The sequence below is a fragment of the Garra rufa genome, chromosome 13 (assembly GCF_049309525.1).
Source record: "Garra rufa chromosome 13, GarRuf1.0, whole genome shotgun sequence".
Taxonomy (NCBI): domain Eukaryota; kingdom Metazoa; phylum Chordata; class Actinopteri; order Cypriniformes; family Cyprinidae; genus Garra; species Garra rufa.
Genome location: NC_133373.1, coordinates 27,983,860 through 28,045,180, shown reverse-complemented (window position 1 = coordinate 28,045,180; position 61,321 = coordinate 27,983,860). Strand labels below are relative to the sequence as shown.

At 36.1% G+C, this 61,321-nt stretch overlaps 4 protein-coding genes across 4 annotated transcripts in view; 1 reads left to right on the top strand and 3 right to left on the bottom strand.

Moving 5' to 3' along the window:
* Positions 1–723: 723 nt before the first annotated feature.
* On the bottom strand, positions 724–16,383 carry slc22a16 (solute carrier family 22 member 16). The gene is made up of 9 exons (XM_073816713.1): positions 16,067–16,383; positions 15,013–15,486; positions 14,019–14,136; positions 11,643–11,957; positions 11,076–11,316; positions 10,466–10,593; positions 3,183–3,292; positions 2,590–2,689; positions 724–2,466 (listed from the first exon to the last, which is right to left on the bottom strand). The coding sequence occupies exons 1-9, from the start codon at positions 16,114–16,116 to the stop codon at positions 2,293–2,295; spliced, it is 1,710 nt and encodes a 569-aa protein (XP_073672814.1). The 5' UTR covers positions 16,117–16,383; the 3' UTR covers positions 724–2,292.
* Positions 16,384–19,054: 2,671 nt separating this feature from the next.
* On the bottom strand, positions 19,055–34,350 carry apobb.1 (apolipoprotein Bb, tandem duplicate 1). Its single transcript, XM_073852917.1, has 29 exons — positions 34,296–34,350; positions 34,047–34,076; positions 33,665–33,768; positions 33,439–33,584; positions 32,939–33,086; positions 32,696–32,848; positions 32,487–32,611; positions 32,320–32,405; positions 31,791–32,244; positions 31,597–31,711; positions 31,358–31,504; positions 31,058–31,269; positions 30,783–30,978; positions 30,515–30,691; positions 30,225–30,432; positions 29,639–29,643; positions 29,302–29,469; positions 29,000–29,205; positions 28,729–28,908; positions 28,537–28,646; positions 28,234–28,441; positions 27,947–28,122; positions 27,589–27,749; positions 27,379–27,467; positions 26,889–27,262; positions 20,798–26,797; positions 20,608–20,713; positions 20,334–20,520; positions 19,055–20,258 (listed from the first exon to the last, which is right to left on the bottom strand). The coding sequence occupies exons 1-29, from the start codon at positions 34,348–34,350 to the stop codon at positions 19,350–19,352; spliced, it is 11,235 nt and encodes a 3,744-aa protein (XP_073709018.1). The 3' UTR covers positions 19,055–19,349.
* A 10,261-nt stretch (positions 34,351–44,611) lies between these two features.
* hpcal1 (hippocalcin-like 1) lies at positions 44,612–57,568 on the top strand. Its single transcript, XM_073852889.1, has 4 exons — positions 44,612–44,931; positions 52,106–52,525; positions 53,076–53,181; positions 54,828–57,568. The coding sequence occupies exons 2-4, from the start codon at positions 52,148–52,150 to the stop codon at positions 54,923–54,925; spliced, it is 582 nt and encodes a 193-aa protein (XP_073708990.1). The 5' UTR covers positions 44,612–44,931; positions 52,106–52,147; the 3' UTR covers positions 54,926–57,568.
* A 111-nt stretch (positions 57,569–57,679) lies between these two features.
* The window catches only part of pdia6 (protein disulfide isomerase family A, member 6), a 6,918-nt gene continuing 3,276 nt past the window's right edge, over positions 57,680–61,321 (bottom strand). Inside the window, exons 7-13 of the mRNA XM_073852888.1 lie at positions 61,118–61,232; positions 60,881–61,021; positions 60,659–60,743; positions 59,034–59,106; positions 58,711–58,869; positions 58,463–58,559; positions 57,680–58,384 (exon numbers count right to left, since the gene is read on the bottom strand). Of these exons, the coding sequence (XP_073708989.1) occupies positions 58,316–58,384; positions 58,463–58,559; positions 58,711–58,869; positions 59,034–59,106; positions 60,659–60,743; positions 60,881–61,021; positions 61,118–61,232 (739 nt within the window). The 3' untranslated portion in view covers positions 57,680–58,315. The remainder of the gene's footprint in view (positions 58,385–58,462; positions 58,560–58,710; positions 58,870–59,033; positions 59,107–60,658; positions 60,744–60,880; positions 61,022–61,117; positions 61,233–61,321) is intronic.

Sequence of the window (61,321 nt, the reverse complement as noted above, 5' to 3'; positions counted from 1 at the left end):
GGGCTTTGCTGCAAGCACTTACATTATAAATGTTAACAATAGTAATATTTTAGCTGCATGATAATTTCCATGGCATTTTTGTCAGACAGGTATTCCAAATTATGCTTGATTTTGAACAGAATGGTTTTGCTGCAAAGTTTCAGCTGTTGCATTTACTCTTACATTTAATATTTCATTCAATAATTTGATCTCTGTCCTCTAAGTTTGTTTTGAAATAGGCGTCTGAGTTTGCATCAGTGTAGGGACGTGTATTTGTACTTAGCTGGGTATCAGAGCAGGGTCAAAGTGCAGCGTCCAGCTGGCCCTGTCCACAAGGGATAATTTCTATTTGTGTTCTATTTGTGCCAGCACTGATAACCCAAACCTCACATGCACAAGTAGGGTAGTTGGCAATTTTTAAAACAGTTTCTCAGTAGCTTTCGAATAAGTATTTGTGTTAAAAATCACTGTTCGGTACATTGGGCAGAAAAGTAAAATGCAAAATGCCTGTATCATAATAAATGAGTGGGTGAATTTGTTGTGTAGGATGTGTGAAGTAGGCCTGCTTGGACTGTTCTAATCACAATGGAGATTAATTTGTGAAATATGCTTGTGTTGACAATAGTACTCCAATATACACAAAAAACAAAAAGGTGTTAATGGGAACATGTCCAGTAGGGGCCATAAGTGAATGCACAAAACTGCCTTTTTTGTACAATGAGAACTTCAGACTGCAACAATAGAGTGGTTTATTTTTTTATTTTTTTTTTGTGTGGGTCAGGGCTGGCAGTGCACAGCTTGTCCTGGGCCTCCTCCCCTCTGTCACAGCGAATGAGAGACGCCTGCCTTACACCCACTAACCTGGAAAATATTTCCCACCTTTTCCATGAGTAGATTCTTTTCATTAGAGAATGAGAGGTGAACAGCACACAACATGTAGTATCTACTTAAATCACCAATATTTATAGCCACTGTATTTATTTTAATAAAACAGGTCTAATTTAGACATGATGTCATATTTATTAATATATGACATTATTTAGACAAACATGTTACTAAGACGACCACACATGAATGTAGCACAAACATAGCTACTATCACTGCTTCTTTGGTCCCAAAACACACAAATTCAAAAAGATTATAAAATCTATGAAGTATCTGCTGAGAAAAAAAAATCTGCAAGTGTTCTTAGCAGATAATACTATTTTGAACTCTTCTACAGTACATTCCGCATGTCATGCAAAGCAAAAGAGAACATAAGACCGTTAAATAAAAAAAAGAAAATATTAAATAACAAATCAAATACAGAAGCACCCAGAATAAACAAGTTCTGAAGTATTATAAAGTACAGTCCCAGTTTGCTATGAACAATACTGATAAATTTGGAACTAAACCCTGAGATGCAGTTGTATAAAAATAGCTTCTGCAAACAAATTCTGTTTTTCAATGAATCATGCATAGAAACATGATAGAAGGCAATGCTTTTGCATTCAGTGAAAGTAGGTAAATGGTGTTTAAGGTCCATAACACATTAGTGCATCAGAATGTTAATATATCATAATAAAATCTAAAATTTGTCAATTGTAAAATCAAATCCTATTTAAGAAACACGTTGATTTGTTTGATTTTTCCTACTAGGGATTAATTCACTTCCAGAATAAAAATGTTCAGATAATTTACTCACCCCAATGTCATCCAATGTCTTTCTTAAATTGAAAAGAAATTAAGGTTTTTGAGGCCCCTTATTCCTCGGCTAAGATCGTGTAGAGCCCTTTGAAGCTGCACTGAAACTGCAATTTGGACCTTCAACCTGTTGGCTCCCATTGATGTCTACTATATGGAGAAAAATCTGGAATCTTTTCCTACAAAACCTTAATTTCTTTTCCACTGAAGAAGAAAGACATGAACATCTTGACAATAGACAATGGGACTTTTGCCCCCAAAATTTTGCTTAAATTTCACTAGTGTGACTGAACCTTAAGAATCTGTACATAAGTGATTTTGGCTGAAATGTAAAATTGTAACAGCTTTGTTAAAATTAAGATTTTTAGAACAATTACAATATATCAAAGCACAATAATAATCAAAACATAATTAAATACACCAATAGTTTTTAGTAATTATCCAAACTTCAAACACAAACTTGCTCACACAAAACAGCCTCAGCTACTCACAGATGCCTACAAAATAAATAAAAAATAGTATCACACTTGTCAAAAACACCAGATGTCTCATTCAGGCTTGTATATTGGAGTATGTATTGTTCTTCTTAGTCAGTAGAGGCACTTTCAGGAATATTTAGTTTTAATGGTTTTAGGCTTTGACGGTTTGGTTCATCTCTAGCACATCCACTGCAGTGTTCTTTGTGTTGGGCTTGGATCCCAGAGCTTCAGCTTCTTCCAAAGTTGAGGTGAGGGGCTGTCCCAGAGTCTCCGGAAGAAACATGGTCAGGATCCCAATGATGAAGGCCAGAATTCCTACAATTAGCTACAGAGTAATAGAGAGCGTAAGCTACTGTAGCACTGTTCAGTCCAGCAAATCTATATCATGTTGTATCATGCTTCAGTTGTACACCACACAGTACTAGATTGATTGAGTGCTGTTACATACCTGAGGCAGATAGATCCAGATGTCCGCAAGGTAAACACAGAAGGGAGCCACCACACTTCCCACCCGACACATCATACTACCACTGCCTACAGCCAGAGACCTGTTAAATGCAGCTTGTATTTAATGATTATCCAATCAACTTTGGATGTGCCCAAGAAAATCAGTTGTTTCTAGGACTATATGTATTGGGACATTATAAATATTGTCGGAGAAAATTAACGGTACAGAATAAAAGTATAGTAGACCACAGCAGGGAGACTGAAAATAAGTAACTTACGTTGGTGCAGTTTAATCAAGTCGATGTTGTGTTGCATCGCACAGTTTCATACTATAGTACTACATCTATTGCAGTGTGCATCATGAGGTAATTTGAGATAAGCAGCCTGAAAGCTGGAATTCTCTGCATGATGTTTGCAGTCTGGAAGTCAATGTTAGCCAGTCTGTAGACTTTAGTCAGTCATGTGTATAATGGGCACAGACTCTGATTTTTTTTAGCTTCAAACTATAAATGTATCTAATTGGAGGATAAAATCTGTCCAGATTTTAAAAAATAGTGTAGTGTATTCCAGTTTTTAGTGTGGAATAAGACATACCTGATGATTGTGGGGTAAAGCTCACAGGTGTACAAGTAGATCAGCCCAAACGCAATGGCGATAGCGAATTTCCCTGTCATACTTAGGACTATAGCCAATATCTCAATATCCTAAAACAAAGAGAGAAAAACACAGAGTGAAACTATATTTATCAGCAACAATGATTCAATCATCAGCTGTTTGGAGAGGTTGCCAGTAGCAGGCCATAGTAGGGCTTCATTAAATTCAGGATCAGACACAAATCAAAACGTCCCCAAGACGTGTCCCCTTTGACCTCCCCTCAGAAGCAGCCAGCTGCCATATGTATAAACAGCCGCTTAGATGACAGGTCTATTTATAGATTTTGGGAGCAACGATGGCTGTACTCACGCTACACTCGGCCATTTCAGTGTGTCAGCAGTGTAGCTATTAGTTATGAGGGGTGATGTGATCCTGATGGAATATCAACCCACTAACACATTCTTCTTAGCCTGTGCTTTTAGTGACCTGCCTGTGACCAAGGCTGGTTGGAGACAGAAATTTACCCTATTTATTTAATAAATGGCATCCATTTGATGACCTGTATTTTAAATCAATATATAGAGTGCTGTTGCTCCTGATACAGTATGTTGATATTCAGACTAAGAGCACAATTTAATTTTTTTTAGACAATTCAGTGAACAATAGGGTAATACTAAGTAACTTCAAGTCATATTAGAATTAACATTTGCACAACAGTAGTGGCATTTTGTATTTAGTAGAGCCACTATGATTTCCACGTTGCAGAAAATGTGGAAGGAATCGTAGAATGCAGTCATAAAACTGAAATTTACGGTATAACTTGAATAAATCAAAGGGAGGTCAGTACACTTCAGTCAAAGCGTGATATGGACTAGTGTTGTGAATATTAAGCCGAAAACATAACATTTAAATATGAATTCTGTATGTTCTGCGTGTTTGAATGAATGGTGCAGATGCAAGGTTTTGTTTACTATGCACATACTCAAGCGCGTGTGACGCTCACAATGTTTTCAACCTCTGCCGCCTAAATATATGAGTACATGAACATAAATCTCTAGAACTGCTCATCATGAGCATTTTACAGTTTATTTTGAGAAAAACTATCGGCATATCAAACACAGACAGAAACTTAAAGGACTTCACAGCAACCTGTCAAACTAAAAGTTTGGTTTAACTTTAAGAAACGGTAACAAAAATATATTAATTAATGTAACAGTAGTACAACTAATAATAATAAAATTACTAAAACATTATTCTTTAAGTAATAACCAGAAACATTATTTACAAGAAAAACATAGATTTCTGAAAAAAATAAAAATAAATAAATAATAATAATAAAATTAATTATTTAAAGATGCTTTTGAATATTAAAATATTAAAAAGCTAAATTTGGTCAAAAATAAAACTGAATGCATTTCATAGGGCCTTAAAAATGTAATTTTTGATACACTTTTATTAATTTGCTGTTAAAATGTGTAAAAGTTTCATGATTTAAATTAATTAGACATGCTTTTAATTAATATTTGTTACCACAAAACCAGTCATAAGAATACATTTTTTGAAATTGAGATTTATATGATCTGAAAGCTAAATAGATAAGCTTTCAATTGATGTATGGCTTGTTAGGATATATTAGGACAATATTTGGCCGAGATACAACTCTTTAAAAATCTGAGGGTGCAAAAAAATCTAAATATTGATAAAAATAGCTTTTAACGTTGTCCAAATGAAGTTCATAGCAATGCATATTACTAATCAAAAATTAAGTTTCGATATATTTACGGTAGTAAATTTACAAAATATCTTCATGGAACATGATCTTTACTTAATATCCTAATGATTTTTGGCATAAAAGAAAAATCGATAATTTTGACACATACAGTGTACTGTTGGCTATTGCTACAAATATACCCGTGTGACTTATGACTGTTTTCTCCAAATTTTTCAATTTAACCATTACAACAGAGTCAAAATGTGAAAAAACAAAAACAAAAAACTGAATTTAGGAGAAAATAAAACAGATTTCATAAGACCCTACTGAGCTTTTTGCCTCTTACCCCGATTTCGCACAGCATGTAAATGCAATAACCTGCTTTCTGTCGGCTTATTGAAGTGCGCATGTGTGATACAGGAACGCATTGTTAGTGCAGATATAAGCGCATCTAGACAGAGCCAACACTTTGCAGTAAAGAAAGAAGGAAATATATCACAAAAGCAGACTCTTTCATGACTCAGAAAATGATAAGTGTTCTCATCTCGTGCAGCAAAAGTAGAAGTGGTTCAGTCAAAACACTGCATTTATAACTGCATGAGAGATAATATGAGCTGTAAGTTTCGTGCTGACATGTTGCAAGCTTTATTTGAATGAATGAATCAGTGGCTGTATCTGAATATGCATACTTCCCTACTATATAGTAGGCGATAAACAGTGTGTGAAAATAGTATTTCCAAATTCACAATATTTAATAAACAGTAGGTGAAAATTACCCAATTACCTACTTCTTTTAATGTACACTTTTCCATAAGGCCATATGAGAGAGTTATATCAATAACGCATCTGACATTCGGATTACATTCATACTTACTTTTAGTAAAATATATAGAATACTTTTTTTTTCATGGTTACAAGCCAGTGTTTGGGACAAAATGGTTGAGGGATTCATTGACTCACTCACAAAGATAGTCAATCTTTTCAGACATAATTATTGCAAATTATTGCAATGAAATGGGTTAAAAGCAGTTAAATGTACTGATTCTGATTCCATTATGTCTAAGCATAGCATTTACTGAAGTAGCATCTGAAACATTTTCACCTTTTTAACCTTCCATACGGCTGGGCGATTCTTTCGATTTTTTCGATTAATTCGAATTTACGTTTTAAGACGATTTATTTTTTAATTAAATCGAGGTATCGCGATTTTTTAATAAAATATTAGATACATTGTAATTGCACCAATGGCAGAATAATTAAGAGGCAATATTGTCCGACCACATGATGGCACGCCTAATAAACCGCTGTATTCAGAACGGAAAACAAATAACACGTTCTGGTAAAATAACGCGAGTCACTAAGGGGACATGATTAGCTGATTGCTAGCAAGTTAGCCTGTTACATTACAGTACATACAATTCCACTTACCACATAAACAGAGTAGAGAGATGATTGAAGACAATGGCGAATTATTTGCATATCAGGGCTCTAGAGTGCGAACTAATTTCTCAATGGTGCGACTAAAAAGAATCTTAGGTCGCACCGGTGCGACCAGCCGTTCAAGGGCAAAAAAAACCTACTGCGACTGACCCGACCAGCATATTTGTATTTGCGCTGAGTGGAGCTTCAAAGGTTTCTATGTGTTTTGCACGTTGACTAATGAATCTCAAGTGTAGAGAGTGTAAATAAGAGACTGAATGGGCAGTAGCTTTGTTTATTATAATAGAGCTTTGTGAGATTGCAAACTAAGATGAGTGACAGCTTTTAGTCATTTTTAAGGGAGTTTGTAAACGAAATATTGATTTATTATAACAGTTAAATAAACAAGAAGTTATTATTAAGTGACTTACATTGTCTGACTGTAACACTATTGCCTGATTTTGCTCTATTTCGTCGTCAAAAGTGGTCTGAAACAAGTCACAACTGAGCCGCTGCGCATCTCCACTCAAACACAGCGGTGTTTCGTTTATGAATGAACGTGCGTTTTTAAACGAATCTAGTGAAATGATTCAATTTCCCATTCATAAAGAGTCACTTGCTTTATTCCTGAATTAACCATCCGTTCGAACGAATCAAATGAATGACATGATTCAGTAATTAAATCAGTGTCTTACCACCACCTGCTGGCAGATCATTTCAGTTATTTAAATCATTTAATATTTCTGTGTTCAAAATTGTATATTTTTGTATACGATATAAGTGCAAGAGAAAATCATGGAAATATATATTTTCCTCCCATCTCATATTTATTTGTCTTACAAACATTTACTGTGTCTGGTATGATAAGAATGGGGACTGGTGGAAAGCGATGACTGATGCAGTTGCAATGTATATTGCAAAATATATGGTGCCCATATATATTGTGGAAAAGCTGGGGTTTCTTTACATGCTAAAAGTTGTAGGGGGGAAAAATCGATTTAAATCGTAAATCGGATTTTTTGTGAAAAAATCAGAGATTTTATTTTTAGGCCATATCGCCCAGCCCTACTTCCATCCAAAAAAAAAAAAAGCCAAGGAGACTATCTTACACCTGCAGATCTATAATTCAAGAGGCTGCCATGACACCGAGGAAACTGTCATTTAATTTACGTTAAACTGAAATTTGGCACTGACCATGAGGGAAAGTGGTCTAGTTGACACTTACCACCAACTACAGCACAGCGAGAGAAAAACATACTGACATGACTACCGTGCCTCACATATTCAAAAGATTTTTGCATGTAAAAATAATTCACATTCCCAGATGGTTGAACATGGGTCTAGTGACACCAGCAATAACACCATATGGATATTTGCATTGAAGCAATCTGTAATATACAGCTTGTTATTAATTATTAAACTCAAGCAAGACAAGTTGGACAGCCAGTTTGACACACAGTTAAGGGTTTGGGCTTCTTGAGACCTGCACCACTGTGAAATCTCTGGCCAATCACAAGAAAAGGAAAAACAACATTGTTTTTGGCAGAACTGTATGTCCTAAGTAGCTTGAGTTCTTAAAAATATTGCAATGCTACAGATCCTATTAGGAGGTTGCATGAGGTTCAACTCTATCATGTCACATGTGAGTGTGCCTATGTACCAGACAGCACGAATTAAAATAAGGAATATCTTGCACAGGGTTATCATCTACACAAGCCTTTTCACTGCATTCTCATTCTCTAAATAGAAGAGATGGTGCTTTTAAAACCTTGTTGCTATACCAACACAGCTGCCAGTAATTTGTTGCAATAATTACATGGGCACTTTCTTTGCTATATGCGGTGGGATGTGCTTCAAAACTTTATCCAGAAGATGAAAATGGATTGCATAACATTTAGTAAATGTATTACTGCTGTTTAAAGCACTACAGAAAATGAGTAAAAGAACTTGAGAAAGTGTGTACAAAAAGGTTTATCAAAAACAGAGCAAGAGGGTCAGATACAAACATCTGCCCGTGTTACCATGTTAAAAGCAAACATGTACACAAACACATGTCCACTCTTGCCAAGGTAAATCATTCATTTTAATAATCACTTACTTCCTCCCAGAGGTAGAGATAATGAAGCTTTCTGCTTATTGTTTTTAGACCTGTCAAACCACCTTAAATTTTTCCCAGTTTTCCCAGATTAATATTTTCCATAATTTGCTACTTAGGCTCATTAGAAATACATGTATGCAAAACTGCAAAACATACCTATATGTATGAATGACTGCAGTTTCCAGTTGAAATGAACACTAGAGGCAGTAAAAGTCTAACAACTGACAGCTTGTATTCCTCTTCACACAAACTTTTTTTTATGACAGGTAGAGAGTTCTGATTAAAAAGCCAAATTTTAACACAATTACTTGCAGAATTTTATGTTATGACATCTTGAGAGACTTGAAAACTGATACTTTTTAATGTTGTCGTCACGTGTATAGCTTCATATGTATGAGTTTTCTAATTCAGTAGGTTTGCTCAGTAGCTCTCGCAATATAGCTTGTACTTTGAGAGGTGAAGAACCCCGGTATGAACCCCGTAAAACGGTGATTCGACAAAACAGCTCAATGTTAAAAAAAAGCATGACAGCATCAGCAAATGCATTTTTATATCACTTTTGCATTTGTTAAAACTATTGGGTTTGGTGTAGGGGATATTTCCAACACAAATGAGCATTTACCTTTAGCGACACTTCCTGGATATTTGAATTCTGAACAGCCACAAAATGTACCTCAAGTGTAAGAAAAACGCAGCAATACATGCCTGTACCAATATAATTAAAATGTGCCACGGTCACGTATTGTAAGTGTGTTTTAGCACCACTCTCTGGACATTTTCACTTTGAAACTGCCGCAAAACATGCAGTAAACATTCCATGGAAACTAAATACAATGGCCATTTTTCGCTTCCTTCCATTTGTATAACAGGCTGAGAATTAGGTTTATCTTTAAAGTTGGCATGAAATCAAAATTCACCCTATCTGTTTTATACATACATGTTATAAGTCTTATTTTGAAAAAATAAAAATAAAAAATACATTAAAGAATTAGTTCACTTTCAGAATGAAAATTTCTTGATAATTTACTCAGGCCCATGTCATCCAAGATGTTTGTGTCTTTATTTTTTCAGTCGAAAAGAAATGAAGGTATTTGAGGAAAACATTCCAGGATTTTGCTCTATATAGTCAGCTTCAATGGGAATCAAGGGTCAAGGGAATGGGTTGAAGGTCCAAATAGCAGTTTCAGTGCAGCTTCAAAGTGCTCTATATGATCCCAACCGAGGAATAAGGGTCTTATCTAGTAAAACAATCAGTCATTTTCTATTAAAAAAAAATCATGCATTACGTAATCTTGTTGGAAAGGCCACGTGTGGTTAGTTCTTCGTCTGTGTACTCCAGTTTACAAAGGTACGGGCAAAAACTTTTCTTTGCACGTTAGTTTTGTAAACACTGGGTCGGTACTTCCCACCTACGTCACACATGACCTTTACAATGTAACCACATAATGCATGTGGTTAAAAAGTAGATACATTTTTATTTTATTTTAGAAAATGACCAATTGTTTCGCAAGACAAGGCATTTATTTCTCGGCTGGGATCGTGTGAAGCCCTTTCAAGCTGCACTGAAACTGCAATTTGAACCTTTAACCCATTGAAGTCAACTATATGGAGAAAAATCCTGGAAGGTTTTCCTCAAAAACCATAATTTCTTTTCGACTGAAGAAAGAAAGACATGAACAGCTTGAATGACATGGAAGTGAGTAAATTATCAGAAAATTTTTATTCTGGAAGTGAACTAATCCTTTACAATTTATTTAAATGTTATAACTGGACCTTTAGACTTCTTTCTGGTGATATTTGCAGGACTTCTCTAATCATTTAGTCCACCTAAACTTTATCCTGCAAGCTCACGTTCACCTGCTTTCAATGTTGAGTGCAACACCCACATCTGAAAATCCATTCAACAACCAATGGATAGAACCAATTCTTCAGTAATCCATTGAACTCAGATTTACGTCATAATATGGAAGAAAAGATCGAACACTACTTCTGTTTCATTGCTATATCACATTGTGTATATATGTCAGATGCATTCAGACAGTCATGATCTCATACCTGGGGCACCACAATAATGAGCATGCAGGCTACTCCACCAAGCAGCAGAGCCGGGGCACATGTCTTCTTCCTGCCGACCCGATCCATTGCAAAGCAGCCAATCAAGTAAGACGGAATCTCAACAGCACCTAACAACAGTCAAATAAAGAATAGTTAGCTTAAGCGTGGTTAACACATATACTACTTAAAATGAACTGCATATAGCTCAGCATAAATGCTCAAATTCCAGCAATGCAATACATAAGGCATCATACTAGGTGTGTTTGCATGTTTTTGTATTTCTTACACTATTTTCAACTTATTTTTGCTTTAAAGGAATAGTTCACCCCAGTTTTTTAAAGACAAGATACTTTTATGAGCTGTTTCCATCATGCTTAAAAGTTACTTTCTCCATTCACTGTAAATGCACGGAAAGAACAAACAGTTTATTATTCAGAATTTGTCATCTTTTACCTAATGGAAAAAAGTTATTCCGTTTTGCATGAATGAACAATGATAGTTTTTTGGGGGGGAGAGGAGGTGACCTGTCCCATTTAAAGCATCAAAGACTTCTTGAGAATGAATGCTACAGTAGCACATACAAACATACACACATATATTAGTCCATTACCAGCCAGGAAGAGATTGATATACTGGTTTCCTCCAAGGCTGACAGACCCTAGGCTGAAGACATAGTATCCCAAGCTTCCGATGAACCAGATAGCCCAGCAGGTGGCGCTGCGGCCGGCCATTTTCAAGCTTCCAAACATGTCCAGGATGCTTAGTCTCTTCTCGACTTCCATTGCTCTTCCATCTTCCTGCTTACTGTCATTTAACAGTGGTCCATTACGATCATCCTCTAGCTCTGACACCTAAGGTCAGTGATACATTTAAAGAACACAGAAACTGTTAATAATACCACTTTCCACAACTGTTATCTGACCTCTTATCTTTCAAGAAAGCTGCTTTTAAAAATTGCATTTTAATTTACAATACCTCTATATATTTTGCATGTCACTTTTCTTTACATTACCTTATTTTAACATAAGGTGTAGCGAGATTGTGTTGTCCTGTTTAACATCAATCCAAGTATGGTACTAGTGTCTCATAATCTAAGGTCATGGTAGGAAAGCATATTCTGAAAAGGGTATAATTTATAGCAGGAGCACAGTTCCATGTGTTGTAAATGTGAGTCTACCTTAAGGGTGGGTGGCAGGCCATTGAAGTAGGCCATAGTGTCCAGCAGCTCCTGGGCCTCCTTGTACTTGCCTTTAGCCATTAGGTAGAAGGGTGTTTCTGGAAACTTCCAGCAGTAGAGCAAGAACGGAGAGGTACTGAGGGTGAGGATGATCTGGTAGATCCACCAGACGCGAACAAGATACCCCACTAGAGCCACTACCATGATGCCTACAGCAAAGGCTGCGTGCACATGCATAGAGGTCCATGTGCGCACCTTAATTCCTGTAAACTCTGTCACATAAACAAAGACTACGACCAGATACCCACTCGACACCTGCCAACACACACACACACAAAGAAACGGGTTAGTAGAAATAAACATTGATTACGATGAATGAGCAGACAGAGTAAAATGGAAGCAGTGAGGATGGAATGAATGATTTGGGATGACTTTCCGGACAATTTCTTCTCTTTCCTTTTACTTTCCCCCGTAATGTTCTTTATACATTTGTGGAAAAGTGCTTTAGCATTCAACCCCCTTTTGGTAATCGTAATCAGGCACAGCTAATCAGTAGTTATGAAGTAATCAGTAATTATGATTACATAATACCTCTTGTATTATGTAATCATGATTACTGATTACTTCATAACTACCGATTGATGGATGCTTTAAAGTTGTTGTTTTCTGATGTTTAACTACAATTTCCAATTACAATGGGAATTATTTTTTAAGAGTTAAATTGCTTTGTCGTATTTAAATTCATTTTTAAGTTTTAGCCAGTTTTCACCATATTTCTTCAACTGTAGCTTCTCAGATGTGATTAGAAGCTTTGATTTTAAACAAAAATTGCAGCTAAAGAAGTAAGTATGTGGGTTGAGTAAAATAAAGGAGAACGACAGGGATGTTTAATTAAATAGCTTTAAATAGCTATATAACCAGCCCTCAGACTGTGACTTACTGCAAAGTATTCACTTGAGACACATACAGCCTAATTATGTATGTGCATGTATGAATATAAATATTCTAGAACTGTCAAATCGATTAATTGAATCTAAAATAAAAGCTTGTGTTTACATAATATATGTGTGCACTGTGTATATATGTATATATAAATACACTCACATATGTATATATTTAAGAAATATATGTAGTTTATATTTAAACATAATATAAATCATATGTAAATATGAATATATATATATATATATATATATGAAAATATTTGACAGCTTTAGAATATTCTGAATATGGACCAATCCACTTTGTGATTAATCTCGATTAATCGCTTTGACAGCTCTAGAATATTCCGAATATGGACCAATCCACTTTGTGAGTAATCGCGGTTAATCAACTTGACAGCTCTAGAATATTCAGAATATGGACCAATCAATTTTTTGTGATTAATTGATTTGACAGCTCTAGGATATTCAAAATATGGACCAATCCACTTTGTGAGTAATCGTGGTTAATCAATTTGACAGCTCTAGAATATTCAGAATATGGACCAATCAATTTTTTGTGATTAATTGATTTGACAGCTCTAGGATATTCAGAATATGGACCAATCCACTTTGTGATTAATCTCGATTAATCGCTTTGAAAACTCTAGAATATTCATAATATAGACCAATCCACTTTGTGAGTAATCACGGTTAATCAATTTGACAGCTCTAGAATATTCAGAATATGGACCAATCAATTTTTTGTGATTAATCAATTTGACAGCTTCAGAACATTCTGAATATGGACCAATCCACTTTGTGATTAATCATGATGAATCTATTTGACAACTCTAGAATATTCAGAATATGGACCAATCCACTTTGTGATTATTTGTCATTAATCGATTTGAGAGCTCTAGAATATTCAGAATATGGACCAATCCACTTTGTGAGTAATCACGGTTAATCAATTTGACAGCTCTAGAATATTCAGAATATGGACCAATCCACTTTGTGAGTAATCACGGTTAATCAATTTGACAGCTTTAGAATATTCAGAATATGGACCAATCAATTTTTTGTGATTAATTGATTTGACAGCTCTAGGATATTCAGAATATGGACCAATCCACTTTGTGATTAATCTCGATTAATCGCTTTGAAAACTCTAGTATATTCAGAATATAGACCAATCCACTTTGTGAGTAATCGCGGTTAATCAATTTGACAGCTCTAGAATATTCAGAATATGGACCAATCAATTTTTGTGATTAATCAATTTGACAGCTTCAGAACATTCTGAATATGGACCAATCCACTTTGTGATTAATCATGATTAATCTATTTGACAACTCTAGAATATTCAGAATATGGACCAATCCACTTTGTGATTATTTGTCATTAATCGATTTGAGAGCTCTAGAATATTCAGAATATGGACCAATCCACTTACCATCGCAAGAAGGAAACGCATCAACACAAAGAGGTAGTAGTTCCATGTGAATGCAACAGTAACACCAAAAATAAACTGGCACAAGCTGGTAGCCATTAAAATGGGGCGCCTGCCAATTCTGGAAAAAGGAAAGCAAAACTGTACATATTTTATATGTTTTCAGTTACCTACAGAAAAATGTATGTAGTTATAGATAAATGCCTTTATATAAATGTATATTAATTTCAACTAATGCATGAAAAGAGACTAGTTGTACCATTCAGTCAATTGATTCACTATTTACAATTTGATATTTATGTGTGAACAGCTGTTTAAAGACAAACAGGCCAACTGTATAATCAAAGTAAACCAATGGGTTGTTTTTGCATGCAAATGCCTCACTTATGCACACCAGCATGACTTCACCTTTGACCATTCCAAATTGATTCAGTTTCTGTGCATTAATTTAATTGTTGAATAAGTTATATGGATACACATTCGCAGAACAAAATAATTCTTTTTCTGTACAACCATGGCCAATCTGATGATAAACATGTACAAATACACAGCAGTAGCTGTAGTTCTCTGCTGTCTAGAATGGAAATGGACAGTGATTCTGTCTTCATGGAATGTGAACCTGTGATATCCTGTTTATGTACAGCCATGCAGTGTCTGCATTTCTCACATCCTGTACAGTTCTCTCAGTGTTCTTAGTTATCTTACTGCAGAATTAAACATTTGACAATTATAAGCTATCTTGTCATATCAAATGTTCAAGTATACTGCACACCTGTGGTACTACAGCATTGGGTTCACTTGACTTGTCACACTCTTTAATCATGATTTATGTGCACTGCTCTGTCAGCAACTACTGTGTCTGTAATAATACCTTGACTCCGTTTCTGAAATTAACAACTGGATAATCCTCTTAATTAGTTGCCTGTGTTGTTGTATAACAAATAGAATTTTTAGACCTAAATAATCCTGTTTGTGCTAACCATCCCATATTCCTTACCTGTCTGCAACATCCCCAAACACCAATGCTCCAATCAAAACTCCCAGCATAAAAGTTGGCTGTGTAAGTTTGGCCAGCCATTCCTTCTCACACACCAGGTCCCAGTCTGTTACGATGCTCTGCTCAATCTCGCTGTGATCATAGACAAAGCCACCACACGACTCCACAGTCTTGTTCCCAAAAAACTCATACTGAAAATTGATAGCATCAAGCCGCAGTGCTTTTAAACAAGGACTAAGTTCCCACTGGTCTCCTCCAGCTGTCTGTACAACCACTGGTCCATCACCTGGCTTGTAGTGAGTCCATATATCTGCCAACGACGTTGATGAGTGATTTTTATATAGAACGTCTGTAATATTTGAAGGAGCGTCACAAAGAAATTTAGGTGTTTCAACTAAGAAAACTGAGGCCAGGTAATGTATTCCACAGGAGATGGCCTGGAAAATAGCAGCAAAGTAAACACATGCCTGAAACCTGAAGGGAAAGAAGGACCAAATGGAAGTTATTGACAGGAAAGCACTGACTATCATTGAATATCAATTTTTAAATAAACTATCCAATTCTCTTTATAAAGCAGGACAACCAATAGGCCTAATTGTAAGAAAAAAATACAACAATGCCAGCTTCTGCAAATATCTGTTTAGATATCATTTTTACATTGTAGTGAATTTTATAGTGAATTTTATAGTGAAAATGCAGCTGTGGTTTCCAGAGTATTTACATGTGATATCCTGTTTAACATACAGTATCTTTTCATAAAAACGTGTCCACATTAACGTCTTAAGTAAAAGTAAAATCAGTGCATACTTTTTACTTCTAAAACATTTTATAGTATTTTAAAACTCAAGTAGTGTCTTTTAAAATATAATAGTAAGGTAATCTACAGTTTTTTGTTAACTTAAAATTACACATTTCTACATTTGATTTTTTGTTAACCAAGACCAAGGTTTTATAAATGATAATCTGCATCATTCATGCGATACAACGATGAAATGAAGTACCAGTAAGATGTGATTTGCATAAAACACTTCTCAGGAATAAATGGGTAGCCTACCTTTTAAAGTGTCCAAGTTCGTCGAATAGTCGCTCGACGCCGGTGGTCATTTTCAGCTTGTGCAGGATCCTCCAAGAGTGTGAGGGGCTCTTAGTTGACTCTTGTCAATTTGTACATGTTTGCTATCATAGATCTTAGTAGTAGGAGGGGCGGTTTCGGTTGGGAACTTTCCACTCCAAGGCAAGCAACGATTTAAACCAAAAAGTTCGGGTAACGTTTGGTTATGCGACACCCTGAAGAGTCAAGAGCCATCAGTGCCCTGAACAGCTGAAATTAGATCATATTGCTTCATCTTCGTATGCTTCAAAGTGTGTTGGGTTTTGCTCCCATCGTACGTAAGTCTGGTCAGGTTATCCAGAGTTTAAATAGTCGTGGAGCCCCCTGGAAATATCCTTGTGACGTGAGATGGGTATTAATAAATCATATAGGCTTAGTAGCGAAAATTTGTTAGCGAATGCTGTTGTCAGGTTTTGTGTGACATGGTATGTGGCATAAATACAGCCTATTAACTTTTGTGGCTTTTTAAAAGCTATTCTTTTTATCATACTGCATACGTTGACTTCAAAGACAAACATTACGTTAATCAAATTGACCATTACTTTAGCTAATATATTAATTTAATCAGTGAGTACCTCTGTAAATCAATCAATCAGTGCATCCTCTGTTAATCTATCTCAGTAAATATGGTTCTGAGTATAATAACACAAATGCGTTTTCTCTAGCAGTAGTTTTGAGCTGTATGTCGGTTTCAAACTGTTCAAAATCATTTTAGATTGTCCTTGAACCTAAACCATCTGACCATACATTTGTAATAGCTGTTAGGTAAATGATGAACATAAAATAACATGACAGTAGAGATGTTTAATAGCTTTTTGTAGCCTACACTTTAAGGTACGTCTTTAGATAAATTAATTTTCAAAAAATATATACCAACCCTAAGAAATATTAACTGGAGTGTGAAGTGTTAAAACTAGCCATGGCCTCCTCAGCTTCAGTTTTATCCAGTTCTTGATGGAGAAATGACAGAAACTAGCAGATTTGAATATAAACATTTTAGATCTACTCTAAGTGACTCATATTCAGTATCATTTACAGGCAAGTCATTGTTATTGTTACAGTCACAATGTTTGATTTATCATGACCCTAGTTCTTCCTTCTGTCAGTCACTGAATGTGAAGACTTGGACCCTCTTCTCACTTCTAATTTTAACCCTTTAAACACATGGTCACAGCAGGGTGTACATACAGTATAACGCTTAATGCTCTATGTAAATCATATACAGAGAAGTCCTCACTAAAATAGCTAGCTTACTGAAATAGGAAATTCATTCATGTGCATCAAATACATTATACCTTTTCTCAAGGCATAAGGAATACATCAGCATTATAAACACTTTATTTTATTACTGTTTTACAATAGAGTTTGTCAGATTTATCCCACTTCTGGGTACAAATTTGTTCCAAAAATGTGGTTAGGTAGTTACTCACAATATAGTGGATGCATACATCAGAGTAACCTTCACTCTAGTGTTCAACAGCTGGTGTGTTCACACTTCAGAGCATTGGTTACAAAATGTGTTAGGAAAATGTGTGTGTAAGATAAAGCCACGTAGTATTTAATTGGTTTATAAAATTATTTGGGATCAGTAAGATTTTTTTGTTTTTCTAAATAAGTCTCTTATGCTCATCAAGGCTGCATTTATTTGACAAAAAATCTGAAAAAAAAAAAAACAGTAATATTGTGAAATATTATTGCTATTTAAAATACTGATTTTCTATTTTAATGTACTTTCAAATATAATTTATTCCTGTAATGCAAAGCTAAATTTTTAGCATCATTACTCCAGTCTTCAGTGTCACAAGATCTTTCAGGAATCATTCTAATATGCTGATTTATTATGAGTGAGGATGTGTTAAATTAATAAAAAGTAATAGTAAATACTTGGTTTGAATAAATGCTGTTCTTTTTAACTTTTTAATCATCAATAAAAATCAGTATCAGAGGTTCCAAAAAAACAAATATTAAGCAGCAAAATTGTTTCCAACATTGATAATAAAAGTAATAAATCAGTATATTAGCATGATTCCCGAACGATCATGTGACACTGAAGACTGGAGTAATGGCTGATGAAAATGTAGCTTTGCATCACAGAAATAAATTATATTTTAAAGTAAAAAAAAGGTTATTTTGAATTGCAATAATATTTTATAATATTTAAATTTTTTCTGTATTTTTAATAAAATAAATGGAACTTTAATGAGCATAAGAGACTTTAAAAAAAATCTTCCTATCCTAAACGTTTGAGCGGCAGTGTATATATTATTATTATTATTATTATTATTATTATTACACAAAAAATATATATTTTATAAATTCTAACTGGCTCACAGAAGTGCTTTACACTGTTATTAAACTGATTTCTTTTTATCGTTTTTATCTTTAACAGTTTGTCTGTTATAAATCAGCAAAAAGTAGGAGAATTTATTTATTATTTATTTAGGTTATTTTTTCATATGATTTATTGGAAATTTACAAAGAATGTTTAAAGTGTGATTTGGTAGGTCTATACAGTCAGTATTATAATTGCATAACTTCTTTAATCTCCACTGTATTTGTATTTGGGTATTTCATATATGTTCACTGTGTAAACAATTCAGTGTCTTCACCACAAGGGAGCAGAGTAAAGCTACTGTAAACTGGAGATGGGTCATTTGTATAAATAAACAAGAAATTCCAAATCTCAAATTGCAGGCCGTAGACAAAAATGTACAGTAAAAATGCTTTAGTCATTAACACACATGTAGGCACTTAATGTAAATCAGTATTCTGGAATATTTAAGTGACTTCATGCTCATGTACTGAGGTAGTATTTTAAAATGCAGGTTTAGCTGTGTTATCACAGCCACCGTTTATATACACTATATTATAACTGCTTTATGCTTAGTAGTATTAGTAGGAACAAAACAAACAAACAAAAAAAGCATAATATTGCGTAATAAAAATTCTTTATTTAGTTTTCATCATGCCATTAATGTCAGATACAGAACAAGGATGAAACTAAATGTTGTACCTACAGCAGGTTAAAAATTTGAATAATCATTCACACAAACAGAATAATACAACAGCATAATAATGAGATATGTACGGCATCAGTGATTGCTTTATATACATATTGGGATTACACTTCAGTTAAGTGTCCATTGGCTTGAATGTCCATTTAAGAATGCTCTTTCCAAAAGATGGTAGTGTTTATTTCATTCACTGTTTGTTCAGAATGACCAATTTACTGGAAAAAAGGCAAAGGAAGCTCAATTTGCTGTATTCCATTATTTGCATTAATAAATTCCTCCCAATGGGAATATAATACACTTAAAGGAAGCAAAACTAAGTAGACAAACATCGTGCCCAAATCATTTACGGTCTGTAGCAGCTTTTTGTAGACAATGTTAAGAGAAGCAGCAACACCTTCTAAGATGTCAGATTTAATGCTGTCTACAAATTCTTGCGCTTTATCAACCACCTCTTGTAGGGTCTGTTTTAGTTTCCTAAGATACACATCAAGGCCTTTTGTTTGCTTCATCACATCTACTACCATAGCTAGGTAACTTCCCAGGGTACTTCTCACATTTTCTTTCAGCTCGGCTACTGTCATGACCTTTCCAGAGGGAAGCTTCATTTCAACTGTTTTGATGTTCTCCATGATGGGAGAGAAATATATCTCCAGATTGTTAGCGAGTTTCTCCAGCATTTCCGCAATAATAAATTGGATCTTCTTGCAGATTTGAGGCAGTGTAGCTTCATCCATTCCAGGCAGTTTGTATTTGGTCTCTCTTAGGAAGCTGATGGCAGCATCAATCAGGACCTGGATGGTCTTTTGGTATGTAACAACTACATTTCTGAAAAGTTTAGACAGCTCACTAAGGTCTTGGCTAGGCCAGGAAGCAGAGGAGTAGGCATCTCTGAAAACTCTTTCAATTTTATTAAGAACGATGAACAGTCTGTCTCGGGCATCAGTGATGCCATATTTTTTAGCAAATCCTTCAACACGGGAAACCATAGGTTGTAGCCTCTCCATAAAGCCTCCGGCCATATCTAGTGTAGCCAGTATATTGTAGCTGACCAGCAGTACTTTTTCATCTCCCTTTGGTACAGCACGGATGTTCAGAATTTCAACATCATCTCCTGGTGCAGACTGCAAAAAATGCCATCATTAGAATATTGAAACAAAAGTTGTTAGCATGAGTTAATAGTAAGAGATGCCACTTACAGCATAACGGCTGTAGATCCTTGCAGTCATATCGGATGGGGTCTTTCCTTGAAGCTGGAAGCCAAGGTGGCCAGTTGTTGGTGTGGAAACAGAGGCACTCAGTCCATCTCTTTGAGCAGCGTAGCGAACGTTCACATCGGTGAATGTTGGGCTGGTGATGTCCACGTTCACTGTATGGCTAGGGTCACTAAACAAAATTTCATAAACAAGCTTAATAATTACAATTTACACACTGAATTGGATACAAACTAAATACAATGCTTTTTTTCTTTACCCCATACGAAGAACATTGCTGATGTCCATAGTAAAGTCAGCATGTGTAAGTACAGCATTTGCTCCTACAACAAGGGCACCATTCTCCATTGTAGTACTCATGGAGCCTGTTTTGTGTGAAAGCACAAATCAGTTAAGCACATTTAGAACAATATATTACAACTTTTATTTTTGTTTTTGCAGATACTTACTGTCAAGATTGTACTCCAGGAGCACAGCTGGTGAAGTGGCTGTAGCCTTGAGAACAGTTTTGTAGACTGGGGCACTACCATCTAGTTTAGCAACAACATCTGTGGTGTACACTGGAGAGATGATCTTTGAGGTGTAGTCAATTTTCTGCTTGGGTAAACTAAGCTCCACCAATGCCATCTCTGAGATCTTAAGGTCACCAAAGGTGCTTGGCTGAGACAAGTCCAATTTCATATCAGCCACCAGTGACTTTAGAAGCTCCATATCAACTGTAGCCTGGCCAGTGTGATCTCCCTTTGTGTTAAAACCTCCAATATTTGCTTCATTCTTGGAAGAAAACTTCAGCATAGCATAAACATGTTCCATAGCTGTTTCCACAGACAGGTTTTCATCCACATCAAATGCTAGCTTGAGGTCTCCATAATTCAGGTTGCCATCGGCAAGTGTCTTAAGAGCATATCGCAAACTGTTTCCATTCAGATAGAAAGATTCGTCATAATTCAGAGCTCCCTTTACAATGCCACTATCTAGGAAAGTTCCATCAATGCTACTCTTTATGAGAGTCTCCGCAGAGACGAACGTAGGTGTTGCTTCACCTTTTAGGATGTTCTCAGCACTTCCCTTACCAGCAAGCTTAATAATGGGAACGTCAAATGTGTACTCTGTCTTTAAAGTTGAATCCGCTTTTGGATGGGCCTTGTTGTCAGCAGTAAGTTGGTGGTTGGCTTTAGCTCTAAAGATTGGTAGGTTGATGTTTCCAGTTGTGATCCCAGACAGTACAACTTCAAAGTTATCTGGGTTTATAGTTGCAGTGCTTTCATGGGTTCCTTCAATGTGGCGATTTTCCAGGACCACAGAGTTGGCTAATTTTAATCCACTTTTGGTGCTCAGACTGCTGGTTCCTTCAAGCTTGGCCTTGAGTCCTTCAAACTCAGAGGCAGTAATTGCTCCAAATCGAATTACTGGGTTATCTTTCCCATACATACCAGCATTAGCATTAAGGTTGAATATAGAGGACTTGAATGACAACTCAGAGATTAAATCACCCAGAGGATAGACATTAATGAGACCAAGATCAATAATGGGTGCAGCTTTGCTCTTCTGGTAGACAATCTTTGCATTTACATCAATAGCCTGGTCAAAGTTGGTCAACAAATGCTTAAGGCCAGTTTGCTCATATAGGTTAATGTTGCTGATTTCTGGAGTGTTAACAAATACAAAAACTGTTTCTAACTGGATAGGTGGGATACTGAATGGGGCATTCAGGAATTCCAAATTGGCCTCTCCATCGACTGCACCATAAATGCCAGCCTCATCTTCGTTGTTGGCAACTGTAAAGTTGTGACTGTATTTGTACTGGTTGAAACGAGCAAGTGCCACAGTGCTCAACTGCTGCATGTTGGTATTTAGGATAACAGCATAATCATTCTGGAGATCAATCTTGGCAGTCAGAGGGTCTTTAAAGCTGAGTTTAGTATTAGCCTTGTTTTGGAAATCAAGGACCAGCTCACAGGGATGCACTAAGAAGTTGAAAGAACTGGAAATCGTACCACTAAGCAATCCAATGAGCTTTGTGTCATAGGCTGCCTTCATCTCTACCTTCATTTTTCTGAGGTTAACATTTCCAGAAGCATCCAGCAAGTAAGTCTCCCCAGTATCATCATTTCCTTCAAAATGGGCATTAAAGTCAATGTGGCTCAGGACAACACTTTCAGCATTTATTGTCTGTTTAAACTTTATGTAGTCACCATCACCATCTGTAGAAATGGTTAGCTTGGCTGTTGTTGGAGTAATAACTATAGTTGAAATACTCTTCATGGTGATAGAATCAGACTCATCTTCCACAGATATTTGGCCCTTGCCGTCTTCTGTCATGGTCAGATGGATTGATAAACCATCCTGCCTAAGAGTGATCTCATTAGTGTAAGAATGGTCACTGTTCAATGAGAGCCAAGACATTCTTATCTTGTCGGTATATTGTGTTTTAATATTTGCCGACATTCCATCCTCCAGTGCAAAGAAGGCCATGTTATCAATGTTAGCACTATAGGCAGCGACAGTTATCTTCAACTTGCTCTTAGACACAGCCTGAGCTGAGAAGCCGTAGAGTGACACTGAGGATTGATGGTCAACACGCACAGCACTGTGAGTGATCTTCAGGGTTTCAGAAAAAATCACACGACTCATCTTGGGGATGGCAACCCGAGCTGTGGAAACCAAGCTGTAATTAAGAATGTCATATTCAGATGTTCCATGTGAGGTGAAGGCCCCTGTGAATTGAGGACTTTCTGCACTTTCAGTAGAGTTTACGAATTCCATGGTAGTTCTCATGTTGAAAATTGGAATGTTGACCCTAACCTCACCGTACAAATTTCCAAAGCATGGTATCATGATCTCACTAGGGATTGCAGGGAGAGTGAATTCTGGGATCTGCAGGTCTGAGAATGTGTGGTCCGGAAAGAATTTAGGAATTTCGGGGAAGGAAATCTCTGGGAAACTTATCTCTGGCAGTGTAATGGCAGAGATCTCAGGCAGGTAGATAATTCTTAGGTCGCCAAAGATGGCGTCAAGAGATGGCATTTCATAATTGGCAATGAAGTTTAATAGGTCTAATAGTCCCTGCCTGATATCATCATACTCTATTTTGATCGGTGGCACTGTGAAATATTGCAGAACAGTGAACTCTGGGAGGTCAACCAGTATAGGAGGGAGGTTGATTTCTTGAAACTTCTCTAAACTTATTTTTATGGAGGGTACAACAAGGTCAGTGAGTGGGAAAGTGAAAGATGGGATCTCAAATTCAGCTGTTTTCAGTGCTGTCTTGACTCTCTCACAGATTTGCTTCATCTCATTGACAATTGTTTGATCTTCAAGGATGGTTTGGATTATTTCCATTACTGCACTGCATGCATCTGTTGCAATGGCCACTACTTTAGTGTAAATACCACTCACTTGCTGCGTGATTTCTTTTCTGATATCCATGTCTGTAATTCTCTTCCTGAGGATCTCTATGAGTGCTTCAGTATCAATGAGGACTGCACTATCAAAAATGTCCTTGAGTTTTCTGACCACATCTGCAACTTTGATCGTTCTCAGCTCCTCAAGGCAAGAAGTAAGAGATGACAGAGCATAACTGACAAATTCTCTGATTGCATCGAGCTTTTGCCGGATCTCAAGTGACAAACTCATGGAGTAAAGATCATTGATTAACTCCTTGATTTTCTGGTTGGCTTCATCCACAAATGCATTGTAGTCAAATGTAATATACCTGACACAATGGTTTAGGCAGTTGTTTAAATCTTCAATGATTTGCTTTACCTCTGTTGTTTTCAAGTAGGTCATAGCCTTATCCAGACACTCTGTGATGGGGGTCAGCATAGATTTCAAAGTGCTAGCAAGAGTCTTAACAGTTTCTTCAATATTGAACTTCTTTATGAGCTCAACAGCCTTTTTTAGAATTGTTTCAATCTTCTTGTCAACCCCAGATTTCTCCAGGATTTCTCTCACATTGTTGTAGATGGCATTCAGCTTCCCTCCCAGTACAGTAAGCAGTAGCTTTGCGTTTTCAGCAGTCTTGCGGATTTCCTCTGTGGGGATTCGAGCCACCAAATCATTTGCATAGTCTCTGAAGTTGGCAGAGGTAACAAAGTTCTTCACATCCTCAGTGAACTTTCCTTGGTCAAAGTTTGCAACAAATTGCTTCAGTTTACTCAAAATCTCCTCCAGTGTGGATTTAATAGCATACTGTTCCTCAATATCTTGCAAGCTGCCCTTTAGTTTAGTTACATCAATCTGCTCAACTAAATTTTCAATAGCCTCAATGACAGCAAGAACTATGGCTTTAATGTCATATTTCTCATTGAATGCATTCAGTTCTTCTGTTAGTCTCTGTATTGCAGTGTCGGACAGTGTGCCACTTGCAATAATTTCTTTCACAATTCTTTCAATCTCTTCTACACGGGTGTCCAGTTCAGTGACTAGCTTCAACAAAACAGGCTTTAGATTTATCAAAGCAGCCTCCATGTCATCCAGAGTAAATCCATACTTCTCATAAAGAGCAATCAGGTCCTCGCTCATCTTGCCAATTTTCTTTTCCAGATTTAGCTCATTCACATAATCACTAATGTACTTAGCCAGGTTCTGAATCTCAGCAATAATGTCTTCTCTGTTGATATAATACTGCATGGCCTCAACAATCCTTAAAACTGTAAGTTTGATGTGTTGCAGGTCCACAGGAAAATTCTGAAGTAATGGCAGGCTGAAGACACGGCTGTTAGTGTTTTTATCATATTTTAGGAAGGCTGAGAATAAGTGCTCTTGGTTGTCAGCGTCAACTCTGTTGAAGAGGTTTGTGGTCATGGATCCAGACACTTCTACTCCAAGTCTTTCGGGGTTGTTGTAAGCACTCACATCTTTGCTGAACAAATGGTTGTTGACCTTAGACTTAACTCTCACTGTGGCCTTCTGCTCAGATGGTGTCAGCAAAGTATCAATCTTATTATCAAGGTTGGTTTCAATTGACAGGCCACTGTCCAAATTGTGAGCTGTTGAGACCCTGCATTCGTGTGAGTGTGCAAGAGCAAGTGGTTCTGCCTTCATAAGAAATTTAGTGTAAACTTGTGCGGTTTGTTTTCCATACATATACAAATCACCATCTGTATTGGCCATGGCGTCAATGTTAACTTTGAAGGGAACAGCAGCGGCATGGAAGTTACCATCGAAACGTAGGTACTGTGAGTTTAAACGTGCATCACTGCCAAATGTGACTGAAAGTCCAGCAACCTCGATTTCTGTGTTGTGGCTCATGTGAGATCCCATGAGTTTTCCACTAGTACCACACTTGGCGGTGACAGTCAGATCTTCATATTTGATTTCGTATGTGTGCTTCAGCTCATCTTCACCAGAGGAAAGCTTCCAACTGCCACTCAGGTCAGCTTTGGATGGAAGTGCCTTAAACTGGGCCTCATTAAATAGAATGATGTCCAAAACATCCAGATTATTATTGATTGTCACTAAAGAACTATATGGTTCAATTTGAACAGAGATGTCATGCTTATAAGTTACAACATCACCATCAAGATCCGTTAAGGAGCTGAAAGCTACGGAGGACAGGGATGCAGACAGCGAATTTGTATTTTTAATTAGCATTTCAATAAATTTACCCTTCGTCTCAGCTGACAGGGAAAGCTTTGAAGTGTCAAGGGCTCCGTTGAATTTGTTCTGAAGTGTCAAAGGGATGAGAGAGCTTTCCAGTGAGGTTGTGCCACTCGTGGCTAGGCCATCCTTGGTCAGGGATAGGCTACACTTGTGGGAAGCTGTGTGTTCAATCATATTGGCGGAGGCATCACTTTTTATATCCAGCCCATTGACATCCAGTTTTGCTATAAGCTGGGAAGCAAAAGCGTCAGCATTAGTGTCAATCTTAATGTTGACCAAATCAGGACTAGCACTAGCCTCAGCTACATTTCGGATGTTCAGACTGAGAACCTTTGCCCTTGTATCTGACTTCAGAGCAAGCTGAGATGCTTTATATGTAACTTCAGCATCATGTATCAGGGTGTTCTCAAATGCAGTTGTTTTTGACATAACAGAGAGCTCTCCATTGGCAAACCCTGCTTCAATTGTGTTCTCTGCTTGGAAATGGTCTGAGTCGACTTTCAGAGAGGAATCAATTTTTGCTTCTGGCTTAAATGGGAGTAGGATAAGTGACTGCTTGAGAGCAACATCACCATTCAGAGGACCAGCCTTGATGGAGCCCATCAGATTTCCATCTCCGGAGATCTCATCCTCATTGACACCAACCTGGCCTGTGTGTTCAAGTGAAATCTTCAGACCTAAGGGGCTGTTTGCCTCAATCTTACTGCTTGACTTCAATTTGAATTTTTCAGCAGTTGTCAGTTCCTCAGCATAATTAAAACTGGCTTCAATTAGCTTGTGATCAAAAGAGGATTTCATCTCAGCCCTCAAAGATTCCCCAGGTGTGTCTTCCACTAAAGCAGACCCTAAACATAAGCATAAAACAAGTATTTCATTACAGATCATTACAAAAAAAGTGGTAAGAAAAAATATAGCTGCAAACAAACATGCAAATACCTTCCACTTTGAAGGAGAGGAGATCCACTGGGCTGGTTCCAGTGACTTGAATCTTAGCAGAATAGCTTGGCTTCTCATCAAGTTCCCTTCCAGCAGAAGCTGTTGCTTCCATGTTGTAGAAGTTGCTGCTCAGCTTGCTGGACACCTCTGCCCTTGCCTCGTAAGGCAGTGACACAGACAGACTCTCAGGAACAAAGACTTCTGGGAGAAGAATGCTAATGGAAGCAACTTCCAGGCCAAGCAGAGGTACTGCCAGGTATGGTGTGGTCAGGGCAGCAGGGATGTTGAAATCTCCAGAAGATTTCCCACCAAGAGGAATGGGAATGGAGATGGAATAATAATTCTGACCAAACTTGTATTTAGCTGAACCCTCACTGTTAAAAACAATGTAACATTTTGTATTAATGTTTTTAACATTATGTGTAACATTGTAGAAATAAGACATGTTTCTGCATTTTAAAATGTATTGTTAACTTTTTAATTCACTCACGCATTCAGGAAGAGCTTCTTAGGGACTGTGAATTCTGGGAGGGCAGGAATCCTAAAGTCGGCAAATCGTTCCAGGTAGGCATTTGAAGCCTAGATGATTATTGATAAAGTGTTATAGTCTAAATCACAATATCTGTATTTTTATGTTTTGCTTTTCCTTACTTGTATGACTTTATGGGTTTGGGGAACTAGCAATTTATATTAAATTTACCTCAACTGGCTGAATCAAGATATCACGGATCTTCATATCAGACGTGCCAGTCTGCTGGTCAAGCAGGTCATTGACTCTGGCTTTGATGGCATCGATAGGAATAATGTTGTGAATCTCAGTGCTGACATCAGAAGTGACCTCAGCCTCAATCATTTCCGCATCTAAAAGGAACATGAAAATTAGTTTTTTTTTTACTTCATACAGTTACTTCAAATTACTTCAGAAATGCTTCAAATGATCTAAACTCAAGAAAGAGAATCAGTTCTTGAATTTTAAATTTGCTCGTATCTAAAATTATAGTGTATCTAGGGATTCGTTCATACGTTTAGTTCTAGAAAAAAAAAACTTTAAAATATACCATATTTCAGAATGATTTTCTGAAGAGAGGAAGTTGTCTTGGGAAGCCTAAGGTCACTCTCAAGCTCTAGTGTGCAACCCTCAGCATGTTTCATGTTTGCAGTTACTTTAGCATCAGTCTCAAAACGAGGAATGAGCAGCTGAACCTGCAGCATTGCATCCTTCATTGACTCTGTCCTAAAGAAGCAAGAGAATGTAAAACCAAGAGTTTATTTGTGCATTGTGTAATTATTAAAAATATATATTATTATTATTGTTAGAACACATTTAGTATAGATATGTGCATACTTAGCAAGAGCAACAAGTGATGCCTCAGGTATATTCTTGTTGATGAAGTCAATTTGAACAGAATGTGTGGCCTTGCTCTCAGTGCTGCGGTCAACAGAATGAACCCGAATTCCAGCTTCAAGGTCATAATCAGGAATTTGGAAATCAGCTGAGACACTGTATTTCTGTCTGTTGAACATCAGTTTTGCTGTGCCCTCAAACGATGTTCCTTTTATATAGAAAAAGAGGAACATTTTACTTGCTGGATAGATGATGAAAATGTCTAGAGGTCATAAGGGATTCCTTTGTGAAGCATTGCATTACCTTCTGCCTTCAGACCAAAAGTCAACTCATCAACTTTGTCTTCATACACATAGTCGACAGTAGCTGTGTATGCAGAAACCTCACCGGTGGGATGGATCTCAATGGCAAATCTAAAGACACAGGTATGTGTTCAAATTTTGGGATTCAAATAAAAAAAGAAGGAAAAAATAAATAAACCAGGATTTCCCTTACTTGCTGTCACCGGTCAAGGGGAAATAGGGAGAGGCATCATTGGAAAAGGCATTTGAGTATTGCATGGCACTGCAATACTTAAAACCAGGGAAGAAAGGAGTGCACTTCTGTGCTTTCACATGTTCAATCATCGGAGGAATAGTCTTAGTTTCAGTACCAGTCACTGAGAACAAAGAGTTGCTGTGCAAAGATAATAAAATGCAGATTTAGATCAATATTATATTTTTTGTTTATCATAATTAAATTTTCCGTGTTAACAGTAGCAGCTTACGTCACACTGATGAGTTTTGTTGGAGTTTGGGGTGTGGGAAACGTCAGCTTTAGCTGCTTTTTGCTTACAGCAACCTTTACTTTCAAACCACTCTCATGGTAGATGTTAGTATGCATCTCCAGACCAGACTCAACAAAGTCTGGTAAAAGAGCTCCAACTGCAGTCACAAACTCCACTCCAACAGATGGCATGAAAGCCATCTCACTCTGTGTGAAAAGACAAAGAAATAGGTTAAGTAATCTACTATAGCTTGATAAAATCTTGAAAAATTATCACAAACGAGAAAAGGGCTGGAGCCATACCATATCAGGTGCAATTTTCAGTCCTCCTTTCACTCCTGGAGCAAAAGTACCAGACAGGGCAACTCTTAAAGGAAGTCCAGTACCAGTGGGTAGATAGAACTCATTGTCCATGAAGACGTAGTGAAGGAAAAGGTTGTTGTTGACACTCGAGTAAAGGTTCCTTAGGAACTGTAAAACAAATCATTCATTTGTTCAAATCATTCAATAATACTTAAACGATTAGTACACTTCCAGAATAAAAATTTCCTGATAATTCACTCCCATGTCTTCCAAGATGTTCATGTCTTTCTTTCTTCAGTCACAAAGAAATTAAGTTTAAGGGAAAACATCCCAGGACTTTTTCTCCATAAAGTGGACTTCTATGCAACTGAAGTTTCAATGCAAGTTTCAAATGGCCTTTACAAAAAAAGGTGAAAGAACGATGACAGTTGATTTGGAAGTTGGGGAAGAAATTGAGAGTCATTCGTCCTACCTTACTTTTTTGAACGGAAGTACACAGACAAAGAGCTAACCACAGAGCTAGTGCAAGACAAGCATTTGTGGTTAAAAAGTATAAACATTTTTTTTAAGTATGACAATCAATTCACTAGCTAAGACCCTTATTCCTTGGCTAAGATCATGTTGAGCCCTTTGAAGCTGCATTGAAATTGCAATTTGGACCTTCAACCCATTGATCCCCATTGAAGTCCTCTATATGGAGAAAAATCCTGAAATGTTTTCTTTTTTTACGACTGAAGAAAGAAAGACATGAACATCTTGGATGACATGGGGGTGAGTAAATTATTTGGAAATTTATATTATGGAAGTGAACAAACCTTTGAAGAGAAAACTGTACATTTATTTTGACCATGATCCTTCTTCATTATTATGGTGTTTTAGAGCATGGCAGATTTGCTTAGCACTAACATTTATTTTAAAGCAACTTACATCGGCAGGGAACATATTTAAGAGTTTGGTAGTCAGCAAAGCAGCAGAGTTGGCCATGCCTTCCATATCCTTGGTTTTGAGATAGCCCATTTCAGCTCCCAGAAGCCTCAGGTAGATCATAGCCTCGGGGTTATCCTGAACCTTCAGTTTCTGGATGAGCTTGTTAACATTATCCATTATTTCCTTGACGATGCTTTGAGGGGCCTAGAGTGAGAAGGGTTTGTGAGTGATAAACCAAACCAAAGAAAATGCTATAAATGTAGTAAAAATTTGAAATGTAAAATACCTGTTGCATTTTTATGTTATTCCATAGGGTTGGGAACATGCTCTGCATAACGTCATTGCCCCCGGGAACTTTATCAGCTGCGTAATTAATGGTCTTCTGCATGGTGTCACGGAAGAATCCATCAATACCGATGAGGGCATCAACAGTGGGTTCCAGTCCCTTACCATTCAACCCAATCTGTAAGAACAAATAATAATAACATATCAATATTACACTAGAGAAAAACAAAAGGAGAATGTTTAAAAATGTTTAAATGTAGATTTTGTACCTCAAACATGTCTATGTCATATCCAAAAGCATTCATGGTCATCTCCAGGATGACTTCATTGGGCAGAAGTTCTTCAGACTCGAAGATCACATTTCCCTCTAGAGAGCCAATCTTGTAATTGCGTGAGTACTTTGTTGGATCTGTGGAAGGTCTGATCTCATTCCCTTGGAGGGCATTGAGAATCTTCTCTCTAAGTCTGAGAAGCAGAAGATAAATTAGCTACAGTTTTTTGTACTTAAGATGTTGAAACGTACAGTATGAAGATTTCTACTAACTCCTTAGTGTCAGCTGCTGTGGAGCTCAGGATGTTGCTGATATGTGAGTTAACAAAGCTCATAGCCTGACAGTTTTCATTTTTAGGCAGAGCAGCAACCAGCTGAGCCAGTTCAGAGGGCTGAGGGTCCTTCATCACAATAAGGTACGCAGCAACACGCTTCTGTACAGGAGCGGCTTTGTCGAAAATGACCTTCATTAGCGCCTCTCTGCCCTGTTAGAAATAGCAAGTTTATGTTAGTCAAACATAAACTTAAAATCACATTTATTTAGCATTTTTAATTAGGTAATATATCTGGTACCTCATCGGGGACAGAAGTGAGTCTAAAAGCTTGAATAGCAGCTTGCTGGACCTCAGGGGATGTAGCAGGTTGGTTTATGCATTGGATAATTGCAGATTTCAGAGCAGGGCTTGCGGCTCCAACAGCAGCAGCCATGTTTCCAATGACCTTAAAGATTTCATGTACAGATTTCAGTATCCACATATCAGCTGTTATTTTTAACTTGGTGAAGCGTGAGTAATGGAATAGGTTGAACATACCCTTAGGGACAGGTACACATGTTCCTGGTCGCCTTTGCAGTCGCCAATCTGTTCAAGAGCGTAATCAGCAACTCCCTGAATCTCAGGGGTGACACTTCCTTCAGCTTCATAGAGCCTTGGATAAGATGAATAAACATTTAAATTTACTTGCAGATCAAATACCATGACTACTGTTGAGTTGTGTGTTTTCTCACCTCCTGACAGCATTGCTGAGGGCATAGTAGATGGGTTTGCTGTTCTTGTACTTGGCCATCTTCAGCATTTCCTCAACAAGGTCTCTGGATGGTTTGGGAACCATTCCCATGGCATATACTGCAGCATCAATCTCTATTGAGGAACGGTCAAAGGTCCTGAGAACTTGCAAGATGGCGCTGGTGCATTCTGGTGTGCCACACTGGAACAACGCCTGGTACACCAGGAAGCGAGAAACCTCCAGGGCCTCCGGTAGAGCAGCACTCAGGCTTTCAGCATTCATTTTGCGGATTGTACCAATGAGCTTTTGAGCTAGGTGGGCTCTGTTGTATCCATTGTTGGTTTCAGAAAGGCCAGCCAGTTCTTTTAGAACAGACAGCATGACCTCTTTATCCTTAATTGGATGAACTGAGTCAATGCTTCCGTCAAGGTGCAGGGTCTTCATGTTGGCTACATCTAGAGAAAACACCATTAATTAAAACGCAATTACCCCAAATGCATGTTAATTTAATTGTTTGAATAATTCCTTACCATGCTCAAAGATTCTGTCGTTGTGCACCGACACTCTCACCAGAGTCAAGACTTGTTTTCCCACATTAGTAACTCCATACTGTCCTCTGTTATAATCAAAAATAATTAGCAGATCAGTAATCAAAATGATCAGTCAAAAGTAAAAATGTATCTGTCAATGAACTCACTTGTAAGAGAAAGGCACAAGCATGTGGTTTTCAGTGCAGGAAGCAGAGGTCATATGTTTCTGAGCATTATCAAACTTGTAGTTGCAGGTTTGGCTGCTCCTGATGAGCTGAGCAAGTGGGTAGTGCTGTGTGATCAAAAGACAAGCAAGTTAAAACATTATTGAAGCCATTAGATATCCAGTGCACTATTCAAGGACGAGATGACTTACCATGCCTGTGATAAGAGCCAGGGGACTGGTGTGGTCCTTGACCGGCCTGAAATTGTCACATTTAGACAGATCTCTGTTGAGGGTGACATCAGTGACAATGCTCTCTCTGGCGTTTACGGTGAAGCCTGTCTTGCACATACCGTAGATCGTGGGCTGGTTTTGAAAAAGAAATCATAATGGATTAATCAATGCATATCAAACTTCTAACAAAGTTTTCACAATGTTTTAGAGTTAATGACTAACCATTCTTCTGTTTCTGTCCTCCTCCAGCACAGGCACTGCAAGGGCAGAGATTAGACCTCTCTTGATGTTCAAAATGTTGACTGGTTCATCATCCTCAGGAAACAACTTGATGTCATCATCTCCCTCAACGGTGAACTTCAGTGGGTTCCTGAAAAATCAGGAGATCAGAGAAGGTCAGTGTTTGTTTAATATGATTTCTTCTTATCTGCTCAAAATCACTTGGTTATATTATTCCGTTGTATATCTACACTCTTAAAAATAAAGGTTCTTTATTGGCATCGATGGTTCCATGAAGAACCTTGAACATCCATGGAACCTTTTAAATGCAGAAAAGGTTCTTTATAGTCTTTATAGTAAAATGTTCTTCAAACTAGTTTCCTGAAAGCTTCTTTGGGGAAGCAAAAATGGTTCTTCTATGGCATCAGTCTAAAGTGACCCTTTTGAAACCTTTATTTTTAAGAGTGTATATCGCTGGGTGTAAAATGCCTTGAGAGACGTACTTCTCCATGGCAGCCTTGAAAGCGTCTGCACCAGCAGATGGCCCAAAGACAGGCTTTCCTTCTGCATCAACATCGACCACCTCACTCAACTCGCACTCCGTTGTGCGCACGATGTAGCTGCATGTGCGTGGGACCTCAATTTCAACCTGTTTACAAAAGACAATGTATTAAATTCAAAGTTGTATGAAACAAAAAATCTAAATTTGAAAAATGTTGAAATTTATACCTTGCATTTTGCTTTGGGGCCATTGGTTGCTCCATTCAAGGCATTTAGAGATTCCGTTTCATAGATGTATTCATACGTCTGAAAGCTCTTGTACCTTTTGGCCACTAGGGGAGCAAAAGTCACATCTTAAACATCAAGGACACTCATACATGACACTAGTCTACAACATTAGATTGCTTTTCTGAAATGAAAAAAAAAAAATAATTAAAACAAACAAATTTTACTATTACAGTAACACTAAATATGAGGAAGGATGTTTTTATATTTGTTTCTTTTTTCTGATAAATATCATTAGATAATAAATACCGTATAAAATTACTTATATGCAATTTATATCTTCTTACTAAAAAATTTAGTATAATGATAATAGCTTAACACTTACGAAGGCATGGTAATTCCTCGTCTTGAGCATCTAAGATGAAAAACAACAGGATTATACAAACAATATCTAACATTACAATATAATAAATTACAGTGTTATTCTTTAAAACCAAAAATTCGATCAAATTTAAAAGAACTGGAAGTGAAACATGAAAATAGAATTATATTAAAATGCAAAATCTAAATATACAAATGAATCTAAAACCAACAACAGTCACAGTGCTTCAAATAAATCCTTAGTAGTACTTACTTGTCAAGACTATTCCACTTAGAAGCAGCAAAAGGTAGAGCTTAGTGTCCCCCATAATGGGTTTGTTTAAGCTCCTTCCTTGAGACCGTTGTGTATTCAGACGTGATCTGCTGTATAACTGCTGCTAATGGCTTTATATATTAAGGCAGGTCCTGCAGGAATGGGAGGAGAGAAGTCCCCACTCCAAAGTTCAGATCTTATGCCTCTGTGGCAGGACAAAGGCAACTATTTCATGTAATGTCAGTGGTATTACAAATGGAGAGAAAATGCTTTTTCAAAGAACACTTAATTTGCTTGATCAGTTGGTTGATTGGTTAATGAATTCTCGTTTTTATTTATTCCCATTATCCATGTAACCACTTAGTGATATACAGAAAAAAAATGTATTTAATTACTTAAAAAAATCTTTTTTTTTAGTATACTCAGAAAAAATGCCTGAATGATTACATTTATAAAACTGGAGTAGTTATTTTAAAAATAGTTTAACCTACCCTAAGTTGGTAACATCTCAGTAACTTCCTACTGACTTCTCTTGCGATGTAATGTGACGGCAGGAAGCCCGTCTTTCTTTCGTGTCTTCTTACTTATGATGTTGCAAAGTAGGACATTAAGCACCATACCAGATGAGGTCATATAATCTTGGAACCAACATTTTTATTTGACTACATTTTTTGCCAAGGGTATTGCCAATCAGACATGACTAAAACCGATACTGGAATAAATGATTAAACCTTCTGCCCTTTTGTCCCGTTTACTTTATCCTCTAATCTGTTATTTTGTGTTGTGAGTAAATACTAATCACGGTTGTCCTGGCAAGTCTTTTTGGATACACAGAAAGTTATTTATCAAAAGCATTTATTTTTGGATTTATAGAAAGCTAGATTCTAGAATTGGTCTCTAAACATTCTTATAAGCATCACCAGGTATTGTGATATAAAACATTACACAGGATTTTTGCTGTAATGCTCGTTATTGATTACTTAAAAATGTGTATTTACAAAATTCTGTTTTTGAACATTGTGTTCATTTTGTGCCATTGTACAGTCAAACCAAAATATATTCAGACACCTTCAAAATTTCTTACATTATCACAGTTTATTCACTATAGTTTAGAAAATGGTAATAAAATATGACAAGAACTCAAGAGTTAAACTGTATCAGAACAAATTCTTGATAATGTCAGATAACTGTGATAAAAAGGTATGTAACAAAATAAATGGTCAGGTCAAAGTGTCAAATTAAATTTTACTGGTAGTCCGCTGTATGAAGAATTTTTGGGGTATATGTCACAGTTTACTTTATTTTGCTATCATCACTTACATAAATGAACTATAGTGTCCTGTACCCACTAGTAAATAAAATATCAAAAATGATATCTGGTGACTGAATACGTTTTGGTTTGACTAGATGTTAAAGCACAGCTTTTAAGACAAGAAAAGAGAAATGCTATCCACATTTTTGATAAAAGCATTGAGCAAGACACTTAATTTGCAGAGCCAGCTACATGAATCTTTAACCTGTGTGTTTGAATGTGTCTCTTAAGTGTGCACAGTAAAAAAGCTAAATTCTATGAATGAATGTGTTGTATTGATTAAATTGTCATTGTCATTAAATAAGGGTTTGTCATGTTATCTATGTCCTCTATGACCTGGAACTAGTCATGCACTGTTTGAGTGTCTTCATTCAAGGCTCCACCCTAGTCCTAACCATGAGAAGATACTATTTTCTGTTTTAACAGTCAAACCAAAATTATTCTGACACCAGAAATAATTTATGATATTTTTTACTAGTGGGTGCAGGACACTATAGTTTATTTATGTAAGTGAGGATAGCAAAATAAAATAAACTGTGACATAATATAACCAAAAAATCTTCATACAGTGGACTACCACTAAAATGTGGGACCAAAATTTAGATTTGACACTTTGACCTGACCATGTTTTGTTACATACCTTTCTATCAAGGTTATCTGACATTATCAAGATGAATTTGTTCTGACACTGTTTAACTCTTGAGTTCTTGTCAAATTATTAAAATAATAGCAAATAAACTGTGATAACGTGAGACATTTTGAAGGTGTCTGAATAAATTTTAATTTGACTGTATAATTCTAATATAATTTGCCAAAAAAAGCAAAGAGTCTTTTAGTTGGAAAAGGAGAGCACACAGCAACCCCTACTTTATCATGAATACTTGTTTAAAAGTCCACTGACATATCAAGGTTCAGATATTGACAGACTTGTCTTTACTATCTTACATAAGTTGAAAAGAAGTGCACTGATTTCATGTCATGGACATTTCTTTTTCGTTATAGTGCTTTTATAGAAATTCAGGAAAATAGTATTATATACATACAGTCAAGCCTGAAATTATTCATACCCCTGGCAAATTCTGACTTAAAGTTACTTTTATTCAACCAGCAAGTTTTTTTTTTTGACCGGAAATGACACAGGCTTCTCCCAAAAGATAAAAAGACGAAGTACAAGAGGCATCTTTGTAGAAAAAAATATTACTCATCTTTTATTTACATTTGAACAAAAAGTGGCATGTACAAAATTATTCATACCCTTTTTAATAAACAATAGAAAAGCCTTTATTGGCTATTACAGCAATCAAACGCTTCCTATAATTGCTGACCAGCTTTTTGCATGTATCCACTGGTATTTTTGCCCATTCATCTTTAGCGATGAGCTCCAACTCTTTCAGGTTGGAGGGTCTTCTTGCCATCACCCTGATCTTTAGCTTCCTCCACAGATTCTCAATTGGATTTAAGTCAGCACTTTGGCTGGGGCACTGCAAAACGTTAATGTTTTGTCTGCTAACCATTTCTTCACCACTTTTGCTGTGTGTTATGGGTTGTTATCGTGCTGAAATGTCCACTGGTGCCCAAGGCAAGTTTCTCTGCAGACTGCCTGATGTTGTTGTTGAGAATTTTGATGGATTGCTCCTTTTTCATGGTACAGTTTACTGTGATTAGGTTCCCAGCTCCACCAGCTGAAAAACACCCCCAAAACATTAGGTTCCCACCACCATGTTTGACAGTCGGGATGGTGTTCTTAGGGTTGAAGGCTTCTCCTTTTTTACACCAAATGAAGGCTACATCATTGTGGCCAAATAATTAAATTTTTGTTTCATCTGACCATAAAAAAAAGAAGACCAGAAGTCTTCTTCTTTGTCCAGATGAGCATTTGCAAAGGCCAAGCAAGCTTTTTTTTGCCTTATCGTCCTCTGAGATTTTTCACAGTGCGTAACGTCTTGTATTTTTTAATAATACTTTGCACTGTAGCCACTGGAACTTCAAAACATTTAGATATGGTCTTGTGTCTCTTTCCTGACTTGTGAGCAGCCACAATGCGCAGCCGCAGGTCCTCAGTGAGCTCCTTTATTTTAGCCATGACTGTCCACAAACCAACAGCAGAGAGCTTCTGTTTTTCACCTGTTGAGTTGATTAAAACAGCTGTTCCCAATGAATCAGGGTAAATAGGATGCTTTAGAACAGCTTGGACTATTTGGAATGGTATAGAACTTTGGATTTCCCCATAGACTGTGATAGTTTGCAAAGGGTATGAATAATTTTGGACATGCCATTTTTGTTCAAATGTAAATAAAAGCTAAGAAATATATTTTTCCACAATGATGCCTCTTGTACATCATCTTATTATCTTTTGGGAGAAGCCTGTGTCATTTACGGTCTTGCTGGTTGAATAAAAGTAACTTTAAGTCAGAATTTGCCAGGGGTATGAATAATTTTGGGCTTGACTGTATATAAAACCATTACAAGGTTTGTGCCAGTATCACACTGGGATCTTGATGCATCCTGTAGAATCAACTCTTTTCCCTGTAGAAATGCTCTTTTAGGATTTTTTTGGGCTACTCAAGTCTGTATAATGCTTTGATCTACATAATATATCTACTCTAAGAAAGTCATGTAATTGTCTTTATTGAGTTCCATATTATAAATGATGCATTGCCTTATGTTCTGTTTAAGGGTTGAAAGAAATTTAACAAAACTCATCAAAAAGGTACTGGTAATTTTCTGTCAGGATTTTATATGTTTTTTGGTAACACTTTACAATAAGGTTCATTTGTTAACATTAGGTTACTACATTAGTTAACATAAACTAAAAATGATCTATAGTTCTTCAGCATATTAATCTTAGTTCATGTTAATTCAAGTTGTGTTTGTTAACATTAGTTAATGCACCATGAACTAACATGAACAAACAATGAACAACTGTATTTTTATTAACTAACATTAACAAAACATTTTAGTGAAATGAATGTATAAAAGTAAAGTTAATACATTAACTAATGTTAACAAACGACACCTTATTGTAAAGTTTTACTAGTTTTTCTATGTTTTTCTTAGTTTACATTATATAATCTTATATTGTCCCTAAAAAATAAATCCAATAAATAACAGAAAAAGTACTGGCAGCTCAATACACACAACATTATCTATTAATTTTACGCACATTTCTGTTAACTCTGAAACACAATGAAGTGAGAAATTTAAAATACTGGTAAAACACCTTGAATACAGAAAATTTCCTTCAAATTATACAGTATATTGTGCCCTATTTTTTACAGATTTTACATTTTAGAGATTTCAGATTTTACAGTGTGGTTTATATTGGTTCTTTCACCATTTTTAAAACATATTTTCCCCCTAAAATTATAGCTAACGTGGAGAGAGAAAAAGTTGCGTGAAGGTGTGTATTTCTAAAATTAAAAGGACCTTTAACACTAGTGTCAAACATTGTTTTACGTAATATATGAATAGTGAATTTTATATCAGCATTACTGTTGATCAGAGATTTAAAACAGCCATGAATCATCAACTTGTTAACCCTGTTTACTGTTATCATTAATCACCAATGTATAGTGAAACCTTGATTTTGTGCTGATGTGAGGGGTACGTTAGATTGCACATAGCCATACATAAAGGCATGTATGCAGGCACGCACGCAGCTACTGATACACTCATTCCCTCATTAACATGGTTGTTAATTCTGCACACTTTTATCAGTCTCTGAGGCAGCCATTGTTCATAGCTGACAAATGTGTGAACCTGACCTCAATACAGCATACTGTACAAGAAAGATATGTAATGACATTATCAAACACAGACAGTTACACAACTACTTCAGGATAACTGTTATCTAATCAAATAGACCACAAAGAAAAGCCCTTTTGTGAGGGTTTGCATGGGTCACTTTGACATGATTTTATTAAAGTAGGCTATATATTGTTATTAATTGTTATTAATATTGATGATGATAATAATAACACCAATAAAAATGTTTTTTTTTTATTATTCAGTTTAGAATTTAAACCATTTAGGACCGTTGATATTGGTCTATTGTACTGTATTGTAAAGGCTAAATCAATTGTGCCACGCTGAAGAAAAAACACAAAATGCAAAAGACAAAAACAAAGTTTTTTGTACAGAATGTACAGTGTATTGCCTCAGAAGCATTTGAGGGTTGTAATACACACCTTTATCAACACTTACTCTGATAACACCCACTTTCTGATAAGGGTTTGAGCATGGACATTTCTGGGATGCTGTATGTTGTGCAATAACGGCAACACAGGCTCATATACTGTATGTTGAATGGACAAAAAAAATCATTTTAATGTAATGTAAATATGATGAGAGTAAACTGAAATGCCAAGCATCCAAAGAATTAAATCATTAAAATCTATTCATATGATTTTAATATAATTTTACAATTAAACATTATTTCTATATTTATTCACAAACAAGTGTACATAGTAAATACTCCATTTTCTTAAAGACTCCTCAACTGTATTGTTTAATAGCATACTTAGCATACATACATTTCTGGATACACATTTGTTCATTTGCATGCTATGTGGACTTTGATCAGGAGATTTGAGTTGGATTCAACCTTTGTTCTAGCATTGATGAGCTTATCTTTTGTCTTAGGAGGCAAGTTGCTTACCTTTTCGAGTAGATAATGCCATAGATCTGCTTAATGAACAAAACATTTAGTGCTTCAAGTTCTCTGTGATATTGTGTCCTGCCCTGCCATATTTTACTGAAATAGAGTCCTTTAAATAAATTAAATGTGATATGTTTCTGTTGTCTAGAAACATGGACTTTCAGTTGCGGTATGACTTAATACCCAGCGTTCCTTTTAAGGTCTAGCAAAATAAGATTCACCATTAAGATATATATGACTTATTATAACGTAAATGATGTCTAAAATATGTAGTAGAAAACCCATCAAAGATTTATGTTATTTAAAAAAATCCACTTGGGGGTGCCATTATGAAGTGAAATGGTTGCTCTAGGTGAGCTACTGCAGCTAAATGTTGCTTTTATTGCATGCATCGGCATGTTTACAAAGTTGTCTCAAAGACATCAGGGCTAAAGTGGAGAGAACAAAGACACAAGCCTTAAAGGAGTAGTTCACTTTCAGAACAAAAATTTACAGATTCATCCAAGATGTTCATGTCTTTCTTTCTTCAGTTGTAAAGAAATGGTGTTTTTGTGAGGAAAACATTTCAGGATTTCTCTCTCTATATAGTGGACTTCTATGGTGCCCCCGAGTCTGAACTTCCAAAATGCAGTTTAAATGCAGCTTCAAAGGGCTCTAAATGATCCCAGCCAAGGAAAAAGGGTATTTTCTAGTGAAATGATCGGTTATTTTCTAAAAACATTTACAACTTATATACTTTTTAATCTCAAATGCTCGTCTTGCCAAGCTAGACAAGATGAGCATTTGAGGTTAAAAAGTATTTAAATTGTAATTTTTTTTTTTTTTAGAAAATAACTCATCGTTTTGCTAGATAAGGCCCATTCTTTCCTTTGCTGGGATCATTTAGAGCCCTTTGAAGCTGCATTTTGGAAGTTCAAACTCGGGGGCACCATAGAAGTCCATTATATGGAGAGAAATCCTGAAATGTTTTACGCAAAAAACATAATTTCCTTACGACTAAAGAAAGAAAGACATGAACATCTTGGATGACAAGGGGGTGAGTGCATTATATGTAAATTTTTGTTCTGAAAGTGAACTAATACTTTAAGAAAGTTTTATTCGTCCACAGGCATCTTCCCATTCTTTGCTCCTCTTCTTATCGCTTGGAAAAGCATTGAAGACTTGCATCACTTCTTTGTGGATTTTTCAAATAACATAAGTCTTTAGTCCATTCTCTGCTATATATTTCAGTACGAGACATCATTTACGTTATATTGAGTCTTAATACCCAGGGTTCCCTTTAAAACTGCACTGATGCCTGAAACCATTCTCTCAGTTTAGCGTTTGTTAGATACTTTGGTTTAGTTTAGGTATGGCCTTCTGTGAGACCTCATAATGGGAGTGGGAATTGCTTAATATGGTGGACATGCTGTGCAATAAATGTACTTCACTCACACGCTTTGGATATCCAACACTTCCCAGCAAGCAATAGTCGTCATTTCACCATCTGGGTTAACTATAAACCCGATATAGTCCGGCTATGTGTAACCCACTTCCAGCCCAAATAATCTTGAATTTGGTTGCATGCCATTTTTTGGCAAAATAACTAGTTAGATGTATGATATTCCATCCTGTAAGCAAACTCAGCAGCGTTTACAAGGTTTTATGGTTTAATTTTTGTCATTTTAATTTGTCATTTTTAAATTGATGACTAGTCTAATTCTGGGATATTTGTAGACGTCTCTTGAATTTTCACTGACAGCCCAAATACAAACTTGTTTTAGCCTAGACGTCTGGGCTGTGTTTTCACGGCTAATAGACGTCTTTTAGACCAAAAAATGCTTGCTGGGTTGTGACACCCAGCACTGCATTCAAACTATATCATGATTTAAGGAAGAATGCAGCTTTGTGCGTTTGATCTGTGGAAGATAAGCAGAAGACAACAGATGGTAAGACTTCCTCTTTTTCAGTATTGTGTTTTTTATTTTTAAGAGAATTAACGTTGTTTATTAGTTTAAAACTAACTCCAGCCTTATCCCATTATCCATATAGAGTTAATGGCATACCTGTGAAAACAACTGACTTGCAAAATTGACTTGCATACTTTTATTCCTTTCTATTTAACATACTAGTATGCAGAGATGTTCTAGAAAAAAAAATCTAGATATTTTTGAGAGAGAAGACTTTTCCTTGCAGTTTGATTGGTGCTGACCTAACAGGTGGTTGATTTTATGCCAAATAAACAGACAAAAATCAATCATCTCAACCCCAAAAAACGGCATGTACTGTTTGTTTTGTAGTTAAACTTCAAATAAGATCCTAAAATGAAAAAATCTATAAGCTGGACTTTATAATGCAGAACACTGTGTGGTACGATTTTCAGATTTAGCCTATTTATTTTGTTTATTTTTTAATTAATTAATTTAATCTCTGAGTTTGAGTCGCCCACTGATTGAAATTACGAAATCATTGAAATATTGTCATACTAACAGTTGTCTGAATTTTTGGTTCATTGTACATACCTTTCTATTAAAGTTAGCTGACATTATCAAGATGAATTTGTTCTCACATAGTTTAACTCTGAGTTCATGTCGTATTTTATTACCATTTTCACTTGACAATGTGAGAAATATTGAAGGTCTCTGAATAAATTTTGTTTGATTGTTTGAAATGTTTGATCTACTTCTAATCTGTAAATTTTACATTATGTGTATATTTTTGTTGTATTTCACTTTCTAGAAATTGTTTTTCAGCTGAAGGAAGACATGGAGTCAACATGGTATGGAAATATCAGCACGCTTCCATGAGGTGACCATAAAGTCCATTGCCCCTGTGTGTCTTAGGTACATTTATATCTGTCAACATTAGCTGTTTGTTTTTTAACTCTGTGTCATCATGGTCTCTCATTCTAAAAAATCGCTTGGGAGGTAGTTCATGGGTCTGGGGTCCATTCAGTTGAGAAATCTTCATGCATATAAATACAAATATTATAAAATCATAAAAGAAGTTTTAATTGCATAGACTCATAGCTGATTCATGCTATTTACAATATCTTGTTATTCCATAACAAGAGCAAAGGTCATTCGTACAATCAGAGATCATGAGTGTTTTTCTGTTTTGAGAAGATGGGTTGTTTTTCAAATAATAATAATAAAATTAGATTGAAGGGTCTTTTTACGTCAACAAGCCTTTATTGGTAAAACATGAATCATGTTGCATTTTAAAATCACATTTTTTGAGAATAGAAATTGCAAATATAGGCCTAGAGCTTAGACTTAGAAAAGAAAAGAAACTTAGAAAACTAAAGAAATCTGTTTGGAACGTATCTGAATGTTGTGGGGAAAAAACATGGCCTGTTTACGTATACAGAAATATACAGTAGGCTAATATTGAAATATGACAAGCTGTGTACACTTTTGGCTGTATGAGAAATCACAAGGCAACATCTGCTGCCTCCTAGTGGAGATGTCGAACATATTTTCATCAAGAGTTTTTCATCTCAAACTTTTAAGTGCAATAATTTAGTTAATTATAGCCTAATAATAATTTCGAAACCATGAGACTGTTATTCAGATGAGCTATTAAAAACATGTAAGACAGCATAACTGAATATTAAAATTAAAATCCATATTTAATACAGGATGATGTTATGTGGGGTAAATTGAGTCATTAGGTAGTGTGAGAGGAGTCATACTTCTACTATTTAACGCAAAGGTAGTTGGTAGTGATTGGATAGTGATTTAAAATAATAATACTAAATAAAAAGTTGGCACAATACTACTTGACATTAATTATGTTAGCTGGTGGCTGTACAGAGGAAAAGTATTAAACAAAAACGAATTCAACATAAAAACGGCAAGTGCAACATTTTATTAGGTAAATAGATAAATAGCTTCATTATTATTAACTGTTAATATACTTTATTTACATTTTAGCTATTAGGCTTATGTTGTCAAACGTTTTACACATGAAATTCTAATCAAGATTAGAAAGAGAGGATCTTTAAAGACAAAAATCAAGTTTTACAAAAAAAGGGGGGAAATGCAACAGATCCAGCTGCAGACTTGCGTGCTTCCTTTTCCACTAGTGAACTGTTATTTTTACAGTATATTACAATCTTCTCTAACGTTACTTCGAAGTGTACGGACTCGTCCAAAGAGTAGCGTGTTTTTTTACTCTCACTAGAAAGCTGTGTTTGCACAGAAATGATTAAGTATTTGTCTTCAACCATACCGCAACATGAAGCGTGAGTTAAGAATATGAATGTTCTCAAAACATGACACTGACATCCTTTTCTGAGATACACGAGTCCCCCCTACAGTCTAGTGGTGGTCTCGTCCATTGACAGCGGAGCAGAGCTGTGTGTGTGGTGTCAGGTCTCTCGCTCAATGATGAGGTTTCAAGTGCGCCTTTGAGATGTTATGGAGTCTGTAGAATATTCTGCAGTTTGTAACTTTTTCGCTTCGCTTTTATTACACCACCATTCCAACTTTTAGTCTACATAGACCGACCTGTACGTGTACGCATACCTTATTTAGTTTTTTGTTTGTATATACAAGCTTTTGCTAGTTTTTTCGTGAAGCGAAAATGTTGAAAGTTTGGTGAGGGCACTCCTTCCTCAGGACCCGACGGACCAAGGCTACAGCTGACGAATTGGAGGACATATCAGCTCTGTCATTTTCTTAGAGGTAAGTTAATGTCTTTTTTAAACCTTTAATATGTTTTTTCATCAACATATGTCACTGTTTGTAACCTATCTTTTGCATGATAGCGGTTTATGAGAATCAATACTCGCCTCTTTATGGCATCTATGTAGTTTAGGCTATATACTGGTTTGATGTATCATTTTAGCAATCTAAATCTAATCAGATTTTCACAATGGTACCTCAGAATATTTTTGTATTTCTTGGTTGTCGAAATGTAATTTTTTATTTATTTAATTATAATTTTTTTCTAGTTTATGGCCAGGTCGTCATAAAAACCCTTTGATGTAAACAGGGTTGTTTTTAATGCCCAGGAAAACTAACCTTATGATGCTAAGTGACTCTATTCCACTTGTTTCCTCGATTATCTGAGTAAAGTGACTTATATGTGAATATATTAAGTTACTATATATAATATAACTGAGTGTATAATTATAGTTAAACTGCTTGTGATAATTCCCTTACGTTATATTAATATTTGCTTTTCAGCTTTTCAATGGCAGTCTGAATATGGTCTGATAACAATAGGTTCTTCCATTTCAGTTGCCATTTGTATTCATAATTTCTCCTGTATTATGATCACCTTGTGGGTCACAGCATGATCTTCACAGCAGGAGTAAGAGGTCGATTTCCCACTTTTCCAATCAAGTCTCTCCATGGTGCCTTGCAATCATCTCAGTGGCATACTTGCCAGTCTGCCGTCAATGTCAGAACAAACCGGAACCGCTGTCAACATTACATTTCCATTTCCATCTGGTAAATTCCAGTGGAATGTGTAAAATTGTTTCGAGGAAATTCGTCCTCGATGGCAAATGTATTGGATGACCTCTTGACATCATTACATTTAGCGACAAGCTATTTCGGGGGAAAATACCCAGAATTCTCAAATGAGGGTACAAGCGGATTGTTTGTTTTCCTGTAATTTTACAGTCCACCAGAGCAGCAGAAAGACTGGGCTTTCTGTTCTACTGATCTTTTGACACCTGTCAGGATGCATTTTAGTTAGGCCACATTGGGGAATAAAAGGCTTAATGAGCATCACACCAACACACACACACACACACACACACACACACACACACACACACACACACACACACACACACACACACACACACACACACACAGTTAATTGAGTTGATGTTTTATGCATGATGGGTCAGTGATGAATACTGTACAACTACATGCTGAACTGCACTGATGTGTACAAAGTGTGTCCCTCACTTTCCAGGTAATGTTGGCTATTTGATCCGTGTACATGGCAACCTGGCTCATATTTTTGTTTGAAAATGAAAGCTGTTATCTGGAAATGTATTAAGGGCAATAGTTGCACTGTATAGCTTTTCACACTGGCCTGTGAAAAAATACATGTCACGTGGGTGTGTGGAATCTGGTGGCAAGACACAACATTCACGTTTTCCAGAGTGGCTGCGTTGTAATGGGGGCTACTCTAATGAGAGGAGGAAGGGTAACAAAGGCAAGTTTGTGCAACCAAGGCTACTGGGAGTGAAACTGGAAACTAGGACTTGTGTGGAAATCATAGAGGAATGTTCAGTCGTTATATGCAATATAAGAGCTGTCACTTCTTGTGACAGAGTATTCCCTTTAGAGTCATGGCAGGCAAAGGTAAAATATTTGGTGAGAAGCATATGTAATAGAAACTGGCATTTAGGATAAACAGAGAAAGTTAAACTAACAAATCCAAATGTATTCTTCCAGACAGCTTTAGTAAATTAAATGACATTGATGTACTTACAAGTGTGTCTGAAACCTTTTCACATTAAAGGGATAGTTCACCCAAAAATGAAATAGCTGTAATGATTTCACTCTCGCTCTCAGGGCGTTCCAGACCTGTAGAACTTCCTCTGGAAAAATTGTACTGGAGAATGTGCCAGTAATTTTTTTCTATGCTGTTAAAATGAATGGTAACTGGAGCTTTCAAGCTTTTAAAATGATCATAAAAGTGGTTCATAAGACTAATGCATTTTCTGAAGCCGTGCAATAGCTTTGTGTGAGAATTAGCTTTGGTTAACTGTAAGTGATGACATCATGCTTGCCGTGTTCATGATAGATAGCGAAAATGACAATTTTGAGTTTAATTTTTTTTTTCAATGAATCAGTTTATTTGGTTCACAAAACTAATCTGAACTAATTCTGATTCTGTTCTCATTTTAAACTCAAATGACTGCTTCTTTAGGTTGGGACTATCAGTGAACAAGTGAAAAGATTAGTTTAAAGTTTATTCGTGAGCAAGCAAATTGCATCTTTTCAGTGAATCAGTTTTTTTTTTGGGTTCACAAAACTAATCTGAACCAATCACTCTGATTCAGTTCTCATTTTAACTCAAATGACTGCTCCTTTATGTTGAGACTATCAGTGAACAAGTAAAAAGATTAGATTTCAGTCTATTTGCAAGCAAGTGAGTTGGATCTTTTCAGTGAATCAGTTTATTTGGTTCAAAAGACTAATCTGAACCAATCATTTTGATTCAGTTCTCATTTTAAACTCAAATGATTGCTCCTTTTATGTTGAGACTATCAGTGAACAAGTAAAAAGATTAGATTTCAGTCTATTTGCAAGCAAGTGAGTTGGATCTTTTCAGTGAATCAGTTTATTCGGTTTACAAGACTAATCTGAACCAATCATTCTGATTCAGTTCTCATTTTAAACTCAAATGACTGCTCCTTTTATGTTGAGACTATCAGTGAACAAGTAAAAAGATTAGATTTCAGTCTATTTGTGAGCAAGCGAGTTGGATCTTTTCAGTGAATCAGTTTATTTGGTTCATAAGACTAATCTGAACCAATCATTCTGATTCAGTTCTCATATTAAACTCAAATGACTGCTCTTTTATGTTGAGACTATCAGTGAACAACAAGTGAAAAGATTAGATTTCAGTCTATCTGTGAGCAAGTGAGTTGGATCTTTATAGTGAATCAGTTTATTTGGTTTTCTGAACTAATTACTCTGATTCAGTTCTCACATTAAACCAAATGACTACACCTTTATGTTGAGACTATCAGTGAACAACAAGTGAACAACAAGTAAAAAGAGTAGATTTCAGACTATTTGTGAGCAAATGAGTTGGATTTTTTTTGTGAATCAGTTTATTTGGTTAACAAGAGTAATCTGAACCTATCATTATGATTCAGTTCTCATATAAAACTCAAATGACTGCTCTTTTATGTTGAGACTATCAGTGAACAACAAGTGAAAAGATTAGATTTCAGTCTATTTGTGAGCAAGTAAATTGGATTTTTTTCAGTGAGTCAGTTTATTTGGTTCACAAGACTAATCTGAACCAATCATTCTGATTCAGTTCTCATTTTAAACTCAAAAGACTGCTCCTTTTATGTTGAGACTATCAGTGAACAACAGGTGAAAATATAATTTTTTTAAGTCTATTTGTGAGCTTCTTTTCAATAAATCAGTTTATTTGGTTCGCAAGACTAATCTGAACAAATTAGTCTGATCCAGTTCTTGAGCACAGCTACTGACTGGTCGATCCTCTTTGTTATTACTATTAGTGAAAAACAAGTGAAAAGATAAAAATTGTATCTATTGCTCACACAAATTATAGGAATTCAGATGATTTCCATATAAAACGTACTGTTTTAACTACTTTTATTATCCTTTATGGCTTTAGTTCCTATTTTTTGTGAAAAATGGCCAGTCAGTTTCTCCTTTTGTGTTCCATGAAAAAAAGAGAAGTCAAACAGGTTCAGAATGACTGACATGGAAGTATTAGAATGATGTCAGAATTTTGGCTGAACTATCCCTTTAAGAAACATGAGGTCATTCTTTGGGATGTTGACAAAAGCTATATGGATTTCCCAGCTTTTTTATGGTCATGGTGTGTGAGCGCCACTTGTATCATTTATAGAAAGACAGCAGTTGTGAAACCACCTGTAAAGCATTATGGTTTGTGACTTGAGTGGCAGAGGATGCGTTTGAATCATGAGGTACTGGAGCATAAAGTAATACACCATCTGCTCTCCACCCACAATTCATTTGAGGAGATGTGTCTCACACTTCGCTGTTCTGATTAAATGTTTTGCAAGGGGCTTTTCAAGCATTTGGAAAATGAGGGCTGTGTTCAACTCCTCACTCCTCTCATCATGTCTTTCATTTTTAGTTCCTCTTCACAGAGAATTAATATGTGGGTCTGATTCTCAGCTCTATATATGTGCCCCCCTGTGATGTTGTTATTTCTGCTGGATCAGGGCCTGTGGGGCCCGTACTTTTTTCATATTTTTTCCATTTGACAGCAGCATGAGCTTACATTTTTTTCTTTCAGAATGGAAAGTTCTGGGTTACTTGTGGCTTGGTGAGTGTCTGCGGGAAAAGAAGGAGGGAGCAGAAAGCTACGCCCATGTTTATGTCTGTGTGCCTGCGTGCTGCCAGGCCAGTAGCTTCACCCATGTGACTCGAGCCAAGGGAGGAGCCACCTTTATGATGGCCCTGGCAAACTAAGCAAACGGAGCAAAACCATTTTCTAAAGAGGTGGACGTGTCTAGAAAATCAAGTCTAAATGCCTAGAAAATGTATTTCTATTTCTATCTAAGATGGTACCTTCTTAAGGAAGTGTAACTTAACTGAAATTAAGTGCAGATATAAATTTCCATTTACTTAAAAAAGGTTTTTAGGTCATAGTAACTCAGTAACCCATGAGTTTTTTTTATTTGAGGAAAAAAAGCTGTCGCAGTGTTGCTCTGTGGATGCAGCACGAGATAGATGACAGAAGGTATTTTAGTCACAGGAACACCAATTTATATCTATAATGAGGCATGATCTCACTTACCACCCTGCAGTCTTGAAACCAGGAGCTTGTGGGCTAAAGTAGGACATCCTGCTACACTGGAAAGAAAGATGCTTGCATGAAGATATATTTTTGCAAACAGAAATATGCACATGCTGGTCATAGTAACGGCCTTCTGCTTACGCAGGTCTGATAGTGACCAGTGATCTTTTTCAAATCTAGTGCCAGGTTCTTTAAAATATACTATTTGTGTTCATATGCCTTTATTCATGCCTTTAAAAGAGGCATCTCAAAGCGCTGTACAAAGACAACAATAAAGATAAAACGATGCGCACACACAAAAATACAGGCAGTAAAAAACAAACAATAATACAAAATAATAGAAAAACAAAAAATTAAATATAATTTAGATACAATTTTATGATGTAATTTATTTATTTACAAATATCATTAATTATACTAGGGCACTGTGAAATTTTTAATTTTTTCCCAAAGTAAATTTTTTCCCCTCAAATTCTGTTTTTTTTTTTCTAGACTCCAAATTTAACAATTTTAATGGTTAAATAAAAAATACACTTTCAAATTCAGTTTTATTTTCACTAAATACTGTGTATTACATTAATTTTATGGATTCTATTTTAATGGTTTAATGGAAAGCGTAATTAATTTATTTTATAAAAAAAAAAAATACAAACTTTTTTCCTGATTCTTCTGGTAAATAAATTCTGGTAAATAATTCTTTTGGTAAATATTCATTAAAGAATAATTATAAGTATTAATAATAATTTTATTATTAACAGTACTGTGATTACAATAAGTAATATATTTCTGTCAAAGTTTCTTAAAGTTACACAGAACTTTTTTCATTTTTTCACTTTTTTTTTGACAGGTTGCTGTGAAGACATTTAAGTTTCTGTTTGTATGTGATATTACGATAGTTTTTTTTTTTAAATAAATGGTAAAATGCTCACGAAGTGACTCTCAGAGCATTTCTAGAGATTATGTTTATGTACTCATATATTGAGGTGGCAGAGACGGAAAACACAGCAAGCATCACACACACTTTAGTACACTTAGTGTAGTAAGAAAAATGCGTGTTTGCGCCATTTATTCACACAGAGACATATTTAAATAGTGTTTTGCAGCTTAATATTTACAGACACTAGTCAATATCATCCAAAATTCCAAAGGTTTTGCTAATTTGTCACTAAGAATTTACTCAATTAAAACATGATAAAATTTAATATGCTCCCTTATTCATTTATATATTTTAATATGTACAAGTCAGAATAAGCGTGTTGTTTAAATTTTCACATAAATATTGTATTACACTAAATGACAATGTAACATTATTTCAATTCGAATTTTGACATTTTATTCTCCAAAAGCTTATTTGAAATCTTAAAAGTAGACACTTTACTTACATTTAATGTGCTTTCTATGATAATAAAGTCACTTTTGTAAATTTCTTTTGTTGTGGACATCCTAACGTCTTTGCTCCATATATATATATATATAAAATATTCTAAGATATAAAAGTTCGTCAAGCTATTTAAAAAAATATTCTATTTCAGTTGTATTACCCTGACATCCCTACTTGATGTATATCAAAATACATTTTAATACAGAAATTAAAGTAATGCTTATCATAGAAAAGATGTATTCAACTCATTCTATGTATGAAAAAATGATTCGATCCGGACACAAAAATAACAGTCATTACGTCATTGAACTTATTACTAAATTGTAAACAAGTCAGATTCAGAAAAAAATATGAACAGATAAACTGAGTGGAGGAAGAGTCTGTAGTAGAAAGAGCGAGTAAAGAAGAGCGAGTGCATATGGTCACGTAGCTTACATAACCTATCGTTAAATTTCACATCCCTGCCACCTCACCGTTTATGCAGTCTTTATATGATTTGTTTAAATAGAATGAGCAGTGCCTCACACTCTGCCCCCTCTTAGCACCGCGAGCACAGGCTCATGTACAGTAAGACACACCAACCGTTCCAAATTACCCACACACATGCAAAAAAACACATCTCTTCATCATCTCCCTGGTAACCCACGCCGACTTCATTGTTGCTAAGGGGGTCTGGTGACAGTTATGCCCTCATATTAGCCTCCCTGAAAGGAGCTCACTGCCCTCCCCCCTTTACCCCACTGCGAAGGAGTCAATAAATTCTCACCTTAACAAGGTATTAAATGGTTTCCATGGATACCACAATCCACTCCCTCGGTTTGGAAGGGTAACACGTTTTCCATTATTCCGAAACCTACATCTGGCAGAGGAAATGTGAGTCTCTTTATTGTGTCTTGTGGAGAAAGTATGAAAGAGGCTAATTTTCGAGTTCAAAATAGCTAAGTAGCTACTTTCTTTGTGTGTGTTTGTGCTGACAGGAGCAGCAAGAATCTGGGAATCGTCTGTGAGAGAGTTTCGTCATGGGTAAACAGAACAGCAAGTTGCGACCCGAGGTCCTCAATGACCTGCGGGAGAACACGGAGTTCACAGACCACGAGCTGCAGGAGTGGTACCGCGGCTTCTTGAAGGACTGCCCATCTGGCCACCTAACGGTAGAGGAATTTAAGAAAATCTACGCCAATTTCTTTCCCTACGGTGATGCTTCGAAGTTCGCAGAGCATGTTTTCCGCACCTTCGACACCAATGGCGACACCACCATCGACTTCCGGGAGTTCATCATTGCCCTGAGCGTGACCTCACGCGGAGGCCTGGAGCAGAAGCTCCGCTGGGCCTTCAGCATGTATGACTTGGATGGCAACGGATACATCAGTCGAGCTGAAATGTTGGAGATCGTACAGGTGAGGTAGTTTTTATTTAGTACTTCCCTTCCTTTTGGTTTCATTTGCATTTCTGTATTTTACCCGTCGAGTCATTGTTTTCAGAGCAGCTTGTTCCACATCAATATTGGCTCAGTCTAATGTTTGGTGATACAGACCTCCTGAATAAACAGATCTCCTCAATCAAGTGTTCCACAGGCCATATGGTCTTGCCACAAATGGTGGCCAAACACAAAGGCTTTGTTCGCTACTTCAAAGGGTCTGTTGACTCTCTATGTTAATAACGTAGATGGCTCTTTTACACCTGCGACCGAGGACGTTATAAAACAATATCTGAAAGTGACATTAAATGTGTCTGGTAGAGAAACGGGCTTGTGATCATTTGCATTGATTACGCTGATATGAAGTGTCGAGTGAAGCTGTGATAGTGACAGCTGCGGTATGGAACTTTTTGACTGGCATTATGAAAGACAGTCTTATCAAACTTGTTGCTGCTGAAAACCGAAGCCTTTGCATGTGACAGCAAACTACCATATGCTTTGACATACAGTTACATTAATCTTCTTCACAGGCGATTTATAAAATGGTGTCGTCTGTGATGAAGATGCCTGAGGATGAGTCGACGCCGGAGAAACGCACTGATAAGATATTTCGACAGATGGATACGGACAACGATGGTACGCCTCTAGAGATCTGTCTCCCACTCACTGTTAATATTTATATACTCTTAAGTTAAACCACACAAAATGTCATAGAAACTGTACTCAGAGAAAAAAATATGATATATATATATATAACCAATAAGTTTTATCTACAATTAATTTAAAGGATTAGGTCACTTGCAGAATAAAAATTTCCTGATCATTTTCTCACCCCTATGTTATCTAAGATGTTCATGTCTTTCTGTCTTCAGTTGAAAAGATCTTAATTTTTTTGAGGAAAACATTCCATATTTTTTTCTTCATATAGTGGTCTTCAATGTGAGCTAGCGGGTTGAAGGTCTAAATTACAGTTTCAATACAGCTTCAAATGGCTCTACGTGATCCCAGCCGAGGACTACGTGTCTTATCTAGTGAAGCGAAAATGTATATGTAAAATGTAAATACTAAAAAAATGTATATACTATTTAACCACAAATACTTATCTTGCATTGGCTCCACTTCGTAGTCACGTTGTAAAGGTCATGCGTGACTTAGGCAGAAGTACTGACCCAGTGTTTACAAAGCGAATGTGCAGAAGAAAGACAAACGCCCTTTGCAAAAAATATGCAAAACAACGATGTCGGACGATTAGTTGGAGGAGAAAGTGAGACGGAGTTTTTCGCCCCACCCTACATTTCTGAACCGAAGCACACAGACGAAGGACTAACCACACGTAACCTTTTCAATGGGATTACTTAATGCGTGAAGTCTTTTTTTTTTTTTTTTAATGGCCGATCGTTTCGCCAGATGAGACCTTTGTTACTCGGCTGGGATCATGTGGAAGCTGCATTGAAACTACAATTTGGACCTTCAACCCACTGATCCCTATTGAAATCCACTATATGAAGAAAAATCCTGGACTTCCAGAATAAAAATTTACTGATAATTTACCCCCATGTCATCCAAGATGTTCATGTCTTTCTTTCTTCAGTTCAAAAGAAATTACGTTTTTTGAGGAAAACGTTCCAGGATTCTTCTCCATATAGTGGGCTTCAATGATGCTCAACGGATTAAAGGTTAAAAATGCAGTTTCAGTTCTGCTTCAAAGAGCTCTAAAGGTTCCCAGCCAGGGTCTTATCTAGTGAAATTAGTAAATTTCTTCGAAAAAAATTTATATTTATACACTTTTTTACTACAAATGCTTGTCTTCTCTAGCTCTGTGATGCGCATGCATACTCTGTGCACTCCGGTTCAATACAGTTAGGGTATACAGAGTATCCAGGCGCATCGCAAAGCTAGACAAGCTCAGCATTTGATGTTAAAAAGTATAGAAATTTTACTTTTTTTTAAATAACAGATCGTTTTGCTAGATATGACCCTTATTCCTTGTTTCAGATCATGTAGAGCCCTTTGAAGCGGCACTGAAACTGCATTTTTAATCTTCAATCCATTGGGCACCATTGAAGTCCACTATATGGAGAAAAATTCTGGAATGTTTTCCGCAAAAAACGTAATTTCTTTGCGAATGAAGAAAGAAAGACAAGAACATCTTGAATGACATGGGGGTAAGTAAATTATCAGGACATTTTTATTCTGGAAGTGAACTTATCCTTTGAGTATTACTATTACTATTGGAAATATTGAAATAACCTTTTTTGTTGTTGTTGTTTTCTAATTTATAGGCAGACTGTCTTTGGAGGAATTCATCAAAGGTGCCAAGAGTGACCCGTCTATTGTCAGACTACTACAGTCTGACCAAAGCACCTCTCGACAGTTATAAATACAGTTCTTAAAAGCAGCTGACAGGAAACCACTCACATGCACACTGAAAAGGCAAGATTTAATTACAAAGGTAGTTTGTGTTATAAATGATACACTTATTTATCTTTCCAGCTTAAAAAAAGTTTTCTTTTTAATGGGTGGTTACCTGTTTCATCAGTATTCCGGCCCGTTTTTGTCATAATGTCCTTGAAATCATTTGTCAAAATTAGGATATTTACAGATATTTATATTTTAAACTTACTCTTCTGATTTTTGTCCACTCAAATGCTCTCCAGGATGAGTCTGTAAAATTATCGAGTGACTTCATTAAATATTAGTCCACTTCCAAATAAATAAATTCCTGATAATATCTTACCTTCATGTCATCCAAGATGTCCATGTTTTTCTTTCTTGAGTCGCAAAGAAATTACGTTTCTTGAGGAAAACATTCCAGGATTTTTCTCCACATAGTGGACTTTAATGGTGCTCAACGGATTGAAGGTTAAAGATGCAGTTTCAGTGCAGCTTCAAAGGGCTCCCCTGCTGAGGAATAAGGGTCTTATCTAGCATAACAATCAGTTAAAAAATTTTAAATTTATATACTTTTTAACCTTAAATGCTCGTCTTGTGCTAGGTTAAAAAGTATATAAATGTTGTTGTTTTTTTTAGAAAATTACTAATCTTCTGGCTAAATATGACTCTCATTTTTCAGCTGGGATTGTGTAGAGCCCTTTGAAGCTGCCTTTTTAACCTTCAATCTGTTTATCCCCATTCAAGTCCACTATATGTAGAAAATCCTGCAATGTTTTCCTCAAAAACCTTTATTTCTTGTGAGGAAATGTTTATTCTGTAAGTGGACTAATCCTTTAAGTGATGACGTAAAAAGAATTCTATTTTCACGATTGATGGCATTCCACTAAAAGCGGTAAATGACTCAGTACCACATGCAAATTCCAAGACTGGCTATACAGTCTATAAAAGAAGTTCTGTTTGTAAATATTCCTTTTTGCATTCCAAAAATCAGTCTCAGATATCTTCAGAGCACTATTTGCATGCTTTTGGCATGCTTTAAAACATAGTATTTGTACTAGGTGTTCTTTAATGTTTATATGTCAGGTGGTCTAGCTGCATTCAAAGCGGCCTGCTGTCTTGCCAGTTGAAATGTCAGACTGTCTACATTATACTTCTTTTTAAAAAGGAAAGTATTGCTTCTTTAAGTCTGTAACAGAACATGCCAACAATTTGGTGTTGTTTTCAACGTGGATAAAAGATGTTGCTTGAGCACCAAATCAGTGGGGTTTGAAGGATCATGCGACACTGAAGACTACAGATGATATATATTAAAATATAAAAGTTATTTAAACATTTTAAGATGATATCATATATCACAAGAAATTAAGGTTTTTGAGAAAAACATTCCAGGTTTTTTCTCCATGTAGTGGACTTCAATAGTGGCCAATCGGTTGAAGGTCCAAACTACAGTTTCAATGCAGCTTCATAGGGCCAATTATTTTACTGTATTTTTGATCTAATACATGCTTTAGAAAGTCTTACTGAAACCAAACTTTTGAACAATATTAAATACCCACTGTTGGGTGCTGGGGTTTCATTTCCATGTATTTTGACTTCAAATGTAGCATTTGGATTTAAAATCTAATATGCTAAAATAAGCTTGGATATTTTTTTTTTCTCAGGAGGTCAGAGAATTGTTTGAATTATAATGCGCATTGATGAACTGTTTTAAAGTGCAATTGAATCATCCATAATTATTTTCCAGCTGTTTTGGTTTCACTTCTAAAAGGAAACTTCTTCAAGGTAGTCAGACTTTTAACAGCCCTGAAGGTAAAAAAACAGCAGCCATCAGCCTTTAGGCTGCTCATGAATATTTGAACGCTGTTGTGCGTGTGGACATATGGAGCAGATAGGATGGCAGACAGGTGGTTAGTTTCTATTTGTCCTTTTCACCAGTCCAGTGTCAACATGTACAGTACAGATGCTGTTGGATAAGTAACACTTGACTTCATGTCAAATATCCACCTTTTTCTTTAATGCGGAAGTAAACCTATGGGTGAGACTTCCGGTTCATTAGCCGCTATAGGGAAATAACGAAAAGAATAACAATGTGCAGTAAATGCTAAAATTGTTTGCACTACAAACCAGTGTGCTCATATTTAAGACAATACATTATTAATATGGTAAGACACACCAAAAACAAGCAGTTTTTTTTTTTTGAGACCGGAAGTCAGATCCAGAAAATATATAAATGGCCGCACACATTCTTACAATAAGAAAAAGGTGGATAGAGTGTCTTCAAGCTCTGTTAATGGAAACATTATGTTATTGCTCTTAATTTACTCTTTTGCATGTGTGGTATGTCAGTGCTCCCTTAGTATTTTTTTTTCTCTGTAAAATGACTGTTGATGTGAAATGCCAAAACTAATATTTGTACTGGATACATTATATATATATATATATAATTAGATTTGAGTCATTTCTAATTTTGTATAGTGTTAATTGTGCTGTAAGGAAAAAAATTATATTGCCGCTGGGAATGGGATGTCCAGCCATATCTTTGTGAAGCCAAAGCAACAGTGCAAATCTAAATGTTGTATCTTTACAGTGTATGTGTCTGCATGAATTCTCAATAAACCACTGATTCATAGGCCACAGTGTTCATCTGAGTAACTTCCTACGCAAGCTTTAATCAAAAAAAGCTAGTCAATTTATTAATTTTATTTTCATAACAAAAACTTTTTTTTTTTTTCAAAACAGTGCTGTGTAAGAAAAATCTACACGACGCCCACTTTACAACCGGTTCAGCACATTAGACGAATGAGCAAACTGGGATACAGTCTGGATGACATTCTTTTCAGTAACAATTTAAAAACAACCGAAAGACCAAAACAATAAACTCACATCAGAGGGAGAAAGATTGAAAATGGAAAAACCTTTAGGCATCTCGTAACTCCAGCGAAAGGAGCTGCTGAAATTACAAAAAGGCTGATTTAATAACCGCTGGTTTATCTCATCACTAGAAAGACCATTACCATCCAATTAAATCTAGTCAGTGAAACATATTAGAAGAGCCTCTGTGTGACATCTGCTTGGAAACAAGTGTTTGATAATCAGCGAATCACATTCTGCTTCATCAAGCTGATTGAAAACTCCAATCAGTCACTAAAGCGAAAAAGTGAAGAAGGAACTTGAGGCAGAGCATAGCTCAATCATGATGTACCGAAAAGCCTCATTTTTCAACTACTGTGATGTTTTCTTTTAAAAAGCTGCACAACCATTTGCTTTATTTGTATCTTGTCAGAAGTCTTAAGGAAGTTTGTGTCCCAAGCATCCTCTCATCCATGGGAGAGAAGACATGGGCATCATTCAGGGTCTAGAGTAGTTTAGACCAGACTCATAACTCATCCCTATCTAGCTCATCCAGATCCACATCACTCAGGTCAATGTCATCCTCCATGGGCAACTGAGGAAAAGCCAAAAAAAGTGTTTTAAAAACAAGAAAGGATGACATGTATTCACTCTTAATGTTTTGTATACGCACCTCTCCATCTTTCCCATCCCAAGGTTCCACAGTGTTGATCTTAGGCAAAGCTCCGCCTCCCACTGAAGCAGTGGAGCCACGGCCAACAGAAAGTTCCCTGCATAAATGAAGACATTAATAGTTTAACAACATAAAACAGGCTGACAGTTAGAAGGGCCCTTATAAACAACACCTACAATTTACTGTATGCTAACAGTCTCTGTGACGTAACTTGTTTCCCAGAAACATAAACTTCAGCCTTCTGTTACCTGAGGAATTCGTGGATGCCCGTTTCACTGAATGAGCCTTTGAGCAGAGCGAACTTCATCTTGCGAGAGTTAATGGCTGCCATGGCGGGATAGCCAAATCCACCGATCCCAAGGGATGACTCTAGCTCCATCTGTGCCCCTGCTTCAGTCCACAACCAACTGTAGGGAGAGAGGGAGAGAGGGAGGGAAGAGCGTGATGTGTGTGACTGTATCTCACTCTTTATTCCCTAAAGTCTCGTCTCTGGCACACAAGCAGTGACATGTACTGGTGTTATTTATGGGCAGGCTGATCTCAACTTGTATTCTGATTTAAAAACACTGACCCCCACATCTTCTTTTTGTATTTCTCTGCCATTGTCCTCATCACCTCCAGGTAAGAGTTTCTTCCAGATGCACCTGCAAACATAGAAAATACAGAAGCTGAGCTACTAATAGCATTTTTATTGTAAACTAATAATTTTTAAATATATAAATAAATAAATATTTCTATTTGTATATTTACATGTATATATAATATACATTTGTCACAATTCAGTTATTCACATATTCTGTGACAATTTATTTACATTATGTGATGTTTCTTTTGTAAACTGTGTAGATTTCAAGCTTAAATAAAAGGTTCTATCTATATAAGTCTATGTAACTCAAAAAAAAAAATTTGAAAACAGCCAATAATTTTTTCTGGTTTCTTTGATGAATAAAAAATTCAGAAGAACAGCATTTATCTGTAATAGAAATCTTTTAACATTATAAATGTCTTCATCATTACTTTTGATCAATTTAAAGCATCCTTGCTAAATAAAAGTATTAATTTCTATAATTTGTCAAAAATAAATTATACTGACTCCAAGCTTTTGAATGGTATAGTGTATAATGTTACAAAAGCTTTTTATTTTAGATAAATGCTGATCTTTGGATCTTTCTATTCATCAAATAATCCTGAAAAAATACTCAACCGTTTTAAATACTGATAACAAGAATTACAAATGTTTCTTAAACAGCAAATCAGAATATTAGAATGGTTTCTGAATGAACATGTGACACTGAAGACTGGAGTAGTGATGCTGAAAATGTAGCTGTAATCACAGGAATAAATTACATTGTAAATATTAAAAATATATTCAATTTAAAACATATTCAAGTAGAAAACTTATTTTAAATACTAAAAATATTTCAGAATTTTACTGTTTTTTGCTGTACTTTGGATCAAATAAAAAACATTAAAAATCTTACAGTTCAAAAACTTTTGACTGGTAGTGTATATATAAAATTATGTCTGATGATAAATGGCTGGTACTAAAATTATATACCATTTTGTGTAAATTAAAATAAATAAAATCAGTTATTTTAAATGCAACAAGTTAAATGAGGCATCACAGCATTAAACTGTTATATTTAACAGTTATTAGTCCTTTTTTAAAGATTAACTTTAAGTGAACATTAGATGACAGAATAAATTAGTAAATGAGCATGGATAATTAAAATTCCAATCCACCATTTTTCAATGCGGAAGTAAGCCTATGCGCGAAATTAACCGCTATAAGAAGATAACAGGAAAAATAATGAAGTAAACGGTAAAACTGTTTGCACTACAAGCCAGTGTGTTCATAATAAAGATAATACATTAAATTAATATGGTAAGCCACACCAATTTGCAATATCAAGCAGCAAAACAAGCTGTTTTGCACAGCTAAAAACAGGTGGACATGAATGAGACCAGAAGCTAGACCCATTAAATTTACAAAAGGCTGTGCCCGCAGGAAAAATAAGGTGGGTATTGACTAATATCTAAAAAAAACCCTGTAATATTAGACAATAGCAACATGGTTCCAGTATACTGTACATCCCTAGTGGATCATTCTATTTAAGAGGATTGTCACTTTAATATTTTAATTCTTAAAACGCAAATCAAAAGCTTTCTTGTTTTAAAGTCACCATCGTATCGTACCTGTGTCTAGAATGTGAGGCAGCACAGATATGATACACAGCTGATAGTCCTCGCAGGTCTTCTTCAAAACGTCTTGATTCAAAATCTAAAGAAATGAAAATTCACATGAATATAAACCAACCTGAATATTTTTAAATTAATGTTCACTGACAATATAAAACACACTAGTTCCACTAGTACCATATCCTTCTATCTTATTAAAAACAGAAGAGAAATACTCACCTCTTGAAGCTCTGGAGGAGGAATGTTGTCAGAGAAGAGGTCCAGGGCACGAGCAACAATGTCAGATCGGGTACGTCCTCCCTGATAGTCCTCTGGCTCCTCTCCTTTACGAAAGATCTTGATGGTGGGGAATCCTCGAACCTACCAATACAAACAGCCGAATTGACAGAAAGTGAAACTAGAGACATTATCCACCTTATTCTTCGAAGCGGAAGTAAGTTCTGACATCAGACGTACCCCGTAGCGGCTTGCCAAGCCCTGGTGAACAGTAGCATCCACAGCGCCCAGTTTCACTTTACCCTTTGTCTGATCTTTGACTTCTGTTGCGGCGGCTGTCCATTCTGGCTCAAGACTGAAAACGTTAAAGAAAGTCAACAGGGGAAAGCCCAGCTGGCAGAGGAATTTCATTGTGTTTGAATTCACATAAATAATTGAAAACAT

Excerpts from the sequence above, each read along its gene's own strand:
- slc22a16 (XM_073816713.1), bottom strand. The coding sequence starts at position 16,116 with ATGACCACCGGCGTCGAGCGACTATTCGACGAACTTGGACACTTTAAA. Across the intron at positions 10,594-11,075 it reads TATCAATCTCTTCCTGGCTG|GTGCTGTTGAGATTCCGTCT; the intron begins GTAATGGACTAA and ends GACTGTTGTTAG. Across the intron at positions 2,690-3,182 it reads CTTTACCCCACAATCATCAG|GTCTCTGGCTGTAGGCAGTG; the intron begins GTATGTCTTATT and ends TGCATTTAACAG.
- apobb.1 (XM_073852917.1), bottom strand. The coding sequence starts at position 34,350 with ATGGGGGACACTAAGCTCTACCTTTTGCTGCTTCTAAGTGGAATAGTC. Across the intron at positions 31,505-31,596 it reads ATGTGTACCTGTCCCTAAGG|GTCATTGGAAACATGGCTGC; the intron begins GTATGTTCAACC and ends GAAATCTTTAAG. Across the intron at positions 30,433-30,514 it reads ATAACATAAAAATGCAACAG|GCCCCTCAAAGCATCGTCAA; the intron begins GTATTTTACATT and ends TTCTCACTCTAG.
- hpcal1 (XM_073852889.1), top strand. The coding sequence starts at position 52,148 with ATGGGTAAACAGAACAGCAAGTTGCGACCCGAGGTCCTCAATGACCTG. Across the intron at positions 52,526-53,075 it reads AAATGTTGGAGATCGTACAG|GCGATTTATAAAATGGTGTC; the intron begins GTGAGGTAGTTT and ends TCTTCTTCACAG. Across the intron at positions 53,182-54,827 it reads GATGGATACGGACAACGATG|GCAGACTGTCTTTGGAGGAA; the intron begins GTACGCCTCTAG and ends TCTAATTTATAG.